Here is a 72089-nt window from a genome sequence, read left to right as displayed (position 1 = left end):
TTTATTTCTACTGCCAAGAAGTGTTTCTGAAGTGTTCATCCAGTACATCTGAAAATCCTCACGCTTGGACGGGTCCGTTATTAGCTCTCCGGCGGCGTGCTGCGCTACGCACGACCACGTGACTGGTTGTATCGACCCCGACAATAATGAGCTTGTTGCCATTTCTAATGCGATAGCATTTACGTTGTAGTCTCACAAAAAAATTTCCAGCTTCTCTGTCAAGAAATTATCTGAATGGTTGAGACCTGTCACGTGACTGTGTGACGGCATCACAACCTCCCCACCGTGGCAGGTGGCAGCTGCCAACAGGATTGTGGGCAAACTGCCCACCATGGCAGGTGGCTGTTTGGTTAATAATTGGTGGAGAGACGTCAGGTGACTTTGCGACGTCATCACTACCTGGCCACCTTGGCACGTCGCAGCCTGCCTCGGGGATGAGAGCTACATGCCCATCATTGCACGTGACAATGAAATTAATTCAAACAAATTCACTGCATTTGCCACCTAGCTGTCCACGGTGGCACTGCGCACCCGCTTTACGGGAGCTCGGGAAGAGCAACCTGGGTCTCACAAGCCGTAGCACAGGATCAGTTTGAAACATCCACCTGCCGAGACAGCGGCCCATCGCTTAACCGCTGCACCCCTGCGCCAGTAGTGGTATGTGGACCTCCTCCTCCCCCCCCCCCCCCCAATAAAATATTAAAAAAAAACCTATGAAGGCGATTGAAGTGTTCGGGGCGTCATATACACTACGTAACCACCAGTGGACCAATCATAAGCGCGTGGCCTCATTTTAAAATCTCAGGACCCCCAAAATCTGGGACTTGATCCACCATAGAAAATTCCAATCGTGATTCTTATCCTCAGTCTGGCTTTGCAACTATACAGAATGTGTCACACTGTTAGATCGTGGGTAATTTTCGTACCAGTACCGGTGTAGTAGCTTAGTATTTAAGCGATGGGCCATTTCACTTACTGGTGGCTGTTTCAAACACAGCCACCGATAGGACTTGTGAGACCCCCGATGCTAGGAGGACTAGCTCCCGCAAGCCCTGTTTTTGTACGGATAGTTCTTCGGGAGGCTGTATATCTTGCACGCAGGCATGCTGTCATCATCATCATCAGCCTGACTACGCCCACTGCAGGGAAAAGGCCTCTCCCATGTCTCTCCAATTAACCCCGTCTTTTGCCAGCTGCGCCCACCCTATGCCTGCAAACTTCTTAATCTCATTCGCCCACCTAATCTTGTGCAGCCCCCTTCCACGCTTGCCTTGTCTTGGAATCCACTCCGTTACCCTTAAGGACAAGCGGTTATCTTGCCTTCGCATGACATGCCCTGCTCAAGCCCATGCTGTATTCTGAGTCATTTTCTTGCCAGAAATTTTCATTTCTTGCTATCTTACCTTCTCCCGTACAAGGTCAGAGGGCGAGGATGACGGTTGACAGGTGGCGGATGGTGAGATTCACATCCCCCTAAATTGCACCTGTCAGGTATAGGCGATGCCGACTCCGACGCAGCCGTACACTTTCCACCTTCCTTGCCCTCTTAATACTATCCCATCAAAACAAAACGCCATCAAAGCGTCTTGGCTCATGCGAGGCTGCTTTCACGAGGCAGGCAGTTGCCTCTCCAGCACCGTCCATCGAACAGCCATCAGGTTCATTTGGGGCAAAAAGTGTTGGCGTTTTGTCATTCGTAAAAAGTTGCATATAAATCACACAGATTGTATGGTGCCTCAAAATGCAAGGATACCTATCGCCCTAGCTCCTCTTCGTAAGGATGCTAACCTGGGCCTTAAAAAATCCTGTGAGTGATATCACACTGTCGGGCAGTTACAACATGGAGTGCATTGCTCACCCGATTCCGGCACCCCCTGCCACAACTATTACTCAGCCACAATCGTAGCAGGACAAGGTGTGGTTACTGTGAGGGTATATAAGGGACATATATTGCTGCATGTTTTGAAGGAAGAGCATCTAATAAGGAGCTGTGGGTTAAAATGGTGGCATAGCGAACACCCCAAACACAGAAACTCTGTGCCGGTATTTTACCCCATAGCAATCATTGTTAAACATTTTAAGAGTACCAGTTTGCGTTTCTCCGGGCTAAGGATATGCAAGTTACACGCCATCCACTGGTCAATGTCCGTGGAAAAGACGGAATCGACTTTTGCAAACAGCTGTTTATTGGCGGCGTATTGCAATTAGTCCAAACCAAACCCTAGAAAGAGCGACGGTGAAAACTTTACTTCCTATAGGAACCGCAAACATACCCGGGGATGTTTTCCCTGGTTACTGCGAATTTCTTCGACAAGGAAGTTGCGAAAAGCTGATACGAGTCGCTTATTATAGCACGCTTAAGCACGCTTAAATGTACAACAGCATAATCTTACCGGTACTCACCTACGGGGCAGAAACGTGGAGGCTAACGAAAAGAGTTCAGCTTAAGTTAAGGACAACGCAGCGAGCCATGGAAAGAAAAATGATAGGTGTAACGTTAAGAGATCGGAAGCGGGCAGAGTGGGTGAGGGAACAAACACGGGTTAATGACATCCTAGTCGAAATCAAGAGAAAGAAATGGGCTTGGGCAGGGCATGTAATGCGAAGGCAAGATAACCGCTGGTCTTTAAGGGTAACGGAGTGGGTTCCAAGAGAAAGTAAGCGTAGCAGGGGGCGGCAGAAGGTTAGATGGGCGGATGAGATTAAGAAGTTTGCAGGCAAAGGGTGGATGCAGCTGGCAAAGGATAGGGTTAATTGGAGATACATGGGAGAGGCCTTTGCCCTGCAGTGGGTGTAGTAGGGCTGATGATGATGATGATGATGATGATGATGAAGCACGGGATGTCTCTTGTCCTAGTTTGCGCATGGAGCCCCGGAAAACATTCAACGTGCATCTTTTGAAATTGCCGGAGTAGTCGGGTCCATTAAGTAATGAAAGAGTATGGGGATGGCGGTGCGATGCGACAAGGTATGACAATTGGATGTATGCAGGACTCGTGTTTAATGCAGCCATATAATGCGGGCGCACGATGTGACGGGCACTAAGAAGGAAAGAGGTGAAGGAGAAACAGATAACATGGGAGAAATTTGGTCCATTTGAAAGTCTTTATATGCTCTTAGGGGGCGTGCAATTGATATGTCTTACTCACGCTTGATCATCCGTCAAAATTAACCCTTAGAGAGAAACGTGAGGCGAATGTGAGTGCGAGGCGAGTAACAGCATGCCATTAGCCGGGTGCAACCAGGGGGACCGCAGGGGAAGGTGTTATGTTGCTAGTTGTATGATAGGGTTACTTCTTTTCTGTGATTGGTGGCTGTTGTGGCCTATCTATGAACTTGCAGATTATTGCAGTGGCTGTAGAGGTTGCATTGTATAATAGTTTCGGGATGGTGAGTGGGTGTGGAGAGTACAGACGAAAATAACCACACCAACTTACAGAACGATACCGACAAATTTATTACTGTAAATGTATGTCGCCCTCTCTTTTCGGAGGCAGAGCTCACACTATCGCAGAAGGTGGCCGGATCAGGTACGCAAAGATTTAAAATTTTTGCAGACAGCGATGTTTAGACGGCATATATACAGGGCACCAATGAGAGTGCTGGGCTGGAGACGTAAAGACACGCCAGGCAATCTAATTGAAATTAGGAATGCAGAACTGTGAGGATGAATTCGTCACAGAGAGCAATCCCCCTAGATAAAGAGGTCCCGCCGTTTCTCCATCTCTACGCGACGAAAATTTTATGTCAGTCGGCTCTGATAGCTGCAATATCTCGCAAAAAAAGACACGGAATTTGCTGTTATGAACAACCCTCGCAGCTCAGAGTGAAAAAATTCAGTGCGCGATCTGTATCACATGAGACGCGGAACAAAAACGTTGCGGATCCTCTGTGGTTCTCGCAGAGAATAAGAATGGTCTTATGAGCCTTATATTCTCTCCGGCGTGCTAAGCAGGTATGTAATGTATGTAAGCAGGTATGTAAGCAGGTACGAGGTATGTAATGTTCCTGCTTTTTGTAGTCCTACTACTCTGTCTCAGTGGCAAATACGACATTCTAAATATGATGAAGATATTCGGTCAATCTCGATGATGATACAGTGGCGTTTGGGAGAGTGTTTCAATCATTGCAAGTGCGAGGGAAATAACTGCACTTGAAGCTGTCATTTCTTAAAACCAGCAATGAAATAACTTTACTGTGGCGATGTCTGGATGTTTATTCTAAGTTGTTTATCTCAAAGTAATTGTGGATAATAAGGTAAAGGAATGTCAATCTTTCATATCTGGTTCTTGCTTCGAGCGTCGGCAGCTGAGCTTGTTCGCACAGTTGGAAATTTAACATGAAAAGTAGGTTCGTTTACTCTGGTGGAATTTTTTTTTCTAATTGGACGTACTAAAGCCTTTAAAGCAATGAGAAAAACAGTTAGTTTATACTTGTATTCTTTCAATAGCTGCTGTTCTTCCAAAGAGATGCAATGACATGTGTTGGAACTTCGTCGTCGCGTTAGAAGTCTTCGTCACCATCATGATTGGAAGTTCGCGTGACGCTGCTCCTCTCGTGCAGCAGTGCTCATCTTCCTTCAGTCAATACAAGCGTTTGTTGCTTCCTGTCGCAGCCGTCCCGTCTCCGCTCTTTGAGGCGCCCACGGGGAGCAGGTGGAACCTGATGTCCACAATATGGCGCCGAGGCCTGGAACCCGCAGGACGACGTCACCCACGGCGGGTCAAGGAACGGCACTAGCAACGAAAACGGGGTATCCTTGTGACTTCGGCGGAGAACTTTGCTGTGAGCACGGAGCGACACCTACGACGGCAACAAAGCTTGCGCACTCATCTTGACGACCTCTTGACCGAAGCGGAGGCAGAGGTACGGCGGGACCCTGAAGTCATCGATCCCGAGGCCAACGCTCTGATTGAATGCACTAAATCATTGTTCCTGTCACTGAAGAATTTGGATGAGAAGATCTTCGAGGAGACTCCTGATGACATGATCAACGACGAGTCCCCCTACACTGCTACATACGGTGACAAGGCTGTAAAGGCAACTGCGAGGCTCCATTCCAAGCACCGGAATCAACACTCTACCCAGACGGCGCCTACAGCCAGCGAGCCCCAGACGGCCCAAGCGCAATTCAGGAACCATGGATGCCCTTCAGAAGTTTCAACTCATCTAGAGGATTCAAATCGGATATCCCATGCAAAGGAAACAAGCCTGCTGCGGGAAACTGGAACTAAAGTGAATAACAACCTGACAAATCATGGACAAAATGGCGAAGCACGACTTCAGGCAGGACCGTGCGGACATCAACAGATGACACGAAAACTGGTTGGCCAGAGCTCAGAATTGTTTTCAAGGAACTCCAGCTTACCAACCGCGTGGAGTGTGACCAACCGATTGCGACTTTCAAAAAGCGCCCTCTACAGAAAAGCTCCAGCTCCAAGACATGGACTAATCGCAGAGCAGATGAGTGGTGCCCCTGCCAAAATCAAAGTTAACACAGATCTCATGCCTGTGCTCTTGGAACATCTGCGGACTGATTTAGTTCACCTTACGCCGTTGCTAACTCGACAGCGCAAGATGGTGAAGAAGTGGACGCCAACATTCTGCATGGACCACAGCTCCTCTTCGCAGAAGAGAGACCGCAGCCTGGCGCTGGCAATCGGTCATGGCTCGGCTAACACACCGGAAAAGCTGGACTTCCGGATAAAGAGTGTCAATCCAGACGCTTTTTGAGCGCCATGCATGGTTTTGAGCAGGCCGAATGGCACCGACACTAGATAAAGGAGCGACGGCAGTCTCGGTAGCAGGTGATTCCACCCTGACTACTACTAACTTGCGCAGTTCTTTGATGACCCTCCAGCACCATTTTTAGTTTCAAGGTGGACAAGGACCTAGCGCCATCTGTCCGGCGGGAGAGAATGTTGGAACTTCTTCGTTGTCCCTACGCCGTAAGTCTCCGTCACACTTATCAGTATACGAGTTCGCGTGAATAAAACCATGCAATGAATTGAACCAAGATTTTTATTGGTCATACAACAGTCCAGCCAAGTGTTGCCCTGCTGACATTGTATGTTGACATGAGAACAACGCTGTGATCGCTGCAAGTGTGGGAGCCTTGACTTCGGCTTCACGTATGTGAAAAGTTCAAGAAAGCAGGCTCGGCAAAAGTGAGACCCATGTACTCTTTCATTCGGCACACCACGAAAAATATTCAAGAGTAAGAAAATAATGAGGCCACTCTAGTGAGCACGAAGGACACCTTGAAAACTCCATTGCTGTCGACATGGAGCCGCCTTCCCACGGCTGGTTACAAGGCACGGCGTCAAAGAAGCCTCCTACTGCGAAACATAATGAAGCAAAAATGAGCACATGAAACGAAATGCGCAAGCTTGAGACATATCAGGTTAAAAAAATGTAGCTTGGTGCTCAGTTCACAACAAGAGATTCAGAACACACTTTACAATGAAATTCGCATTCTTGATGTCCAACCATGATTCAATAGCCTCTGAAGGAAGCTAACAGCGACCGAAACGAAGGACCATAGTTTAATTTTTCTATTTTTTTCATCCTTGGTGTTTATCAATGGGAGATTATTAGTGTATTTTATCGCTAAAAGATAATTTACTACAAAGCGGAAGACGAGGGACGAAGATGGCGGATGCGATGTTAATCTCAGACTTCCAAGAAATATGGCTGGCGCCTCTTCACATTCCCACCACAACAATCCGCTTTGTAATTTCCTGCATAAATGCCTTCAAAACATTGTTGTTGGCAAAAACCTCAAATCATCGGCCAACTGTAGCGATAGTGTGAGCTCCGCCTGCGAGAAGAGAAGGCGACATAGTTTAAGAATGATGTTTTTACTGTTTATTTTACTGTTTTGCGAGTTGGTAAGGCCGCCTATATCAGCGCACGCCTCGCCCGCTCACTGCCCAGTCATCATAATACAATACAACCTGCATATCCTCTGCAGCAATCAAAGTTTGAAGATGGCCCACAGCATCCACACAAAGAGAAGAGAGACCCAAACCTGCCATACATTTACGCAATCTCAACACGTTCCCCTGTGGTCCCCTTATTGCACCCGGCTACTGGCACACTATTACTGGCATGCACCCGAACATATCCCGCTGCATCGCACCGCACCACCATTCCCACATTGTGCGATGTCAGTGCACGTGAAAGAAACACAAGTGGGCGAAATTTCCGGGCCCGTTCACTACCGCGTCTCCTCATAGCCTCAGTCGCTTTGGGACGGTAAACCACCAAAAACCATAAGCCAAACCATTCCCACATTCCCTGATTAGTTAATGGACCCGCCTACTAAAATACATTCAAAAGATGTACTACGTTGGAAGTTAGCTGGGGCTCCATACACAGACTAGGCCAAGGGACAACCCACGCCAAACCGCGCTATAGCCAGCGACTCGTATCAGGTTTCCGCAACTCCCAGTTGTCGCCGAAATTCATAGGCGCGAAGGTAAAAATCCGCGGGACTGTTTACAGTTCATTTAAGAATTAAGTATTTCATCTGCGCTCTTTGTGGTGCCAGATAAGACTCATTGCAAGTACGCCATTCATAAACAACTGCCGGCAAAACTCGGTGCTGTCTTTTCCACGGACACTGACCAGCGGGTGGCGTGTGTCTTGCATATCCTTCGGCAAGAGGAACGCAAAGTGGCACTGTAAACTATTTTGCAGTCGCTGCTGGCGGGTAAAGGAGCGGAACAGAGTTTCGGTGTTGGAGGTGTCCGGTGCTCCGTCAACCGGCCGCTCCGTATTGCATGAATTCTCTACGTTGTACACATGCGGAAATATATGTCACGGATCGACCCTCACAGTAACCACACCTTGGTCCAGCTACAATCGTGGCTGAGTGATAGGAGGTGCGGCAGGTGGAATCGGCGTCGGGTGAGCAATGCACTCCATGTTGTAACTACCCCAACAATCTGATACCACCCACCGGATTGTTTAAGGACCAGGTTAACGCACTCACGAAGAGGAGCTAGGGCGAATGGTGACCTTGCATTGTGAAGTTCCCCACAATCTGTGTGATTTATCTGAAACTTGTTACAAATGACGAAACGCCAACTTATTTTTCCTTGCATTAGGCTCATTTTCCTCCACCCATTAGGTAACTTCCAGCCCTGCGGAGCATCCTCGAATGAAGCAATAAACTCTGAAGGCGTTGTTTTCTTTTTATCTAGTAGGGCTGTGGAGATTCCTGCTGGCATATCATTTTTATCCGACATCAACTATTTAAATGAGCAGACACCATTTTAAACTTGAACAGCTTTCGGTTTCAAAGGTGTCGCTCTTTTTCGACGGTGGATGACTGCTGAATTCGAATTTTTTTTTTATGGAAAGACGCACACCAGTTCTGCCAAGAATCAGCTTCCAAATATTGATCGAGTAGATCTGAATGCACACTCTTGCACGGCTCTATTAGTACATGACCGACATCATGCTACTCCAAGCAGTTCCAAGGGATTGGTTAATCTCACAGCAAGATAATGCTGTCAGAGATCTCAAAGTTAATTTTCTTTTTGCACTTATTTGGAAGCGATTGTGCGCACAAGGAGACCATTAAAACCAGGCCTTTCATTTTTCTTTTTCCTTCTCTTGTGGGTTTTTGCAAATGATTCACTTTGGACAGTTGATCTCAGGAACCAAAATTTCAACTCTGAGGACGAGTCGGATATGATCTGAGTTCGAGGGGCTCAAAGAGCAAGAACTTGGCGCGAGGATTGTTGTGCTGACTTTTCGTTTCGGTATTTCCAATATCCATGAACTGCCACATGATACACGGATGACTTTATAACTTGAATACTACTGTATGGAAGTGCAACACTCTAGTCCACTGTCATTCTTCTTTGCAAATTCTCCTGAAGATTGCCAGCTGCTGCCAGGTACTTGATTGTATCAAGGAGATTTAGAATGTTTGTGGTATTATACTAATGAATAGAGTAAATATACGGAACAAAAGAATGAGCGGCGGATATATGAGTGAACAAAAATGTTTCCTGAAATACTAACTGGTAGCACATAAAACTTATGGTTTTAACAGAGAAAGCAATGATTGTTGCTATATAATCCAATGTGAACTGCCGATGACTGCAATGGGAAGCAAAAATAATCGATTTATTTCTGCACTTTATCTTATTATGACAAAATGTTTAAATATTCAGGCCACAAAACTTTCATATTGAATCAATATCTAATATTGCCAAAATTTCGAACTCCGTTCATTAACAAGTACCAGAAATAGGGAAGTTTTTCCAAAAAACCTTATTCTGAGAAAATATTCCCCAAATTGTTATTCACCTCAGAAGTTTTCACGCTTCGCGATGCTTGATAAGTATGCATTGCTAAGAAACCAGTCTCACAGAGCTTGTACTTTATTCTTTAAAACATGCTTGTCTTGCTCTTCTTTAGCAAGTCATCAAACAAAGCGTTAAGGTAGCGGCGATACCTACTATTAGTTTTTCAATGCCACTGCATTTCGAGTATCGCTCATGTTTTTCTTTTCTTGTTGTTAACCTTTCATCTTAACTCATTGTTATACATCAACGACATGAATTTCATTCCAAAATCTCTGAATTTCTGGTTGTGAACGTAGCACCAAGCTGCATTTAATAACCTAATATGTCCCAAGCTTGCCCATTTCCTTTCACTATTTCTTTCTTCCTCCAATATTTCAAGCACTAGGAGGGCTCCTTAACGCAGTGCTTAGTAACCAGTCGTGACAAGACGCCTCCACGTCAACCGGAAGAGCCGTTTCGAGGGGTGTTTCATGTCTACAGTGGTGACCATATATTCATCCGAGTGGATACTTCGCAAGGTGTAACCAAAGGCAGAGTACTCGGTTCTCACTTTTCTCGCGACTGCTTTCTTGGACTTTTCGGACATGTTAAGCTGCCGGTCAAGGAACTTCACTTTTGTTATGGTCGCGGCGATGGTTCCTCGTTGACTTAAAAAGCGAGCAGAACAGCACTTGCTGGACTGTTGGGTAGCCCCTTTAAAAAAAAAAGCTGCATTTTTAGGATGCCTGAGATTCATTGCAAACATTCACTCTGGAACACAAAACCTTAAAATCAGGTCTAAATGGATGCTTTGCACTTCAGTTGTGGTCCCTCAAGGGGAAATATATTTCCACCGGCGTCATAAACTGCACGTTCTAGTATTAAAATTCCTATAAGAATTTCCTGCACATGCTCTCTTAAAATTGCGCAACCATAAACATCAACTGTACCACAAATGCAACTTCGAGGTGCAAAAATGCTCTTAATACATTTCATTGTATCTCTATGGAAGGAGTCATGCCCAACATTCTCGGACAAAATTTTTTTAATTGGGAAATTGTAAGACATTGCAATAGAAATATTGGAGGTAGTGGTCCATTATTTTGATATGTAGCGAAATCTTCCTTTTAAAGTGTTTCTATCTATCGCATCGAACAGTTAACAGTGCCATAGAAAACCAATTAGAAATGCTTTTCACGGTATACCAAAAACATTAATACAAAAAAAAAAATACAGGACTCCCGTCGGGTGATCTGTGGATATATTGATTTTGGATATATTGAATTTTACATTATATGAAAAATTGCTTTCGTAATCAGTTTCTCGTTCAAAAATCCTTTCGTCCCGAATTGATGGGTATGTCGGCAACCATTGAAAGAAATTCCAGCATCAACTGCTGTCTTTCTCATCGCTTTAAAGGTTGTTCATACCTGGTATTGGGAAGCTTGTTTTTAAAGCGAAAGCTTTACTACTCCCCTCCGTAGCTTCTTCGCCGACCGCGCCGTGTGCGCGAGATTGACCTTGAACCGAGGAGAAACCACATGACAGCTATGACGTCACTCAGTCGAGGCCGCTGAATCCGAGCACTCGCCTCTGTTCCACGATAAACATCTGGACGCCCCACTCCAGTTGAATTCAACATAGTGCTGTGCGCGCGTGTGTAGATAGTTTGTGTATATTACTTCTCCCCAATCCTCTCTTCCTGCCCCTCACCTCTTTCATTTCATTTCTCCATTCTGCCTGCTATCCTTTATTTCCGCTGCCCCAGCTCAGGTGCTTCAGTATCGATGGCAGAAGCCGGGGCTAGCAAAAATCTTTTCCTTCCTTTTTATTGTCATTTTAATAAACCACTATTATTAATACTCTGTTCCTATAAGCTGTAGGCGTTCATTGTGTTCATTAGAGTTGGCGTTGACAACGTTCTAGGCTCCGATGATTTTTAGGAAAGGAAGGGCGCATAGCTGGCTCCCTGGGTCAGCGGACGCCTCATTTTTGCTTTGAAGTACGTGGCGGTGGTGAGAGAGAGATGTGGGCTGCATGCATTAGCGCTGACAACTTTGTGGCAGACACGCGCACTGCAGCAATAGGCCGCAGCGTTCGTTGGGTGGTACGCCTCTCGCGATCAACTATTAACTGCCACCTGCCAGGGTGGCAGGGTGGGCGCGCTGCCTGACCAGTGTGCGAAAGGCACTCTACGTTACAGACGCCAAGCCGCGTCTACTTGCCCGATACACCACAGTTTTCGCTCTCTAACCAGGTTTCAGCAGAAGTTAAACCGCAGCTAATCCTTTTTCCCCAGTGTAAGGGAATCTTCATTCGGGTTCTATTTCCATTTCAAAGGGATGAATCAGAAACGTCACAAACTTCTTACTGAGTGGGCCGCTCTGCATTGTTCTGCATGCCGGGCACAAAATGAGGCTCAGAAAACCATTTTTATTATCGGCAAGAGCCGCAGACGTCATTGAGAATCCCCATAAGTTTTTTTTTCTTTTTTTGAGCATTTGAGCGATAGAGTTAGCGCGCACAATTTCGTCACGCTGAGACGCGAGAATTATTTATGAATGCAAAGACTGCGGTTTTTTTCTTTATCTACATGAAACAATTGGCATACGTTCATTTTACTTTCACTGAAGCTATGGTCATCGCCGCAAGCTATTGTAGTGATCGGAACTGACTGGTATATAATTTCCGCCGCCTGGAGATGGAGAAACGATCGGAGGTTTTTATATAGGGGCAACTGCCAGCCCCTATATAAAAACCTTCATCACAGTTCATTTTTCATCACAATTCTGAATTCCTAATCTCAATTAGATTGCGAAGACTTATCTAAACATCGATGTCTGCAAATATTTTAAATCTTTGCATAACTAACCCGGCCCCTTTCAGGGAAAGCGACAGCTCTGCCTCCAAAAAGAGAGGGTGACATACAATTAAAGCAATAAATTTGTCGGTATTGTTATGTGAGCTGATATGGTCATTTCCGTCTCACCACCACCACACTGAAATACAACCTCCACAGCGACTACAGTAATCTGCAAGTTTGAGCATGGGCCACAACGCTTTGTTAACGGAAACTATTGTGCTTAAACATATTTGGTACAGTCAGTTCCCCATTCCATATGCTCCTGCACATGATTTAAGACCAAAATACCGTTACTGCATTCCTCGCTCCTCAACCCGGTACGGAAACGCACGTCAAAACTATGTACCTGCCTGTTTCAATAGTTTGCCACCTAGTGTATTCCGCATGAAAACTAAACATAACCTGAAAAAAAGTTCCCAGTATGTCTCTGCGGTGCTTCCTGGCCCATGATTATTTCATCTAATGTTACTGTCTTATTTTCAAATTACTGTCATCCCTCTTGATGGTGTAATAAGTTATGTCCCTATATTTGTCTCTCTGTTTAACTTTTTTAGTTGTCAATTTCTTTGCAACGTCTCTATTTTTTTGCCAATGTTCGCTGTCTGCCAGGCACTGCCACTCAAACCTTTAGAGGCTTTGGTACGCCTGATTTATGCTGTATGAAAATCGACATGAATAAAAGTGCTATCTATCTATCCATCTATCCACTAATCAGACAGAAGTGAACAAACCGTACCATACATCTAGCAACATTCACACTATCCCTTGTGGTCCCCTTCTTTCACCCGGCTACTGGAACACTATCAACGCCTTACCCTCACACTCGCCTGATGTTTCTCTGTATAGGGTGATTTCGACGAATGAGCGGCCGTGAGTAAAGCATATCCGTGGTACCCCGCTAAGAACTTGCAAACATTTTGAAATGCACTAAATTTCTCCCATCCCGTTTCTTCCTATCTCCTTCGCCTTTCTCGTTCTCAATGCCCGTCCCATGGTGCTGCCGCATTATATGGCTGGATGAGAGATCAATCGCGCATACACAAAAATTCATATCCCGTCGCACCGTAACGCAACACAAAGCCATCTTCCATAACATTTTCGAGGCTGTGGCTTCAGGAATATTGAGACATTTTGTGCACCGTGCTTGGCGACGCTGATAAATTAGTTCGCCAAGCGTGTTTATTTACGCCTCGACCTGGAGGGCGTAAATTGGGGTAATTTGTGGGAGGCCTGTAATTACACGCATATTTGATGGAGCCTATTATTGGTACAATAGTGTCCCGTAGTGTTCTGTTCATGACGTCTCGAGCATCTCAATCGCCTTCATAGATCGCGGGGAGCCCACATACCGCTACTTGGGCTGTGATGCAGCGGTTAAGCGATGGGCCGCTGTCTCGGCAGGTGGATGTTTCAAACTGATCCTGTGCTACGGCTTGTGAGACCCAGGTTGCTCTTCCCGAGCTCCCATAAAGATGATGCGCAACGCGCCACGGTATTCAGGTGGCAAATGGAGTGAATTTGTTTGAATTAATAAAGCCGGGAGCTGATTATGAACGGTGTGCTTGCAGTGAGTCTAAACGGGACCCTAGAGAGAGCGTAGGTGAATAATAATAATTGGTTTTGGGGGGAAAGGAAATGGCGCAGTATGTGTCTCATATATCGTTGGACACCAGAACCGCGCCGTAAGGGAAGGGATAAAGGAGGGAGTGAAAGAAGAAAAATTTTACTTTCTAAACGAGCCGCAAACCGTCGCGGGTAAGTTTGCCCTGGCGGTTACGAATTTCGGCGACAACTATAGGGCGTTACGAAAAGCTGATTTGAGTTGCTGGTTATTGCGTAGTTAGGCGCGGGATGTCTCTTGTCCAATATATAAGATGTAACTATATACGAGCCGCCGCGGTGGCTGAGTGGTTACGGCGCTCGGCTGCTGGCCCGAAAGACGCGGGTTCGATCCCGGCCGCGGCGGTCGAATTTTGATGGAGGCGAAATTCTAGAGGCCCGTGTACTGTGCGATGTCAGTGCACGTTAAAGAACCCCAGGTGGTCGAAATTTCCGGAGACCTTCACTACGGCGTCCCTCATAGCCTGAGTCGCTTTGGGACGTTAAACCCCCATAAACCATAAACCAAACCGTAACTATATAAGGGATGTAATAATAAATTTGCGCTGTGCAGGGGAACATAGGCAGCTGAGTATCCAGCTAAACCAGTGAAAATCGTCGTTTTGATGTGTACGCTTAATTTTTATACCAATAGCAAATAAAATATTGTTCGTATAATGGGCGTGGTGTTGTATGATAATGCACAGAGAACACAGGATGACAGGATACCAAAGTTTATTTCCGCTCTGTTAATCACTAGGTGTGTAGTCCCCCTTTGCTTAACCTAATTCGTCTTCCTGTTTATAGCGTACAAGTTTTCTGAACAGAATCAGTTAGTTGGCACAGAACAGTCACTGCTCATTAGGACAGCATCCGACTTGTTCCTCTTTTTGACTCACTTGTTCTGGTTTCTGAGTCGCGGGAGCAGCGTGTCGTTCTCCGTGTCTTAGTTTGACGAAATATTATTGGGTCATTTGAATACTTTTTTTCATTCGTATTGAGATTTACCTGTCACAGTGTGAGTTATATCAACAAGATTCAAGGCCTCTACACCGGAAAGTCGCTTTTCAAGCTTTGCGGCGTCAACTTCTTATTTTTCTAGCACTTGCTCCTTTAAGTCCTCCAAGCGCTTGCGCAGTGCTTTGCACTGCAGCTGCGTCTCGTGGCTGAATAGGATCGGGTCAGTAAGTACCTTGCCGCACATATGACGGTTGGCGTTGATCGCTTCTTCGTACTTGCCGTAGTACTTTAAGAAAGACCGCAGCACGATCCCCCTGAAAGCGGGCGGCAGCCGGCCGTCTTTCTTCAGCGCGGCCTCCACCTGATCGCAGACCGCCACCCTGATTGTCTCGTGCTGAATCAGGGCGTGGTAGCGTTCGGCATCACCCGGCTTGAATTCTTGTTGAAAGGCGTCGAAGTAAGGCCGCTGCCCCATCAGCGACCGGATCCCAGACAAGAGGCTCGACAGGCTCTCGACCGGACTCCAAGTTGACCTGCCCGCTGTGCCGAGGATGCTCAGGCAGACCATGCCGGTTTGTTGGAGGTGCATGTGAAAGCGCACTCGTTCGGCGTCCGTAGTCAGGAAGCGAACGCGGGGCGGGTCTGCCGGGTACGTCGGCGGGCACTTGATCAGAAACAGGAAGAAGCCTCCTTCGTACGGCGTTCCGGGGGTCCCCTCGATCAGGGCGTGGATCTCGGTGATGTCGCGTTCCACGGGCGAGATGTGCAGCAGCGGTGGACGATTGGCCTTGAAATCGGCGACGTCCTTCATCACTCGCGACAGGCACTCTTCAGACGGCTGCTCGTTCGCGTACTCGAGGGGGTCCCAGAAGCGCGGAGTTCTCCCCACTGCCATCTGCCTCAGCTATGTAGCTGAAGATTTCGGAAAAATTTTGAGGTTGAGGTCAGTTTTGAATCGCGGGCAGAAAAACGCTGGTGTTGCTTGGTCGTGTACGTCTTCTTCGCCTGCGAGTGAACGCGCACTTTCGAATTGGGTTCGTGCCCCAAGGGCGACACTGCTGCACAAAATGGGGGTCAACGCCGAGTCCAAACCCTTTCGTCGATTCCTAAATTAGTAGAGAAAAGTAACATATGAGCGTTCATTTGATGTAGGCTTATAGTTGGCAGGAATTTCTGAAATACGAGAAGCAAAATCAGATTTGGCGCTTAGGAAGAAGCAAAAAAAGCAGCCAAAGGACTAAGTATTCGGGTAGTAAAAAATTTCTGAGGGCACTTAAGTCTGATTACGTGCAGAAATGCAAGCATGGAACTTGCTAGAACGCAGGTTTTTTCCACGACGGCAGTAGACATTGTATTTTTTAAATTTGTTTCTGTTGATATTTTTATTTTCTAACTTTCGGTTTATTTTTATTTCAATTTTATTTTCTATTTTTTTTTCGTTCATAACAAATATTTTTGCTCTATTTTTGTTTTATTTTTATTTTATTTATTTTAGTTTTAATGACTTCATTTGCTTGACAGGTGAGGCGGACACTTCTGCGAGCGGACACTTCCTGGGGACTCATGAGGCAAGCAAGGCTTTCGCCTTAAAAAGCCGACACGCGATGCCGGAAAAGCAGTAGAAAGCCTACCGCAGGCTGCGCAGAAAACAGCTGGGAAAGCGAAATTATCACGAACATCAGAAAGGACGTCCGCGAAAGCGAGACAGCTAAGTGGAGACAAAAATGTCAACAAGACATCCATTGCGTGAATACAGAGCCGCAAGGAGAGAAATCCGCGAGGAAACGCTGTATGGTAATTCAAGAGCCTTCTGCTGAGGCTAGATCAGGTTGCCTTGTGTGGCATGCGAGAGCCGTACTCTGGTAGACTGCAAACCTACACATCAAGATATCAAAGAGGGCACAATGAGCATTTAAACGGCTTTGGTGTTTTAGGAATATTGAAAGAAAGAAAAATAAACGCATCAGCAGTAGAGACGAGCAAGAGAAGACTAGAGTACCGGTGGCATAAATTCAGAATGCAGAAACTGCACGAAACGTCCCATAAATCGAAGTAACGCAGCTTAGAACATGAAAAATAGCCTTCAATAGGGGGGGGGGGGGGGGGGTGAATTGAGTCGGGGTGGGGGGGTGCGGGTGGAATGAGCAGAATAGGAAACCAGTCGTGAAATAGATAAAACAGCCACTTCAATTTACTATACGAGGTGGCACATGCCACTGTCCCGGTACGAAGGGGACGCATACATCTATCTGCCAAGTAGAAGGAGGACGAAAAAAACATTGTTCCTGTCGGGTCGGCTTAGTTAGGGGTGGTTTAGTTCTGTTCCTTTTCTCGTCGCGCTTTTGCAAATCTGGCCTTGAGTAAGTAACTCACCCGATGAGAACGAACGACTGGAGTGATGTCTGCGCCGTCTCGCGGACAGGCCGCCAGGGGACCTCCTCCTGGTCGCCGTCTGCAGTAGACGTTAGCAAAAAATTGTGATCAGAAAATTGGTGACTAAATTCGTCCAACGTAGAAGTCAGTAAAGTTTGCATTAAATGAAATATGGCGAATATAAGGAGAATACCATTAAATTTGACAAAACTAGGTAGATAAATATAAATTAAAAGAAATACTGAGCAGACCTGCTGAGGTACCTGCTATCACCCAGTTTCAAAATGGACGCACCTAACATCTATCCATCCATTCCCTGATCTGCTGCCTTTGGAAAATGGAGGAAGGACATCTCAGGAGAGGCCTCGCTGTCCGATCTGCACGCCAGAAAGTGTGCCGGAAGTCACGCGCTTTCGCAAGGACTACTGGGAGTCTTTGGCCAACGGCGCAGCCAATGGTAACGCTTGGCGCAGTGGCGTCGACTGCTGAAGTGTCTGCTGCGAATGCGCAAGCGCGCTTAAACGGCGGCCAAAAGACTTGGGGGGGGGGGGGGGGGGGGGGGAAGCAGGGGCGAGCCTATGCACCCGGATTCAAAAAATGCGATGTAACCGCCTCTCATGAGTTCTTCTCTTCCTCCATGCTTTGGAGGTTTTGTTGCACAGCGGCGTCAGCGGCGTTCCTTCGGCGAGTGATCAACAATGGTGGTGTGGTCAAACAAGACCAAATCTGATGATGCTGTGGCTATGGTCCAGGAGCAGCCACTCTTTATGAGTACATCTCGGGGGTATGTCAGTTTGTACACGGCGGGATCCCTTGCGGATGGCCAGAGCTCGCACTTCCTTTGCTTCATTTCCGGCTTTAGTTCATTTGTCCCCTCCAGTGTCGCCATCACAAAAAGGTTTTGTCCGAGGCATCCACTTCAATTCAACCCCGCTCGGGACCCTTGAACTGATGCCTGCCGCTGGTGTCGATGCTGTACATTGCTGTAGTCGGGATACGAACGACGTGCGCATGCGTGCACTTCTTTCCCGTCGGAAATTAAAGCTCGGCCTCAAATATTTCGTGTGAGCCTGCCAACTACTCGAGTACTGCATTACAACAACTGCTGGCGTTATGGTCATAGTAGCGCTGGGTCCAAGTCCAGCGTGCGCGGATCCAACTGCGGGGATGTAGTACATTCAACGAACGCATCCTGAGAACACTATCAGAGGTGCTGCCTTTGTGGTTGCGCCTGCGCAGCAAACTATTCTCAATCCAGATCCTGGAGATCACTGACAGTAAGCGCTGTTCGCGACGAGGGTCTGTAGCAGAGTTTAAGTAGATGGCGTATGGCCGCGCAGGTGGGACAGTTTGTAAAGGTGTCCACGTGGTCACTTCGTCAAAACAGGGAAGAACTGCGAAATAGCCGCTTACATGCTGTACCCCACAAGAGGCAGTCAGCAGAACTGATTTCTCGCCGCACTCCTGCATACCTGCATATGCTTTAATACTGGCTTGCCAGTTCGAAATTTTATTACCGGTTCTTTCTTGAACCATTCGCCCTATACAAAAGCATACAAGCTTATGTCGCCCTGCAGAGAAGTTCTTGTAAACGCTTCGTCTTGCAGGTTTGCCACGTGTAAAAAGAACGTGTTGCAAATGATAGATACAACGCATGCGAACGAAACAGCTGACAGCACTCGGTCGTTCTTCGTCGTCGTCGCAATATGTCCTTGCCAATAGCATGCGAATAGCGCCGCAAGTGTGATTAATAGTGTTTGCATTAAACGCCTATCAAAAGTTATGAGATCACCTTGCAAGATGTCTTATATCTCTGATTTGTAGAATAGTACACGCTATAATGACTTCTTGTAGAGCTCTTGTTTAGCGACTTATATCCCAAAATTTGCGATGCATTTTTTTTTTCGGTGATTTAGGAGGATTACTAGATGTTATGAGACGTCTTCGCTGTGAAGATGCAGGAGATTCTTGCTATTTTTGCTGCGATGCGTTCAAGGCATCTTTAGAGATTCTTTTATTATCTCCAAGTTGTCTCGCTTAGCTTGCCAAGACGTACAGAGGGCAAAACACATGTCTAGAACGACCGAACTGTGTGTTCCGCAGCTCCCAAAGCCGCTGCGACCAGAAAGACAAAAAATGACAATGAAATCCTATGAGTTTAACTGCATATGCTTGCATCCAGATTATTTTTAACCAAATTTTATCGCTACATATCGCGTGTTCAGCCCGAAACACGCCCAGAACGTGTTCTAGACAAGCATTTTGCCCTCTGTACCTGAGATGTCAGAATATTGTTGAATTGCTTTCAGTGAGCAAGCCACTTACAGGGATAGACGTGGCGTCGTAGCTGAACTTTCGCAGGTGTATACAATTTACTAAATTGTAATACAAGATAGTTTGCAAGTGACGCCAGAGGCGCCGTGATGGTGCATTGCGCATAGCTTGCGCTGAGCTTTCACGGGGCAGGTGGCAGTATTTCCGCCGTACTCGTAGTTCCCCAATATGACGGCTACGGTTCGTCGTTATAAGCATTTATTAGAGGAAAGCATAGAATTCTGGAACAGCAACGGCATGCCGCGGAGGATTCCACGTACCGCAAAAGGACGCCATCCCCCACAGGGCAGCCGATGCAGTCGGTCTTTGAGCATGGGCATCTAAGCAATATCAACAGCGGCGCGGCGTATATACTGTCGCATTTAAAACTTGAAGCCCTCTGCCGCAGTCGCCTATAGTTCGCACGCGCGGCAGAGCAGCTGGTAGATCGACCGTATACAGCGGCCGCGCGTTGAATGCTTTTTGTTTGTGGTGCCAAGTGCGCTCCGCATAACGCCCACACACACAAAAAAAACCTCACAGCACGGTCACCACTGTCTAACGAGAGATTCAGTGACAGCTTTGGGGTATTTTCATTTCACGATGTATTGAGGTAAAGAATTTCAGACCGACATGCATATATGCATAGTCATAGAGCACTCTTTAGTTTTCCGCACAAACTTGTTCGTCGACTAGAGCTACTGTCCAGTACGCTGTTCCATGGAAGTGCGCGGTGCCGCTGAGCTTCAGCCAGGGCCGCAGACGGACCGTTCTAGATTCTTCCTCTCTCGCTGTGCTCTTCCTCCTCCTTCCACGAGAAGAACTCTTCGGATGGTTCCCGTGGCAACCCCTCTTTGGTTGCGGATCCCTCCGCTCTCGCCATACCCTCCTCCTTGAACGGTAAACTTCCAGGAAACACGGGAACGCAGATGCCTGGATAAGAGCAGTCGCGAGGCAGTGGAGCCCTTTGCTCAAACTGTTTCGAATAATCAGGAACAAATGAAGAGGTGCCTCCACGAAGACCCTGAAGACACTGAGCAGGACGGTTCTCACTTCCCATCTCTTATAGGAAGCCATCAACTAAAATCTTTTACAAGGTACAAATGCACCAACTCATACGAGTGATCACTGCTCTTCCGAGGCACACAATGTCGCCACACTTGCAACCCTTAAATAGATGGAAAGCCTCGAAGATACACTCCAAAAAGCCAGAATCACTATAGAAGGCCGCCGCAGTCTAAGCGACCAGGGCATGCAGGAGACTGCAAACATACGGCTCTCAGTAACGCCGAAACTTGGGATTGTTTGGTTTATATTTCCGAGTTGTCCATCAAAAGACAAGGGACGGTGAACAATTCGGAAACACGGCCCTCGTAGGAAAGTAGAGCCGGACGCAACGCTCGTCATTACCACGTCCAAATATTCCTGGCGTGTCACAATACCGGTGTCGACCAGGCCACTACCGAAACAAGCAATAAGCGTGCAGGGGACGCGATATCACAAGGAATCACTGATGTCGAAGCCGAGGGGAATCAAATTATCACAGATTGCTCTATAGCAGAGAAGAGATGCTCACGGGGCGTGTATATACATCATAGACGTCTTAAAGAGATCCTGCTCAATTGACTGTGAAAGAAATGGCGGAAGGCAACACTGCGGAGTTGCATGTCATCGCATGGGCCATGGCTGAAATCAAGTCTTGGATACCAGCCGGATCCTACCCAAAACAGGACACAAAGCAGCGAATGGTGATTTATGCGGATGCAGTCAACGCGCTCAAGCTGCTCACTAGCCCGCAAATGACCCACTCAGTGACGAGGACGGCCCTGAAGCTTCTTCAGGACATTCGCGAGCCGCATAACCCGGTATCGAATGAAGCCCTGGGCGTCATGGGGCCAAATAAAGGAATGAGCGAGCACACAGTCTAGCTGTCGGAGCCTTGCCCACAGACCCGACTGAGAATCGCCCCACCATCTAAGGCCCGTTTCACATGCATGCGATTTTCGCCTGCTACACTGCGAATTCCGTCGGTCTGCGACTGGGGAGGGCCATCAGTCTAGTCGCAGACGGCTTGCGATCGAGTTCCGTCCGGTTTGAATTCAGTCGCAGCGTCGGTGTGTTCGCTCTGCGACTGACCAATGGGGAGCGCCGAGACGGCGTGCGGTCACGTGGGAGCTGTTGCCGCGGTGGAAGCAAAACTGCTTATTCTGATCAAAACATGCGAAATATTGCCTTGCATCTAAAAATACGCTGGTCATAAAATCATCAGCACAGGTCGTGCGACGTTTCTGTCGCGCTTAATAATGGGTTGCCTGTGCAAACCATGCGTGTCCCTCCGACCGAATTCGCTGTGTCGGTGTTGCGTGTGAAAGCAGTGACCGAAAATCGCACTGCGGCCTCACCGACTACACCGAATATTTTCGGTCCAGTAGCAGCATGTGAAACGGGCCTAATTCGGGATCGTTCTCTACTACCCAAGCTCTCTGCGAAGGCAACGCAAAGCGGAACGTTAAGCAGCCATGCCAGAGAGACTAATGAAGATCGATGTCCCAACCCCTCTCCATCTCGGCAGAGCCGTGGAAGTGTTTTAAACAAGGCTTGGGCTAGAACAGCTCTCACAGAAGGTGTACCTCTCCGATGAGTACTCGGTAAAACACAGTCCCAAAAGGATTCCCAAAGATGAACACCCGATCCGCCAATTGTCCTTTGTTCGCACTGCAGACAAGCCGCTCCGAGAATTGTGCATCTCGTGTGGCAATTCCGCGCTTTGCAACAGAGAGAAATGAACGCAGACTAAAACATGTACACTAGTACGATGACTGGGAGCTTCCCCACGAGGACCCGGAACAAACACCCACGAACCTACGGAGCTTCGCCTTACTGCGCAAGCTCGATTTGGCAACGCGAGTGAATCAACGCGCAGATCTTGAAAGGAGCTCAAGAACAAGATCTCACCGAATCTCTTGTTCCTGTCGTCCGTCGCCATAAAGAGGACAAGCGCAGTATGTGGGGTCGTCACAATGGCATAGTCAGATACAACTCAAGAACGAAGAGGCTTCTCCCCGTCAAAGGACCCCCCCCCCCTCCCCCTTCCAGCCAAAGGCATTGACCAATTCTCATCAGTCTGCTAGCGTGACAATGTAGGGAGCGGCCGATGAAACCGGATAGTCCACTCCTTGCAGGGTCGGGGAATGTCCCCTCCCTGCATTGTCACGCCGCTCCTTACAGTGTCACGTTAGCAGGTTCATGAAGATCGGCCGACGCCATTTTCTAGAAGGGGGTCCTTTGTAGAGGAAAAGCCGCTTCGTTCCTGAGTTGTATCCGAGTATAGCTGTGAACTTCCCCATATATATTTTCCAGCACCAAATCTCCATGCGGCGCTTCTAAGGTATGGCCACGCAGTGCCTGCATGGCTGATGTTTCGATTAAATCAAACGCTTACTCGTAATCACTGAAGGCTTTCAAGCACCCGACTTTCGCTCCACTGAGTGACGCGCGTTCGTAGGCGTGGCTGCGTGCGCTGCCCAGCCCGCGCGGTTTTGGTTTCAGTCGTGCGTGGGCCCAAAATTCCTTGTGGTGCAGCGGCGACTAGAATCGCACTTTCTAAGGTATAAAAACTGATATTTACATTACTCACAGAGAGCTAGAAAGCTCTAAATAGAGAATGCGCATAATTTTAACATTTAAAATTTAACTATTAGATATTCGTTAAAATATTCTACTAGTTAACACGTTTTAGTTGTATTCTGATGCGCACCACCACTGTCTTAGGTGAACCACTATGTACATTGTCCTCAAGCACCCAGCAATAGCCTCGAAACACAGAGCGCTTCCGTTGAAGTTCCCTCACAGTTCCTTGCAGTTGATTCCTGTGATAATCTTCCTTTCTTTAGCCGTTCTTCGGGGTCTAAACATTGGTTAATACCTCTCCTTTTCGTAACAAATATTAGTCTAATATTTACTTGATACCTCTATATGTTAACTGTAGCCCACCTATACCTTCTTATCTAATCGTCAGCCATAGTGCCCTTCCCCGCCAAGCATGTAGTACCACACCACGACTGTCCGATTTAGTTGTTTTTAAAGCCATCTTCCTTACTGCTTGGTGGTGTTATCGTGTAACAAAGCTCTAGTAGAACCACTGCAGGAAGTGAGCAGGGCAGTTTTATTGACCCGGAAACATTTCAAACGACCCGCCGGAGTGGCTCAGTGGTTAATGCGTTCGGCTTTTGAAGTAGAGGACCCGGGTTCAATCCTGGCTGCGGCGGCAGCTTTTCGATGCAGACGAAACGCAAAAGGCGTCTATGCGCTCTGTGATGACAGTGCACGTTAAAGATTCCCGGATGGTCTAAATTAATCTGGAGCTCTCCTATACGATGTCCCTCACAACCTGTGTCGCTTCGGGACGTTAAGCTCCAGAATTTACAGTTTGCATTTTAATAGATGGCTTGCTATATTCGGATACAACTCAAGAACGAAGCGACTTTTCTCCGACAAAGGACCCCTTCCAGCCAATGGTGTCGGCAGATTCTCATGAACCTGCTAGCGTGACAATACAAGGAGCAGCGTGACACTGCAGGCAGGGGACTATCCCCGACCATGGAAGGAAGGGGCTATGCCCTCTTTCGTCGGTCACTCCCTGCACTGTTGTGCTAACAGGCTCTTGACATTCGACCGGCGCCATTGGCTGGAACTTGGTGTTCTGACGGGAAAAAACCGTTTCGTTATTGAGTTGTATCAGACTACAGCGACGGCGCCACAGTGGCCATAATGTTAGCGAACCAGATGCACGGAGAAAATCTACGCTTAGGCCCAATACCGTTGTTGCGTGACGTTCACCGAGGATCCATGAAAGTTATGCGTGATGGACCATTGTGGCACCCGTGAAGTAACGTGATGGCCTTTTCTCGACTACACTGCGTTTTAGAAGTCATGACCCTCGGGCAGGTGGCTTTTTGACAAAGGAGAGAAGATGCGGGAGCTTCGTATCTCACATTTTTCCATGTTCCACGAGCAGATGCCTCCCACAGTGTCGAATACGGCGGCAGCCGCCATTGACCTCTTTATGAATAGATCTATCTTTCCGGAGCAAAAGTCCGGTGTACACGCGCTTCGACTAAACTACCGCAATGCCATGACTGCGCCCTGGTGTCGAGAACGGACCATTTTTATCTGCGCGCATTTATATCTAGACCGCCTAAATTGTTATACTGATACGCACAATAATGCTAGCTTCATTATAGCCGCAGCTCTCCAGTCGCTTCATTAGCTCACCGAGAATAGTACGCCGACACGCAACTACACTTTAGCTGTCAGTAAAGCTGTAAATGAGCCTAGTTGGTTTTTCATGCCTGACTTCCTTAGAGCGCTACACTGGTTACGTAATAAAAACGCAACAAAAGACGACAAATACCACATAGACAGAGCGCAAACTATACTGACTGGTTTTTGTTGCGCGGGAATTCATTTTGTATGTGCTATTAAACAATGGAGACAATGAAACAACACAAAAAATGACAGCCGATTTGCATAGTTATTCAAATGCGAAGTAGCTGTGCTAGCATGCTTGAGGGAACGCGAGCGACAGATGCCCGCTCCGTGCTCGGAGAGACTCCAACACCATCGACAGAACGGGCGCTGACGCGCTCCACACGGCCGCAGCCTTGCTAACAGGAGGTGCGCACTCAAGCCACAGTGGTCGCCATTTTGGCGTCCAAGCAGTAAGGCGAAAGGCTACGTTATCCCCCACTCCTCTGGACTGCACCGCTGAAGCTGCAGGCGTTGGACGCAGAAATGGCGCCCATGACGGAACGTGAATACCTACACAGCTGCTTTCTCATTGGCTGCAGATGTGCAAACGCACCGCCTCCTCATTGGCTAAGCCGCGTGACGCGCACGGCCTGCTTATCTCTGGCGCTTCAAGGTCACGGCGTGGCTTCGGACACCGGCGAAATCCATGATTGTGGAGATCAGTGTCAGCGTACTAAAAATTGCCTTTCTGAGCCTGGATCATCCACGCACACCCAACAAGCAGAGACAAAAAGCAACAGGTTCATTTTAGAGTTAGTTGAACATACCATCTGAGAAACTCCGCTACAAGAGCGACTATAGTACAAATAGTACCAGGCGCCACTTTACGGGATGCATGGATGGATGGACGGACGTATTCATGCATACAGTGTGTGTGTGTGTGTGTGTGTGTGTGTGTGTGTGTGTGTGTGTGTGTGTGTGTGTGTGTGTGTGTGTGTGTGTGTGTGTGTGTGTGTGTGTGTGTGTGTGTGTGTGTGTGTGTGTGTGTGTGTGTGTGTGTGTGTGTGTGTGTGTGTGCGTGCGTGCGTGCGCGCGCGCGCGCGCGCTTCCTGCTGTTTACTTCGGCGAGTTTGGACATGGGGAGGATTCCCTGAGGACCACCGCGAGGGTGGGTGAGCCCTCTGAGGGAGACGTGGCTGCAGGAATGCCGGAAGCAGCGACGACCATAGCGTCCCCACGTATTCGTTCCGGTCATCAGGCGACGAAGTACAAGATCAGTGTAGTCCTCTTCAGTCACGCTGGGGTTGAACAATTGCCCGAGTGCCGCGCCTTCGACAGAGGTTCCGCGTTGCGGTCATCAGTACAAGATCTTTCAACCCCTGCTGGGAGACAGCCCGCATTCCTGTGTCACGCAGGCGCCTTCCGGGTCCACGTGGGCGCGGTCCGGACACACGTGCGCGCCCACCTGGAGGCCGCGTGGACGACAACGTGACCGGGTCCTGTTCCCTTTCCCTCGACAGAGCTGCGAGAGAACATCAGGACCGCCCTGCCGTGGGTGGTACCATCAGTGCCATCGTGTGATTGGACATCATTCTTCGAACTGTATTCCCCAGCTAGGGATCTGGGGAATACGAAGAGTATTTAACGAGCTGCTGGTTTGGTACCAGAGGAGAGCCCCCCCTCTTGAGAGATACCCTTTGCTGGGAGAGACTCCCGACTGCTAAGAAGCTCCCTTTACTGAGAGGCACTCTCATTTGCCCTTACTTGTACATTATGTAAATAGTCTTTGTATAAAGTTTTCCAAGTTTTCTTCCTCCGATCGTCCTCGTCTCTTCTCCGGCCCAGTCATGCTACCTGAATCCCAACAACTGGTGGCAGCGGTGGGATGCTGCTACCTGAATCCCAACAGTGTGCGTGTTACCTCGATGGAAAGAAACGCGAACCCGGCGCAAACACGCCCCGCTGTTGGAGTTTATTTTCATCCCGCTTTTACCTGGGTGGTACGAAAAAGACGTTAGAGTCGTCCTAGAATGTATCATTGACGAGTCTAGGGTCTTTTTGCTATCAACGAAGTAAAAGCGCGGTGAAAAGAAATTGAATCAGCGGAGCGTGTTGGCGCCGGGCTGCTCGCGTTTCTTTCCATCGAGGTAGTAATGTATGTATGTATGTATGTATGTATGTATGTATGTATGTATGTATGTATGTATGTATGTATGTATGTATGTATGTATGTATGTATGTATGTATGTATGTATGTATGTATGTATGTATGTATGGTTTAGGTTTATGGGGGTTTAACGTCCCAAAGCAACTCAGGCTATGAGGGACGCCGTAGTGAAGGGCTCCGGAAATTTCGGCCACCTGGGGTTCTTTAACGTGCACTGACATCGCACAGCACACGGCCTCTAGAATTTCGCCTCCATCGAAATTTGACCGCCGCGGTCGCGATCGAACCCGCGTCTTTCAGGTCAGCAGCCGAGCGCCATAACCACTGAGCGACCGCAGCGGATGTATGTATGTATGTATGTATTGTATGTATTGTATGCATTGTATGCATTGTATGTATGTATGTATGTATGTATGTATGTATGTATGTATGTATGTATGTATGTATGTATGTATGTATGTATGTATGTATGCATGTATGTTGGGTAGGTGTCGCCTTGCTCGGTATTTCTTTTGCATAGATGGCGACGTCATCTGGAAACGGCCACTAAAAGCGTCGTCATTGCTCGCCATATGTGATGGGCATTTTTTAGTTTACTTGTTGATTTAGTCTATGAATTTTGTCACCACATTTGTTTCTCTAATATAATTTCTTTGTCAGTCGATTGCGCGTTTATCAACAATCTCGAAATCTGCAACTTTAGCTGCGTTTAGTTTATTTACTATGTACGTGCCGGCAATCCGTAAACCTGCCGAGTTTCGGCCCACTCAGACCGCCGTTTATTTATTTTTTTTTTTAATACGTGGAGCCTAGGTCACCGTTTCTTTTAATGAAATGAAAGTTTTTTACCACCACCACTTAAGGGCAGTTTCGCAGCTGGTAACATTAAGGAGTTCGGGTTCAAGCACACTCACATATCATTCTTTTTTTTTTTGCGCATGTTCCGTCTAAGTCCGTTTTTGAAGGCGTCACATGAAATGAATTTCTGGGCAATAAAAATCAGTTGATATTTCGCGCTCTGTCTGCCTGCGTTTTTTTTTTTTCAGTCTCTTACGTAACAGCTGTAGTCTACTAAGAAAGTCAAACCTTAGCCGCATTGCCTTCGTGAATGAAAACGACAGCACAAGTATCTTCCAGGACCCAGAACCTCCGCCTCATATCCTCATGCTCACATGTCCATCACAACGCGACCGCCTTCGTTCGCTTCGTGGGACACAGCAGTCCCGCGGGCGGGAAGGTGGCGCCATCTTCCGCGTTTACGGGCAGTCGACCAGGCTCTATGCGAGAGTTGACAACTCGCTCAGAAAGGCCAGAAAGCTACGTCGGCACGTGTCGTACGGGAGCACACCGTAAATAAGTATTCATACTGATAGAAAGACGACAAATCAATGACCCTTGGCGGCGCCACAACGAATACAGGCCATTTATGGCGCCTAAGGGGCCTAAGGCTAACTGAAAATGACGTCCTTAGTACGGCCACCTAACCGGCCCCATCTGAGGACAGGAGAAAAAAATATGCAGCACAGCTGTGGCCGCAAACCACGATATGGCGTTACCTTAATGCACTGGCTTCGTTGTACCACGTCCAGTAAAAAAAAAAAGAAAAAAGTGTCAGGATAGAGTTGTGCTATGCACACGAGTCTCTACGCTCCCTGTGTAGTCCAAAAAAAAATGCGAATTTATAAATCATTCTTTCAGTGACCGCTTCATACCTATCGGCGGTTGCTTCATTAATTTCGCAGCCAAAGCCGCAGCGCTTGTAGCGATGCCACTTGAACCAGTTGAACGCGCTCGCGCATAGACTGCGAGCCGCTCCGAACGGCGGCCTGCGTGAACCCAAGAGTGCGACTTCCAGGTGTTAACTAGTTTTTTTGCGGGTGCGGGCGACTCGCCGCTCGCGTGTCTCACGGTTCCGCTCGTGCCACGCGTTGACGATGCGTGACCGAGTGGTGTGCGCGCACTTGCCGGGGGCGCAGTCACATTTCCTCGCAATGTCACTTCCCTGCAACGAGCTTTCCTCTACAGGAAAACATACCAATCAGGAGGCGGCGGTCCACCAGCGGCCAACGTCCGCACCTCTCTTCCAAAGACGGCGCTCTGTTCGCGTTTTCACGTCAGTGAAAAAAATCTGCTTAGGTCGCAAACATCTCCATCTCTTTCTGTAATGTTACGCGTAGCAGAAACAAAGGGTTCAGTGTTGAAAAATGACACGTTACATTGTGCACTGCCAGGAACGAGACGGCAACCGAAACCGGACATCTAGTGTCATGACCATGAGCGAACCAGTTAACAGGCTGTGAAATGGAATGTAACCACGCAACAGATAGCGGACTGCGCAAGGCCGGAGGAATGTACGCGAACTCAATGCGAACATAATGACACGTCTCATTGTCTCAATTAGGCATCATGCCGGGTGGCGTTATGCCTCGCATGGTTAACATACTCAGCTTTCACGACTGTAAAACCAGAATGTTCACGGTCATCATGGCACTGGGAAACCAAAATGGGCTGGTCTGCTGTAAGATTACTTGACTGTGGAATTCGTTACGCAGCACGTCATTAAATGGCCAAAACAAGTGTTTTTTCCCCTCACGACGAATAGTTCGTAGGATTTCGCGCAGATGTCCGCCCTGTAAACGTAGCCATTTCTAAGCGAGCTGTGTTCTCTCGCAACTAAGACCAAACGGATAAAAAGCGAAAAAGAAATCCACTCTCCGCGAGTACGTTCAAGGAAAAACAGCAGAGCTGTGAAAGAGCACTGACTACACTGTAGCACTGACGCTACTGCCGCTTTTCCACAAAACCAGATGGCCGCCATTGTTGTTTTCAAGCAGCTGGCAAAAACGCGGTGCTAGCGTACAGTTCAAACACAGCTTCGAGTAATTCTTTCGCTTGCGTTTTGTTAAAAATCATTTAAATAAAAGTTGTTACTAATTTATTTTAAACCTTTTTGCTAACTAGCATGAAAATGAGTGCTAATAAATAAATTCAAGAGCCAAAACCAGGCACGTGGCGGCGCTAATTCTTGAACGTATAAAGTTAACTTTTTTGTTGTTCGTTCTTTTATTTGTTGTGTCATTACTGGTGCTAGGACTCGTATATAGGGTAAGTTTGGTCGCCAGTGTTTGCGCGATTTTTTTATTCAGAAGAAAATTTCCCGGACAGTTATTCGTTACGCCGTTGCGTTGTTGCGAGCGGCGGACGTGCGTTAGGCCTGTCGCCACCTCGTTTACGTTTGGTGGGATCAGGTCACGGTGCGCATTGTCCGTTGTCTTTCGAAGCTCCCCAGGAAACGCGGCTAGGCGGGCGGCAGAGGTGAGATGTTTTAATTTCGCGCGCTGCGTCGTGCTCAAATGACACAATCGCCCGCTGTCGTGTCGTAGCATTCCTCGAGCTCTTCAACTCCTGGTGGCATCGCGATATTTGCACCAGCACGTCTTGGAAGCCCGTCATAGCGACCGGTAAACACCGCAGCTTCTCCCTACGGCTCTGGTGATATGGTGGAATGCCTATCCCGGCAGTACCCTCAGTCGGTGATGGCGGACAGCCGTATTCGCTCGCTTGTTGCCGGGTTTGATTTCTTTGCTCGGCGCGACTTATGTTAAGGCGAGGAATCTGATGGCCTCGTCTCGCTTTTCGCAGTGACATATTTGATCCGGCTTGCCAAGCTTAATTTGCCGAAGCGCTTGATCGCGCCAGTTTCGGAAGCGATTTTTCCCGTTCACGGCGGTTTCGGCGGCGCATTGGCAGCCTTGGCTGTGTCGTCTTGAATATAAGCCCGATTCTGACCCCTTCAAGCGCCTTTGCGTGCGCTTTAACGTTGCTCTGCGAATATTTTGGATTGACGTGATCCGATTTTTTTTCTTTTTTTGTAAACGCCTCGTTTCCCCCGCTTTTTGGCTGAGTGCTGGAGATGCGATCACTGGTCATTCAGTCTCTCTTAGTTTATCGTTACTTTGCCTGATGCTTTCGTTCTTGCCCTGCTTTTGGTGCATTCTTGTGGTTTATTTCTTATCATTCTTCAGTTGCCAATTTCGCTTATGTGTATTTTTCTTTTGCTTCCTTTGTAGAGCCGAGGCAGTTTTTTTGCCATGGATAAAAAGGTAATGCAGTCACTTTTGTTTGAGCTTTGTTAATTACTTTTGTGCACATTTTATTTCTTTTCACATTTTGCGTGCGCACTCGGAAACGGGCTGCCTACGCGCTCTATAGAATTGTGATCGATCTCCTAGAGAGCTTGCAACATCTTAACATTTGTTACGTCACTATTAGCTTTGGTGCTCTGTCATGTAAGAAACAAATGAGGAACAAAGCACACCACTGCCTTCCTGGTTTCGCAACATCCTCTGCTGAGCCTGCACTTGCCTGCATTATTGCTTACATATATGGCACCAGAGTGGTTTGGGCTACGTGGCCTGACATTATTGTTCACTTACCCCTCTGAATTATTTTTGCATAGTCAATTACATGTTTGTGTGTGGTTGCAGAAAGCAGATGTTTAATTCCAAATTATTGACAAAATTTTTCGCAGCTCTTGTTCTGTTATCAATGTGCGACGTGTCAATCGCTGGCTCCATTCATTAAATGCAGGTTGCTATGGCAAATAGTGATGAGTGCGTACATATAACTTAGTGACATGTTCCCAGTTGTGTTTAATCTAGCACCAGCATTGTTCGGTTACCCATGGATAGTCCGGAGAATAAACATGAAATAGTATTTGGATCATGGCTTGATTTTCTGCATTTGTCTGTTTTCCAGAATAGTCCCTGCTAACTGTACTGTAAATTTTATTTCTAATTAGATACACATCTTGTTGTAGTTCTTATTGCAATACTTTTGCTAAAGAAACGAGAAAATGTGTACCGTAGCACATCCACATGCTCAGTGCAGAAGACATCACGTATAATGGTCAGCTAGGTCCGCCACTGTTGCATGTAAATGGGTGAGCAATATGATGTGTCCAGGGCCAGTACGAAAATTTAAAAAATGGTCTATTAGTGATTGCTGTGTCACCTTGGAGTACAAAATGCATGTTGTGTTTGCATTGTTACAACTTTATGACTGCTAAGTTATAGCAAAAATGGCTGTCATAGCATTGAAAAGTAAGAGTGTTGAGGCTTCGTACATTCTCATTGATCCTAACTGCACAGCCCATTCAAGTTTGCAGCATAACATAGTTGCATAGCACTACACCATTTGCTGTCGATCCGGCTGTTGAGGCAGGCTCGTATAAGTATCGTAGGGAATTAAAACGACATATCAGCAGTTATATTGCAATTTCTTTCATACCTCACATGACCTAAATAAACCTTTGTCATCACAGTTATTGTGCAGCTGTTGAAGCGGAAGCAGTGCCAAAGAAGAAATTCAATTATAAATTATGTAGCTGTTTTAGGGAATTGCAAGGGGTGATTCATGTCTAATGCATCATTACAAAGATTAAAACACGCCAGAAAAATAGAGGTATCACTATTCCTTCAAATTTGGATTGCTTCATATTAGACAGGCAAGTTTGTGAAGTTTCCCAGGGGATATTATCTTGCCTTGGAGAAATAGTGATTAAACCATTGGGTTCTGGAACTCCATGCGATAGAGCTAAACATTACTGGAGGCCTCTCAGTGATGACAAGAAAAGTTTCAGAAAATATCCTTTGTGGAGAGCATTTAGCGATGTGGTATACATTAGCATGGTAACTGGGCAAATAGCACTGGTCATATTTGCAAGATTGCAGTGTTAGAGCTAAAGAGGTTTTTATGCAGGAGCCCTGAAAAAAAAAAACATCACCAATGCTTGTTCATTAATTTGCCTTACAGCAGGAGGAAAAGTTTTGGAGGAAAATTTTTTTTTTTTTAGAATGGTGATTTTTTTTAAATTTATTAGGCCTTAAATATAAACGTTTTGTTTATTGTAGGATACTAAAGCATAGCTGCAGAAACTCTTTGTGAAGAATTAAAAAAAACATTGATAGTCAGTGCATGTTTTGAAAACAAAACTTCTGATTGGCAAAATTTAGGTGATTGGCCCAAAAATTCAAAACCGAAAGTTAATTTAGGGAGCCCAAGATTGAACGTAACAAAAATTTTCGAATCTTGTTTTGTAGTTATCCATGTCAGGAAAGGTTATGAAAAGCCTGAAAACTTAGCTACCAGTTGTCTGACCAGCCAAAAAAAAAAATTTAATATAACCCCTGTGACTGTTCTGCCTCTGAAGATGTCTCTGGAGGCCGCAAAAAGCATATTCTCTTCTCATAGGCATTGCTCAAAAAAGTACTATAGTAGGACACAACTTAAAACAAACAGCAGTTGTTAACACGGGGCCACAGTCCGCAGCATCCTGTATTACTCCGCTAGCTAATCAAAACAGTAAACGTTATCAGCTTTTTAATGTTTGCCTTTAATAAACAAGCCAGACATAAAAATTCTTGAGCTTACATTTTTATTTTGTAGCGATAGCTACATTACGGTAGCATTTTGAGCCTTCAACGTGGCACCCCTTGAGCTCCGTGGCGACGCCATGGCTGGTCACGTGGTTGGTCATGTGATTGGTCACGTGGTGCGGAGCAGCTGCCGGCAGCGCAGGACGCCTAGCCGCCGATAGTGAACCCACGTCCAGGGACGAAAATGAAGAAGGAACGCCCAGCGAAATGGAGCGGCGAAAGACTGGTTTTGCAATTCAACTAAGCAAATTCCACTCGGCCAGCTGTAGCTATCGCGCCACTCCAGGTTGAACAGAGCTAAACCACAACCATTTTCTTGTGGCTTTCTTGGCTTCTTGTTTAGCCAACTAGAAAAGTTTTAACAACTGACCACTAAATTGTCATGGAGGAATTCTGTGCTGCGGTCCTGAATGTGGGCGGAGATTCACGGCAGACTTAAGTTGTATCTGACTATAGTTTCATGTCCAGCTGTGCACATTTCAGGACAAAACTTGAAATTTAGATGCTTTTCAGTTGCATGCAGCTTGTCTTATCTTTTCATGAGTATACTAATGCTGACTGTCCTGGCGTCGTTATAAAATAGTTAGCAAATGGTTGTCCTCTCCACACCTGTCACTCTCACTCATTAAAGAACTTAATGATCATTGGCCTGGAACTTCAAGATAAGCACCATTTTCAAGTGCGAATAGTGTGAAATGAATATTCGTTTCTCAATGCAATCGAACAGGTAGTTTTCATCAAAAGGTTAAGGAAAGAAAAGCTCTTTAGCGGAAGATGAGAAAACAAAATCGCAAACTGGAGTAATAAAGATTTTCAGCTCTGTATAAGAAGGCATTGCACATACACAAATGGCCGCTAATGTGTTTATTGGGTTGCTTCTTGCTGTCAATAAAATTGATAAACTTGAATATGAGAGGTGAGGAAAGAGTTTGTGCCACGAAGCCTTTTGAAATCGGGACCTCCTTGTCAGTCCTACACTTATATATATTAGTGAAAGTAATTACTGCACTAAGCAGTGTACTCCCATTAAGGCATACATCAGCAGTCACCTTGAAAAGCCTGTTTCAGTGACAGATGGTTGTTGGAATAGTTCATGCATGCATGGATGCATGAAACTAAAGGTATTGACAGTCTGCAAGTGTGGCTAATAATTGTTGTGCCAGTTGTGCTAAAAGAAATGGAAGCAGTCGTTGCTGCCAATGCCAGTGTCGTTCAGTACTTTTATTGGTCATGAAGTTTGTCTTAACACTGCGCTATAGGAGAGCTTTTTAAGCTGTCAAGGGCAGCCATGCCAAGGCACCAGGTGCTGTGCCATCTAAGGGTATCAAGCAGACTGTAGGGAAGGTGACCATCATTGGGCATGGGTGACGTTACCTGCACTCGATACAATGCTAGTCCATGGCACCAATACTGAAAGAACTGTCAGGGTTTTAACTTGGTTAAACTTATTATAGTGCAGAAAGCAAGGGCCATGCACTTGAAAGCGCGATTGAAGTTTCCACTGACATACGGAGCCACATACGCGCATCTTCAACTTATCATCGTCAGTGTTTATTTACCTAAAGTACGCCGGCTGCCTGTGCTCCTGTGCCGCATTTCTGCAGGAATGTTGTAAGTGCCAGCGCATATTGTTTTAGAGCCGTGTTTCTGGCACAGCGTTGTCCGCGCCAACACAGGCAGCGTACATCTCTCAGTCACTACCGCCACATAGCTGAAAGCACGAATCATAGCAGTATTAGTGGACGAAGAAGGCGATGTGCAATGCACAGCGCAAGAGTGTGTTGCAGTTTAACATGAGGTGTGTTCGGCTGCAACGATAGCTTAGTACTGTCGTGCAGCGGCCTGCAATGCTGATCTGTTCGCACCGCCGCTGATTCAGCTCTCAATTGTGGATATTGATTTGATTTCTGTTTTAACCTAACAAGGTGTCGCTGTTGCTAGGCAATGGTATTAGGTCCAAAGATGAAAACATTCTTGGTTGGTGTTGGTGAGCTTATAAGTGCTTTCACACTAAAAGTGCCACTGATAATGGTACGATGAAGACCCAGTTCCGTGGTGTAGGTGTAGCATGTCAGTAGCATCATCTGCACGTCCACAACTTTCTTGCTCCTCCTTGCTAGCTGGTTCCGTGGTTCTGGGCGCCACAGCAGCACCAAGACTGCACCTAGCTGAATCGAAGATGGTGGTTCAGGGGATGCTGTGAATCGAGGACTTGAGTGCAGCACATCATGAACTGGTACAGGCGGTGTAGTGGACTGCGGCTGAATCGACTGCAACTATAGTGACAGTTGGTCGCATGGTTTTGACATTTATTCGAAGTGTTGCGAGTGGTGTGCTCTGTGCGAGTGCCACGAAGGACAGAGGAAAGCAGGTATAGGTGTCCTCCTTGTCTAGTGACACAAAGATGGTGCAAAAAGTCAAACCGGGCCATGCCATGTTAGTAATTCTGGAGTCTTGCATTCAACTCCCCAAATGTCCTTGTCAATGAATGCATTTCGAATGTGCCTTTGTGATGTTGCAGCGCGAGATATCAAAGCTCAAGCCGAACGCTGTACCGGGGTTGTTCAATGGCCTCTCGCAGTGTTTTTCAAACTTGAAGTTGACACCACAGCTGATAACACAACAAAAATGTGCAAAGCGTTGCCAAGAGCCATCGGCTCACCATATGGCAGTGGATACAATGGCAATCTTATGCATGAGACTCTCTTACGTGGGTGCTGTTGTAAATGGCTGTGCAAATAAAGGGCTTCGCACAATCTCTTGTATGGAGGAGAAGCATTGACTGGTGCAAATTTTATGAAAGAATGTGCTCCTGTCCTTCATAAAACAGACTGAGCGTTGCTGCACATGTGATCCACACAAGCAATGCAAAATACCGTGTCCCAAGCCAGCAAGAATTAAGTCCATGGAGCTGATAACAAAACAGCAGCTCTCTGACTACGTTTGGCTGTTGATATAAACTTGGTAGGTAGCATTGGTAGGTTAAGTTCCACGAAATACCTGCTTCATATGAATAACTTGCACCTATTTGCACTCGAAAAGCATCATAAACGGTCCTAGCTGCAGCTTCAATGATAAAGTGCCAGTGGCAGCTTCTATCCCCATTTTGAGCTCGCTACAAAGCTTGACCATCAAAAGTACTGAATGACTCTGCCGATACTCTAGATGACAGGAAACCTATTGCATTTGTGGTCTGAGGTGTGTATTGCAAAGCTTAAGTTCTGCTGGGAAAACCAATTTGGTTGAACAGAATTTTGGAGCACTTCTTTCAGAAATGCAACTTTCGTTTAAACACTGTTCTTTTTTTTTTTAAGTGTGATACCTTTTTCTTGCTTGCATTTGTGGTTTTATCGTGCCTCAGTGCTTGAGTTCTCGTTATTGCATGCCAACAGAGTTATGCTTATGTACCAAAACTTTTGGCTTATTTTGAAGAGATGGTGTGGAAGTACATGCCAACAGCGTTATGCTTATGTACCAAAACTTTTGGCTTATTTTGAAGAGATGGTGTGGAAGTATTTGTCTTGGGAGTAATGTGGTGTTGCATTTGAAATTCTTTGGCTTTCCAGCGGAGGGGCCGGCCATCCAAGGCAGTCGCTGCTGCGAAGGCCAAGGCCGCCAGCACCAGTCCTGCTAAAACACCAACTCCAGTCAAACGGGGCCGTGGAAGGCCTCCAGGTTCAGGCAAGAAGAAGTTGGCAGTGGCAGAGGATGGTGCTAAAGTTCCATCGCCGTTGCCGTCCACAGAGGCTGCTGCAACTCCCCAGAAAAATGGCACCAGCGGTCCCGAGTGTGACCGTTGTTTCCGTACATTTACCACAGAACGGGGCCTTAAAATGCACCAGAGGTGGCCCTGCAAGCCAGAACCTGCTGTAAGTGAAAAGCTGAATGTTCTGCGTTCTACAAGCAACACCAAGTAGCTACTAGTTGCCGCATACCAGTTTTTTGTGCAGCATGCGACTTATCTGTGCATGAAACTTGTCTGCTCGCTTACTTTTGGCAAAGGTGATGGACACGTGAATTTTCCAGAGAAAGCTGAATCTGACCACAGGAGAGTACAAGTCGCGTGAGTTGGCTTTGGCTCATGACCTCAAGCCAGTTACCTGTGTAGCAGAAACCTAGTGGAGTTGTAAACAAGTGAAACTGTAGGGACTCTGGTTGAAACATCACATTTGTGGCAGATATGAACACAGCTGAATTTCTTTCATACAATGTGAGGTAGCGCTATGGCTTCCTGCTGCGAACATTTTGTGATGCCTACACACACACTTTATATCAGATTAGGAATTTCACAGGGACAGGGCTAATTGGAGGTCAATAAAGTACCCACTTGTCCTGCGGTGGGCATAGTTGAGAAGTTGAGGTTGTTATAAGCTACTGGTCGCGTTAGCTTTGCAATTATTATGCTTGCAATTGCTCCATTGGGGTGACGCTCGAGTACTAATTAAATGCGAGAGTTGCGAGAGGCAGAAATCTGTGGCCTGGCAGAGCTATGCCGCCACACACAGGAACTCCCAAAATAGTTGTCAGCTGCTGTCACCATTTGGAGTCCTGACCAGTGTCTTGCAGGACATTTAGAAGGCAGCAAGGCTCACTTCTATATGACCGGTTTCCATGCAGATAAACATTGCTTTGAAGTGCAGTGTGGTGCACCTGCCCTCCTGAGGGAAGCGACTGGGATGCACCTCTCCGCATTGTAATCTGGGCAGCACATAAGATAATGTTCTACATCCCTGCACACACCACATGAACACATTGGATGTGATGCCAGACTAGCCTTGTGCATCTGCACTGGGGTGCAAACAGAAACTGTGCGAAGGAGGTGCAGCAGAGTGGCTAGAGATCTCTTTTTGTTTCTTGGTCACACACGGTTGGTTGGGTGGGCACTACAGGGATCTGAAATATCAGCACCGCTTCCCTGAAGAATCTCGTTGCATCTTGAAGGAATTTTCTTGATATAACAGCACACAGCGCTTCGTGGGCGAGGCTGTTGGCCACCTCTTTGCCCAAGACGCCTGTATGCAAAGGTACCCAATGGAATCGTAGAAAAACCTTCTGTGGCATCTGTGAAGTTGTTGCAGCAAGTCCAGAGCATGTAATGCAAGTGCATGTAGTGTCTCAGCATGAGACCTTTGAGGAAATAATAAATATACTAAGGGACAACCTTCAGAGGGAAACCCATGCTGTAACCTTTGAAGGGCAGCTTTCAAATTCATGGGGATGCCAGCAGCATAGCCGGAAAAGGCAATAGCTTCCAAGGTAAGGTCGCCTAATTGGTGCTGCTTTGAGTCTTAATGGAGGACACGACTCGAATAAGGCAGGCACGTTGCAGATACAGTAACAGCTCATAATTCGAATTTCACGGGCAAAGAAAAAAATTGTTCGTGTTATCGAATGGCCTCGGAAAAAAAGTGACAAGAACTGCATCACAGCAAGTTAATTTGGTGAAAGATTGGGCAATGGTCACCTGCTTCACCTTCACTGCTCAGAAGGCGATCATTTTCACCTCAACCCCCTTCGTTCAGTCTGCTTAGGCATTAGTAACTGACCAAGTTACGGCGGTGCCGCAGAATATAATTTCAAGAACATCCGACCGCTTGGTCAAAATTTTTGGGGAACTTTGCCCAAAGGTGTCGTTCCTGCAGTTTCGTGGTAATTTAATGGCAAGGCTTTCAATTGCTATGAGCAGCACGAGTTGGGGGTATGCGTAGCAGGTGCTCTGTGGCAAGCAGTTGCTGTGCTAGATAACAGGCAAATCTTCGCCATTGGGTTGACGGCATCACAGCACATAAAGGATACATGCTTGTGTCTCGAGCTTCCCAACAGCGCAGCTACAATCGGCTGTACTTCATAGTCGGGCATCATTGCTCTTGCCACAAGTAGCACTAGGCTCGTCATACTGAAACGACGGCAAAGGTGCGACTGCTATCATAGAGTGCTGATCCATCCCTATCTGTATCTCTGCAGCTATAGAAATATCCTTCTCTAGAAAACTCAGAGGAAATCTCAGCTGATAACTTGAGCCACTGTGGCGGCAGTAAGGCTGCAGCATGGATGGCATGTGTGCCACCGCCACAGAGTGCGGCCAGCAGACCTCGCCACTGTTTTCAGAACTGGCTGCAAGAAGGATTTTATGGCAACCCTACAGGCAGCATCCATAGCGTATCGCTGCCATCACTGTGGGCTGGCACCAAGTTCGAAAAAGTGAAACCGAAACTATGCAGTTGGACAATTCTCTGGGACGGGGCCGTCCATTTTTCGCCATGCCTGCCATTGTGTGCATGTCAGAGGTGTGCGGGCAAATCTCCAGCATGCAATTCCAGTTTGAGCAGGGCTATTTTAACAGCCACTTGCCGTGCCGGTAATTCCTAGATGCGACCTCCCTTCGGGAGTTCGTTCGAATTACCTGGTGTGAGACCTGTAATGCCTGAATTAGGGAGCATCCGATGCAACAGACTTACATGGGTGTAGGCTGGTACCATACCAGCTGTTCGAATTTTCCATATTTCTGAATTAACAGGTGGTCGAATTATTGAGCTTTTACTGTAATCTACCGAAATAAGGGTCTGTGGAGCTGTTAAGGCTAGTCACTTGTGTCAGTAGCTGGTAAACAAAACACAAATGTGCATGCGGACCTGGCTGCAATTTTTCTTCAAGGCCTCAAGAAGGCCAGATATTGCAGTGTACTGGGGAGGTGGGGGGAGCAAGAGCACTTCCGTGAGGCACACCTCTCAATACAGTTCGGACATAGACATACTTGTAGTTGTGCTGATGGTTATGATGATGACAATGCTGATGTGCACCTTCACTGATGAGGTGGTCGGGGAATTTTGTTTGCTTCTTAGAAAGATGATGATGAGGCATCAGGCGGCCTGCCCTTGGACGACGTGCTGGACTCGGACTCCGATTCAGACATACCGCTGGGAAGAGTTGCCAGTGGCAGGGGCAGCCTGGCAAAGGCCGGCGCGGAGGAAGAGGACGATGATGACGGCAGTCCGGCAAAGGGGAAGCTGGGCTCATCCGGCGGCAAACCGCAGCTCATTTGCCAGCGCTGCGGCCTGAGCTACGACCCAAAGCGGGATGGCCCACGCTGCAAACACTGCACGCGCGACAACGAGCAAAGCAGCGGCGAGAGTGGCGACGACGAGGACAAGGCAAGTGGTGACGGCGATGATGATGATGCCCGGCGCTCTCCGCGCTCTTGGCAGGAGGAGCTGTATGGTTGGAGCCGGCACGAGGGGCCCTCGGCCTTTGACGGCCTCTTTTCTTTCACGGCGGGCAAGATAGCCCCACCACTCAACATTGTCGACTAGTGGAGACCATCCGTCCAAGCATTTTAAAAAATTGTTTACTTCATTGCATTGTGACAACGGTGCTTCTTGGAAGAGTCGAAGGTGGAGCCTCAGAATGGTTGTAGCAGGCTTGAGGGCATGCTTGCCTGTAAAGTGCTAAGCACCAAGCTAGTTGCGTGAATTTCTGGATACGGGGGAGGAGGAGGAGGCTGGTAAAAGTTCCTCAGAACAATTGACAGCACTTGTGCACAGGCTAGCTATCTTCTAGTGGTCCAGTTTTATGCTGCTTTGTAGCCAGCGAAAATGCCAAGCCTTAACTGTTCAAGGTACCCAACAATATATGAGATAGATACCGTGCCATTTTTCTTTCCCCAAAAACCAGTTATTATTATTATTAACTGTTCAAGGCCTTCTTTATGCCATTTTGGATCTCTGCCCTTGAAGAATTTACTACTTGTTGCAGTATATTTCTGAAGCTACATCCGACGCAAAACAGATAAGGACAAACTGAAAATTGTCTGTTGTAGCCAGGTCCACTGCTGTAGTGCAGCATAACAAAAGTGTTTATGGGTTTATGGGGGTTTAAAATCCCAGAGTGATTCGGGCTATGAGGGACGCCGTAGTGAAGGGCTCCGGAAATTTTGACCGCCTGGGGTTCTTTAATGTGCACTGACATCGCACAGTACACAAGCCTCTAGAATTTTGCCTCCTTTGAAATTCGATCGCCGCGGCCGGGATCGTGTATCTATATTTGTAAATAATACTTTATGCCAGCAGGCACGCTGTCACAGTTAAAAAAAAATTGATGCAAGGTGGCATGTGCCTTGCCATTATTTTTTCTGCTTGCCGCAGACATGTGATTGCAGCAGAATGCTACATTTTCATTAGTGGACCACCTGTTCTGCCCACACTGAGAGTGCTTATACTGTTCCGAGTCCCACCTTTGTTCTCCAAATGGTCTTTCACATGATACAGCTCATTTGTTGTATAATACTTCCTATGCCAACATCTTATCGCCACTGTTTCGTAAGTTGTGGCGAAGGAGGTGCGGTGGTTCATTGTGACCTCTTCACATCAGTTGTCCTTGTTGGCTAAGCCATCTTTCTGTTGAATCTAGTAAGTTGTGTGTATTTGGACAAGTGCTTAGCTTAACCTCTGAAGAAAGTTTCCGTTGCGGAGGAGAGTGCAACTGTGTGCGAATTCTGTAAAGTACAGTCATTGAGCTTGAATGACAACAAACAGCATTCCTGTACGGCTGTTATGCTGGGTCCCCTGCTGTTGTGTAGCATCACAAAAGCACGAACCTTTTTGTACCCAGAGAGTGAAATGGCTGCAGTGACAGGCTACTGTAGATTAAAATGTGGTTGGGCTGTACTCAGGAAGGACAGTTTTTGGGAAAAATGCTTTTGACAAACACATTAAATGGCTGGAGCAGCCTAACCAGATGCTATAAAGGAATCTGCTAGCAAGCACACTTCCTGTCATTGCATATTTAACGTCCATGTTTTATCTTTCTGCAGGTTCCTTTTGAAATGATGAGACACCCACTTCTTTAATAACCACAAACACTTCTATATTGGCTTTTGCGAAGATGTTGATGCTCTCATATAACACCACCGTGTTGTTTTAACTTTTTAAGACTAGTCGCCAAATTGGACATATGTAAGCACACATATCCTTCACTGCAGCCAGACACTGTGCTGGCACTGCAAGGAAGTGGAGGCATTATTGAAAGCAGTCTTCTAAAACTATTGCTTTAAAGGTGCATTAGAGAGGAATCTGAACTCGTTTTTTTACCTTGGGAACTCTATCTACACGTTCAGGGCATTCTTAGAAACTGCGAATTATTGTCCTGTGCGGCCGATTGCCCTAATTAAATCGGATTAAACGTCTCAGCTCCCGCTTTTTTTTTTATCTCAACGCGGTAGGTAGGAGGAGTCAACCGACGCGTCAGCCAGTCCTGTGGCGGCTTGCCACTCTGCCATCGGTGGAGTGATACGTAAATCAAAGAGTCCACGTGTATTTTTATTTGCGTGGGCCTAATTTGCGGACATATTGTCTGTGAATGAAGCTGTTTATTCACAGAAACCCAAAAAACAAAATAAAAGCAAAAGCAAAGCTTCCACTGCGCTGGCTGAAAGGCACTCCACACATTGGTTGACTCTGCCTACCTACCGCTTTGAGTTCAAAAAAAGGCAGGAGCCAGGACGTTTAATCCGATTTAATTAGGGCAATTGGCCGCACAGGACAATAAATCGAATTTTCTAAGAATGTCTGGAACGTGTAGATAGTTCCCGCGGTAAAAGGACGAGTTCAGATTCCTCTTTAGTGCACCTTTAAGAGTTCACATTAAATGTGATCTTTAAGTTACTTTTCTAGATAATGAGATATTGATAGGTCAGAACCACTTTATATTGCTCTTCTTTTAAAAATATTTTCTTTTTTTCTGAACTGCTAATCTTGTAATAGCTTTATGAACAAGATTGACCCTAGTCCGAAGCGGAAAAGAAGGTTCTCTGTTGATTTCTGGGTGCAATAGAACACAGAGTACAATAGAAGCTTCATTCCTTACTTGCCATCCAGGCACTGTCAATGTGCAATGTTATCTTATTGGACATTTGTTTATCTATGATGTCAGTGAAATTCTGTGATATTGCATTGTATAACCTGTATTTCAACATGTGAGGGGAGAAGTGTAGTGTTGGCCTGTAGGCGTAGACTGTTTATATTACAGCTAATTTATTGGCCGAGTATGCTCATCTGCTTTGGAGGACTATAGACACTTCATTCTAGTTGTATTTTTTTGTTCTCTAATGATGCATGTAGCATTCGAAAACATAGACCACTACGTGGTATTCGCCTACCCACTAAATAATTTATAAATGCATTTCTTTGCTCATGCTGTTTCGATTTCATCAATGGAACGATGTCTGTGACATTAAGGAGTGTTTAGGTCATGTTAGGCATGAAAAAAAAAACTGCAATAGAACTACTGATGCATTGTTATTTTCCAACTCTTAAAGCAGGTTAGCTTAGGCATTGAAGTGAATGAAGTCTACATATCAGCAATCATGCTGCAGTTTTCTTATGCCTCACGTCTAGGCCTGTGCGAATATTCGACAATTTCAAATATTCGATCGAATAGTAAAGTATTCAATGTTCGATTCGAACCGAATGTTTGGTATTCGCAATCTCGAGGTATTCGTGCAGAGCGAATAGAGCTTCTGGTACTTTTGCTTCGTACATCCGGGATCGCACCGCGGCCCTCGCACAACCAAAGCCCGGGCTCAGCACCGCGTGCCTGCGCTCCCGTGCGTATGCTAGAGCCTGTCTGCACATGCTCGTGGCAACAGAGGCGAGCAGAGGGAAGCGTGGCACCCAGATCTATATAAGCCAAGTGTCTGCAGCCGTGCTACCCGCAGTGCGCATTCGCCGTAACCAGCAAGGTGGCATGCGTCAACAGAGACATTTAGCATAATGCGATATATTTCCGTGCACCGCTAGTGCGCACGCGCTGACTGGTCCCAAAAGGGCAAGCGTGCAGACAGCTAGCCTGGCACCTTGTGGCATCGTCAGGGCTATCTGTGGATCACCATGGCAGCCGCGGATCATGCTATGCTAAATTTCTCTAGCCAGAGGACGCGCGGTTCTTTTGATTTCCGCAAAACGAGTCTGGGCTGGCTGCAGGTGATGCAGCCGCCCTTCTCCGCATGAAATTCGCGAATCAAACACGAAGGCACGAGAGGACGCTAGTACAAGACACATTGTGACGGGTGCCCCTTTCCGACACCTGGCGCAGGGTGGCGCTGTGCGCGCGCATGGAGTTGTCGCTTAAGGGCACTAGCTGCGCCACGATGCAATTAAGTAGGTCTCATAGATAGGTCTCACACCCTGCAAACACTTTGGCTCCGCATGTAAGGAACTACCCAGTTTCCAGTGGCCACTTTTGCAGGTTTGTCATCTTGCAAAAGCTTGAATGAGTGTAATAAAATTCAGTGCATTCCCCCCTTTTTTTTTTCAAGTAATTGCTTTGTGTGTTCCAAAAATATTTTGTTAAAAATGCTTATTGTGTCATTCAACCGTTTTGTTTGCTATTCGCTTCGAAATTATTCGAAGAAACTTACTATTCGATTTGGATTCGAACCAAAACACATTTCCCACAAGCCTGCTCACGCCACCTAAATGCTCCTCGCATATGACAGCCGTTGTTTGGTTGCTGAAGCCAAAACCGAAACAGCATCAAGAAGAAATTAAACTCAATTATCTTTCTTAGGGGAATACCATGGGGTGGTCTGTTTACACTAATATCTCATGCAGTACCTGATAGATGAGAACATGCCGGCAAAATTGTTTGGTGTCTGTAGTCCTTCGAGTGGTTTTGATCATGCACTTAGGTACTTCCACCTGAGCAAGACAGTGTATCATTTTTTGTGTATGTGGTGGCAGAAAGCTACTAGATGTTTTCTGCTTATTGTTGACCCAGCAGTATCAAAACAATGTTGATGGCAGATGTGCAATGCAGGAGAGTTTTGTGGCCTCTATTGTACTGAATTGCTGCTCAGCTTGGAATGGGCTGTGACCATATGGGGCATTAGTTTTTGAGAGTATCTGTCTGTTGATGTTTTAAACAGTCTATGGCGTTTGTCTAGTCTGATAAATGTGCCATCTTCATTTGAGCTAGCAGTTGTAAGTCAAAGCAAATGAACTAGTCTGCATCATCGGTCTCATATGAGAACCAGTAGTAACACGTTTCGCCAGTTTGTTATACCAAATTCAGTTTTGTTCCTTGCCTCTGCTGTTAAAGGCTAGTCAGGCACACAGCATACTTCCTAGGAATATCAGTTACCACATGTTGAAAGTGATTATTTGTGTAGTTGATGGCAATCGAAAGGATTTGAAAAATTGCAGCATTACAAAGCAACTTTAGTTATGTTGATGTGCAGCTACCTGTGGTTCTCAGTAATAGCAGCAGAATAAATATTTATATATATTTTGTACTGGAAATAGTGTATATAGAAAGGTATATAGTAAGAAAATTTTGGTGCATCTAGCACGTTACTAAAGATCTCTTACTGTCGCCATGGCGCACCAGTTTGTCTTTGTAATGTGTAGGGTGAAAACTGTAGTTCTGGACAAAAACTTCAATACTTACAAACTCCACTGCCATGCGAGTGCCTCATTGAGTCATAAGTCGGAAGATAAAATTTGAATGTTTATGTATGATCTATTATGACTGCGCAGTCAACTCACTAATTCGAACTCAAAGGGACCAAAAATTTCTTTGAAATAAGGGGAGCATTTTTATTATGCGTAATGTCGATGGGACCAAAACAACGGTTTAAATAAACTGACGGTTCGAATTAACGAGATTTCACTTCATTATTATTGTTTCCTTTGTCAGTTTCATTTGTGAATGTGCCATTACATGTGATGTTTTCTGACAGCTTTTCTATGAAGCATATAGCCCCTGTGTGTCTGTGAGCATTATTTGTTCTTTTTAACCTCTGGTTTTTATGGGAGTGAAAACAAGATTGTAAGCATCTTGTTTCCCTGGGCTGACCTAACCTTGACATATGTGGGTGGTCCCTGGAAGTGTGCTTACTTGTGTGTGCATGTGTGGCTAACCTCTAACTGGTCTGCTGGAGGACTGTTGATGCATTGTGGGCTTGTAGTACCTGCTTTGGGTTTTGCCGTCGATACTGGAAGCATGCGATTGCATGTTAACATGTGGTATTCGATTCACGAATCGAATTGCGCCGTGCAGCAGTTTACTACTCCACACTTTCTTGAAACTTCACCTTCCTGCTGCTTGACACAAACTCACACTCTTTCACACTTGGTTTGCGGGGGTGTGCAAATTCACCAGGATTCACTTGTCAGGGAGCGAATTCGAGCTTAGAACGAGATCTGGCAGTTCGATTCGAGAACCGAATGCTCACTGCAGCCAAATTGGGCTCTTTATGATGTAGGAGGCACTTTTGGGCACATCTTGTTATTGCAAAAGTCCATGTTTTCTGGAATAGACTAAATGTTGCTTGCAATGTTACTTGAAATGAGCTGTTAACTACTCGTAAGAGGCGAGTGACTGTTCCTGCTTCTACAGGACTCTGGACTGCCACCCATGTGCTGAGTGTTGGTTGATAAATGCAAGCACTTCAATGCTGGGTGCAAGTTTTTTTACGCAGGCTTCAGAGGGTTGCAGCATTTGGCTGCATTGTGTAGTGTTCACACATTTCCAAATGTGCCAGACGTGAGCTCAGATTGTGGGAGAACTTTTTTGACAGCGAAGAGAATGGGACACTGCGCATCTCGGTGCTGGCAAAACGATCTTGCAAACTCTCTGCCAGGGACCACACAGCACCAAGTGGAGGTTCTCGAGAAATGGGGTATGTGTCCTGCCGTAAATACATCTTTGTCTTAACTTTGCCTCTCTGTAAAGCATTGCATGCTTGATGACGCAGTTGGCGTCAGCTGGCAGGTGTCCGAAAATGTGGATTTGCACACTCCCACCCCTTCACCATTGATTTTATTAAGTGGGTTCGTTTTGGTTTGATCGACACATGCTGTCTCTCCCACAGTCACTACAGTATTCTCTGCACACAGTAAGCCTTTAGAACTTCATACTTTTTTACGCGACAGAAGGAAGTCTCCTTCAAATAGCATATATTACACGCACTGCTATGAAAATTGATATAAAGTAAAAAATAAATTGCAGGTTATTTGACTGTTGTGAGATTTGCAAATGCAGAGTTGAGCCATAAGGAACTAAAAACATTGTTGCATTTGTACTCTTAATAAGCTTTTTCTAGCATATTGAATTTACTTTTAATCTTCTCTACCTTGCTGGAAGTCTGTCCTCTGTTCCGTCTGCTCTTTGTTTGTGAACCGAGTGATTTGGCAGTGTTTCTACATATATGGCATAAAACATTGCTAAAGCTAAGTTTTTTTGTTTTTTTAACACTGATGAGCTCATTGCATAAGGTAGAGCTCTCTAATGTGAAAACATTGAAACACCATGGGACTACACCTAATGATGAAAAAAACGTCTTGATTAGCAAGTACTTGTTTTTGAGAGCTTATCTGAATGCCACGCCTTGTGTTGTTTGCATCTAGTTTCTTGCCTTCATGAGTTTTCACCTCATGTCATTTGGTTCAGAATTTGACTTGGGTCTCATCAGTAAGTGTACAGTTTTAAATTTCAGGGTGCATGCTAAGAACTGAGCACATGTATCATTCAACTCTTAAATGTCTCGGAGAGCTGTGGCAAAATTTCAAACCACTTTAAGGACATTGTAAGGACATTGTTTCCAGTATAAAATAGCCCTTCTTTAGCTCTTTAATTGGTGTTGTAAGGTACCTGTCTGTAATGTGGGCATGGCAGCACCTATCTTTTACTGGTGCACTACCTGAATAGCTTTACCAATGTTGTATGCCATAGTTGGTGCAGTACAGAAGCGGTCTCCGTGTGAATGTTTTATAATAGTGCTCACTGGGGGCTGCTGTGTCTTTGCAAGAGTCATGTCATCAAAACATGAGCACCTGAGTCAGTACTAATGCCTATGAAGTAGAAAACAGTTTTTTCCTAGTGAGTTAATAGGTTACTCTGTGAAATCTGACACATTCTAATGTTAGAAGTTTGATCATTGTGATACTTACAGCTTTGGTTCCCTCCAAACGGGTTTCTAGCTTTCTAAACGAAAAAGGGATGAAGAGGAAGTATATGTTTACTTTGAGATCAATTTTTAGGCACTCAGAATTGGACCAGTTCAGTGAAGTCCTTCATAAGGTTAGTTAACCCTCTGAAACTAAACCGGCCCTAATTTGAGAACACAACTTGTGGTGGGAGTCGCTGCCTCTGGTAATGTGGCTTCGAGCAGGGTGGGGGGGGGGGTTGTTGCTGTCACATTTATAGCAATCGCATGCTTGCTTGGCCACTAGCAATAAGTGATGGCTGTGTGACATTTGACTCGAGGACTGCTCAGCCCACTGTGATCACATGTTGAGGGTCGGACACTAAATTGCCAAATCCAAATCACTTTGTAGAAGCAGCTTTTCAGTACTTTTGTTTATTTTGAAAACAGCAGTGGCTGTTCTGCACTCTGTTGAAACCAAGAAAAGCTGATATTCTGATGTATTCTCTCCTTTTATCATTCACAATGTATTGAGGTTTACTATGCAGGGACTAGTCAGTTTCACCACATGGGCTGTCTTTCTGTGGCATCGTACCTTTTTGCTGAATAACCCGCCCTTATTTATTTGTTGTTTGTTTGCACTGTCTTGTCTCGTGCTGAAGGCTTCATCCCCTTCTTTCTCTCACAGTGCTTGTTCATTACGGTGGAAATTGTTTTCTGCTACTATGGATGGCTGTTTTGTTGCTTTTTCCAGTATCTGTCTGCCTCTTTGTGTTGTCCTCAGAGCTCAAAAGTGCCAACAGTGATTGTGCATGGCGTGTGTCCCTTTTCTGTTTCTTTCTTTCTTTCTCTCACTGTTCGGGGTGTTGTTCATGTCTCGAGTATTGTCGTTGGTTTTGTTTCTGTGACGTTTTGTTTGTCAGTGTGTGCCCTGCTTTCGAATAAACAGTGTTGTATGTTTGGTAGTACAGCAGTGAGCCACGGCACTTAGGGCCATTCTGCATTTGTTTGAAGGTATCACTTCCTTTGACGCGTAGAAAAGGATGTTTGCTTAAAATGCTAGGTGTTTGTGCTTTTTGTGTGAAGCTGTCTCTCGGCAACCTGGTTTCTGGTGAATATGCCTCGTTGCTGTACTGTACTGAATGTTTTTGCAGCCTAGTAAGCAGGCAAGTTTTATAAAGGAGTGGGGACACAAGTTTTCGTGGCTGTGGGAGCTATAGCATACAGTTTTCGTGCTCACAAGCATGATTTGCATTAGCCCTTTCAGGTGCCATTTTTTTTTGTTTCCATCGAAAACAAATATTTTGCACCTAAATATTATATTGAGGCCTCAGAAAGAAAATTTGGTAGCTTCTCAGCACAGAACAGCAAAAGTTATTAATTTACAAGGATGTGCAGATTTGCAAATGAAGTGTCGCATTTGATGCAAATAGCAACATGAAAATGCCAGGAATTGTCATGTAAACATCCGAAGAATTGCCGTCGTTTCTGTTTTGAAGACGTGCATTACACATGGAGTTATGAAAAAAAAAAAAGAATTGATGCTATTAGTTAGTTATATTGACCTTAATGGTGCAAAAGCAGCTGAGGTTATGATGCACAATTGATGCTGTTACTGACAAATCTGTCCACATAGAAATGTGTCACCTCGCTCACTATTTTGCAAAATATTATTTACTGTGTTTTCTATATGGCATCAAGAACTATCTTAATCGCAACGAGAAGGGAGTTAAATTCACCTGAAAGAATGGAATCGCTGCAAAGGGCAGCACACATTGAGAAAAAGATGTGAATTCGATGTGTACACAATTGTGTACACAATTGTGTACGAAGTGCCTGAAAGGGTTTGACTGGTAGGAAGCAGCTAAAATGTATTCTCCTTCTAATGTTGGGCCCAAAGAATGCAATGCATTCAAACTACCAGTCCTGTTGAAATCTGTAATTGCTACACATGTTTAAGTGTTAACTAGTATGATGCAGTTTTTTGCATGTGTGATGCTGAGTAGATTGTGACACGCCACCACTGCTGCTCTGTTTGCCCATGTAACCTACATCATAATTGTGTATCACATCACATTCAGCTCTCGGCTTTTCTGGAAATTGAATATGAAACTTTGGATTGCAAATTATTATTGATAAATTATTTGGCACAACTGGCCATTACTTGGGAAGCTCAGCAGAACTACAGTTATGATATTAGATATGGGCAAAAACAGAACTGTTGTTTTATGTGTTAAAAGAAAAATAACTAACGTTGTGATGTTGTAAAGGCACTCATTCTTTGCTCGTGCCTCTTGTAGTTCAAAGCAATGGGAGGAAAGTGTCCTGTGCATGTACATAACATTCAGAGGGGCCCTGAATCACTGCTCGAATGGGGCGAGTTATTCAGCAGGTCGGGTACATTGTTGTGAACACCTTGGCTAAGTTGTGCAGTCTTAAATGGTGTATATGGCTCGAAAACTTAGCTCAAAACAAGCTCTTCTGTATATCTTGCAGCTGGCTCTTCTGTCTGCCTTACACTGTTGAGTTTAAGCAGCTACTGTGGAGCGTCGGTGCACAGTGTCCGTGTGCATTTGCCGTTCGCTCAGTAACAAATTTGTTCCATAGTAACAAATTTGTTCCATACAAAATTGACATATCATTGTTTTAAGTCTCGCAACAGTGCAGATAAGTGAGTGATTGATTGATGTCGAAACTTCTTAGCTTTCACATAACTTAGGTCTGCAGAAGCCAGCAATATATAACAACAGTCGCAGGTGTGAAACAGCTGATATAGTACATTTTGGCAATTATGTCAGCTATGGAGGCAGAAATTGATGAATATGGGGAGAATTTAAGGCTTGAGCTAAGGGAAATGTCAAGGAATTTTTTCTAATGCAGTTGGTTTCTCTACCTGCTTTTGTCATACATTTAGGAATGATTTTGTTGTTCATAAGGCACCTTGAAGGTTCCAGAACATTTCTGGTAATTGACAGGAAGGTGTTTCAGGGCTCCTTTAAGGCAGTTAAAATGATAGTTACTCAGCTGTTCATTTTGCTTTTATGTTCCTGTGTGTCCATGAATGTGATGTAGCTCAGTCGTTCTGTTCTTAAATTAAGAAAGCTAACTCACAAATGACCCTTACTTAACATTATGCAACAGAGACGTTGATGTTAGTAGGGTTGCAAGCTAGTAAGTTCTTGAAGGGTAGCATTTTACTTGATTATTATGTTTAAGGCTTTTATTACTTTTTTTGCAAATAGGTTCTGAGAACACTAGTTAGTGCTTTGAAGAAGGCCATCTGGGGAAAGACAAAAGAATAAAGTTAATTTTGAGCAGCATCTCTCCCTGACTCGTGCCTCCCCCGGGCGACTGGCTCTTACAGGAGGGTGAAAATGAAGAACCTGCTCAGCAGGCAAACGGTGACTCGGCACCAAAAGAAAAAGAAGCTGCAGGAGCTGCAAGCAATGACAAGAGTTCAGCCGCCGTTGCACATGCCATCAAGGCAGTCAAGGCCGAACAGCGGATGCAGCAGCTGAAGCGCCGGAAGAGGGCGTCGGCTGTTGTTGGCACAGGCGCCAAGGAGCTGGATTGCCCTGTCTGTGGCAAGGGATTCACCAAGAAGTACTACCTTCAGCGCCACCTACAGATGACCGCCTGCTCTGGTGGTCCGCCACCTGCGCACCCCTGCGAGGTGTGCGGAAAGGTGTACTCCCGCAAGGTGAGTGGCGGGAATGCACTTCTCTCGCAGCTCTTTCTTTTGTCCATTGATGCACTCGCTGATGCGGTTGTTTGCCCGTTCGTTCCCTATTGGACCATTTTATTAGAACCCAGCATAATGGCTCAGTGACTGATGTTTGGCTGCTGAGCCCATGGTTATGCTATCGAATCCCAGCCAGTGTGGCTTCCATTTCTGTGCAAGTGAAATGTGAAAATGCACATGTGCTGTGTTGTGTTAGTGCACGTTAAAGAACTCGTGGCTTATAAATTCAGTCCATCATGGATTGGTTCCTTGTAGCAAGACCCGATTGGTCGAAACAGCAGAGGTGATAGGGTGGCTCGGCTGCGGCTCAAAGCGCCAAAGAAAGTGAGCCGTGACGTCTCATAGATCGCGTAGTAGCAGAGCACAGGTCGTAGTTTTCGGTAAACGGAAGGCATCCTACTGAGATTTGAAGGATTGCAATAGTTTTGATTCGTTGCTAGCTGTCAGAATGTCTTGCATTGATTGTTTGTTAAAGGTGTGCTAAAGAGGATCTGAACTCGTCTTTTTACTGCAGGAACTCTATCTACACGTTCCGGGCATTCTTAGAAACTTCGGATTATGACCCTGTGGGGCCGATTGCCCTAATTAAACTGGATTAAACGTCCCGGCTCCCGCTTTTTTTTTTTTTTTTTTTTAATGAATGCGGTAGGTAGGCGGAGTCGACCAATAGGTGGAGTGCCTTTCAGCCAGTCCAGTGGCAGCTTCACTTTTGCTTTTATTTTGCTTTTTGGTTTCTGTGAATAAACAGTTTGTCACAGACAATATAACCGCAAATTAGGCCCGCGGAAATAAAAATGCTCGTGAACTCTTTGATTTACATATCACTCCGCCGATGGCAGAGCAACGAGACGCTGCGGGACTGGCCGACGTGTTGGTTGACTCCTCTTACCTACTGCTTTGAGTTAAAAGAAAATAGTGGGAGCCGGGATGTTTAATTCGGTTTAATTAGCATTGGTCGCACAGGACAATAATTCGAAGTTTCTAAGAATGCCCGGAACATGTAGATAGAGTTCCCGCGGTAAAAAGACGAGTTCAAATTCCTCTTTAGTGCACCTCTAAGTGTCTGGCAGCATGAATGCCATGCTTATCATGTGGATGCCCATTCATCAGCAGGGGCAATCCGTGCATCACTGCACTGACACATGTGATATGCAATAATGTAATAAGAGACCTTTACTAAAGGCTGTAAACGCCACAGTGCAGTGGCTCTGCACTGAGCTTGTGAGTTGCCTTTGGCGACCACCCTACAGTCTAGAATCTCTACAGGTTGAGATTCTTCACCAGTGGCGGTTTTCAGGCACCTGTGGCCATGTGTATGCTTTGTGCCATGGTGAACCTCTGAGAATTTCGTCTGCAAAGTCTACCCACATGCACATGGCATAAAAGAAGTATGAAAAGTTTTACTGATCATACCTTTTACTTATTTACTCCAGAAGAAAAAAAATTCCTCGCAGCGATGTCTTGCAGTTCCTGCTATGCCTGCATAAAATGTATGCAGAACGTCTGAACAGATGTCCAATCGTAGCAGAAACTTGTGTTAAGCAATGTTGAAGGCAGCAAGGATAGGTCTTTTGTTTTGTGCCTGGAGGTGGTCACTGTTACTTGTTGCTTCACTGCAGCATTGTGTGTCCGTCATTTGTGTAGTGAGTGAGGTTCACAGCAGACTTTCCTCTTCATTCTTCTTTTGCCTCATAGTAAATGTTGTTTTGTCTCATAGTAAATGTGAAAAACAATGTGCTATGCGAAAAAGCCTGTCATTTACCATAGGCGAGCTGCCTCAGTGGCTCAGTGGTTATGGCGCTCGGCTGCTGACCCGAAAGACGCGGGTTCGATCCCGGCCGCGGCGGTCGAATTTCGATGGAAGCGAAATTCTAGAGGCCCGTGTACTGTGCGATGTTGGTGCACTTTAAAAAACACCAGGTGGTCGAAATTTCCGGAGCTCTTGACTACGGCGTTCCTCATAGTTAGTCCGAGTCGTTTTTTGATGTTAAACCATCATAAAACATAAACCATTTATCGTAGGTGATCGACTGCTGCAGTGGCCACCAGTTGTCACTGTAAGCATGTATGCAGTTGTGTAACATAATTTTTTCCTTTAATACATGTCTGGCCTTTATATGTAGAAAAAAAATTTTATGAAAATTATTTTTATTTGTTCAGGCCCACAGGGGCACGAGGCCACTTGGATTGCCTCTCTAGCCTTCATCACACAACTAGCAATTTGGCCAATGCCTTTTTTGGTCATGCTCTGTTTATCATGAGATCACAGAAGTGACACTGCATCTTGTGTGGTGCCACTTGCAAAGCCTTGACTGCTGCAAGCACTCGCAGTTACAGCCGCACTAACGTCCGCACCGAGCGTTTCGGCCTGTTGTTGCGTTGCCGCGGGGGAGCGGCCCTTCCCGGGACAGAAGTTGGGTTATGGGATCAGATAGTGGAAATTATAATCCGGAGCCTCCCTCAAGGTCCATGTGTTGCTTCGGGACATAAAAACTTTGCATGCCATGCCATTTTATTGTGAGTGCTAAACCGGGAGAAGGTCTCATAGTTGCAGAACTGTCTTGGGAAAGTGCCAAGCATGCAGGTTTTACGTATTCTTACTGCCTAGGTTTCTTTTCACTGAGAAAACTGTACGGAACAAAAAGAAAGTGCAAACATGGAAGTGGCGCACTGTAACTATGCAAAACAATTTTCAGTTCAGAAAATGCATGCTCGGTGCAAACTTATAAAAGGCGCTAGTTCAATATTTCTAAGAATGGTGCATGGAAACATTTTAAGTTTAGCAAAGTTCAATTGTTCAGTTGTTTGCATAATGAAATCCAATTCATTGTTGTGCATCAGCTATTATGAGCGTGGTAAAAGGATGTTCAACCCCATCTTTAAATGTTTGTACGACGCTAGAAGAACGGTCTGAGACCCATGTAAAGAAACTGGTGTGGCTAATGTGATAAGAAGCGTGGTGTCACCAGCATGAGCTTACTTTGCCTGGGAGGACATGTAAAGGTGTTGAGCGAACTGTAGCCAGGCAGAGGCAAATGAATTTCAAACAGTTTGAAGATAAATGCTGGCCTTGGGGATTTGCCAGCATTTCTTTGCTGAATGCTACACATCTGCTGTGCAGCATCGTGTGCACATCTGCGAGTCTACAATAGGCAAGTATAAAGCTTTTGCACCATCATGCCAGTGAATGCAGGGAAACTTCCTTCATGGCAGATAGCACAAATAACACGGATGAGCAGACATCTCTGCTGGCAACTGCTAAAAAAATGTGCGTAGCCATGATTTGACGTCGTACTGACTGGCATCCCCTCATTCTTCAGGACAACCTTCGGGAGCACTTGCGGGCTCACGCGGGGGAGGTGACGCGACGCAAGAAGTACAAGTGCGAGCACTGCGGCAAGACATTCCACGGCATCTCGCTGCTCAAGATCCACATCAGAGTGCACACAGGCGAGCGGCCTTTTGCCTGCGACTTCTGCAGCAAGGGTTTCCCCTCGGTGACAGCGCTGAACAAACACCGGCGCATCCACACGGGCGAGAAGCCTTATGCGTGCGCTGAATGCGGCATGCGCTTCTCCCTCAAGGGCACACTCAACCGGCACACACGCATCCACACGGGCATCCGGCCACACAAGTGCCCTTACTGCGGCAAGGAGTTCATTCAGGGAGGCGGGCTCAAGGCGCACCTCTTCCACCACACGGGCATGAACGGCTTCAAGTGCTCTGTCTGCGACAAGGTGAGCAGCTGTTGCCAGTACGCAGATTTTGGCTGACCGAGTCTGTCATTGTCTTTGCTATAGAGGAATCTTGTTAATGCAAGCTCGCATGATTCAAACTGTGGATTTATACTCAAACTGATGTTTTGGCCCCATCAACAGTGTATTAAAAAGGCTGTCCTTGGTTCAAACTTCACATTTCACACTTCAAACTTAACTCTTCAGAGCTCGAATTATAGTATGGTGCGCATGAACGGCTTCAAGTGCTCTGACAAGGTGAGCAGCTGTTGCCGGTACGCGGATTTTGGCTGACCGGGTCTGTCATTGTCCTTGCTATACAGGAATCTTGTTAATGCAAGCTCGCATGATTCAAACTGTGGGTTTATACTCAAACTGATGCTTTGGCCCCATCAGCAGTGTATTAAAAAGGCTCTCCTTGGCTCAAACTTCACGTTTCACTCTTCAAACTTAACTCTTCAGAGCTCAAATTATAGAATGGTACGCAGAACTGCAACACTCAGCCACAAAACAAGTGCAGGTCCTCCTGACAGTGCAAATCCAGTCAGTTGACGCAGTAGCATTCAAGAGCCACCACCCTTTCAGGTGATCGTCATGCAAACACTAGATGCATTGTTTTGTATTTTGTTTTATGCCTGCGTTTTTCCACATTTCAAATTGCATAGAGGATGCTTTAAAACTGCTTTTTCTAGCTCAGGCCCTTTAAAGGGATACTGAATAAAAAAATCTGGAAAACATAGTGACATCACCACATTTGCATTCTTAAGGTGCAATTACCCTAGTATACAATCATATTTCCCGTTATGTTTAAGCGGATGGCTGTATTTATGACGTTTTTGCGAGTTGCCGCCGGGCCGCACTCAGCGTATGAGCCGGTAACCATGTCACGCCTGCCCTAAAAAGCACCATATTAGAAGATGGGTGGAAGTGCTTAGTTGAGGTTTCTCCTCTTTCTGCGCATGCGCAGAAAGAGAAGTGCACGTGGCGACAAGTGCGCGTGGCGAGATCATTGGAGATTGAGACTCCGATGAGTGACCACCTAATCGAGCGCGCACGCTAAAGGCATATGCTTGTGATCCATACCTGTCATCTAGCGACAACTTCAGTGATCCACTGCATTCTTCCTAAGTGGTGCTGAGGGAGCTGGGACCATCATTGTGGTGTTTATGCTGAACCTTGCATTAACATGTGGTGACATCGCGAGGTCAAACAGTGCTTTAGGAGCGGTATCATGCGTGGTTTCTGCGTCTCGGAAAAAGTGTCGCAAGCTCACTCCTGGTACTATCCCTGCAGAAATTGCTTTTTGGTTCAGCGTGGCTGCAAACAATGGGGATTTTCGATTAATTCTGATAGAATCAGCCAAGTACCCCACAGAAACATATTGCAAATCAAAAACTATTTCCAGATACTTCCTGTGTACAAAATTTTTATATGAAAAAGCCAGCAGTCAACCTGAGAGAATTTGAGTCCCTCTGTGCGACGCATCAGCCTCTATTGTAAGGCAACTCCACAGGGGAAAGTTTTCATGTAGGTTTGGCAAGTCGTCTCTAGTCTAGCGTGGCTTTTGTGTATGAGCAAGGCGCTTGTTGAAGAAGGCCGAACACTCACGAAGACGACTAGCGTCACCCCATCTTTTGATCACACACCGGTGTTCCGTTGTTTCCATTTGAAGTACGTGAAAAAAGTGAAACAAAAATTGGAGGACACCTAAGCTCAGCGCTAAGGGTATGACGCGATAGCATAATGGGTTACTTTCATACCCCTCCTGGAGCAGTGGGGCAGTGGTTAAGCGATGCACCACTGCCCTGCGATGGCAGGTGCTCCCAGCAGTGGCCCTTCTGTGGCCCAGGTTGCTCTTCCCGAGCGACCAATCATTAATTAAACTGCCACGATGGGCAGTTTGCTCACTACCCGGTGGGCAGGTTGTGTTGACACTGCAAAAGTCGCATTACTTAGATGGCCCACCTGCCTTCTAGGTTGCTCTCTGGGCACCACCTGCCACAGTCATGCTTGTGATTTTTCACTCACAATGCTGACACCAGATTTTCTTGACAATGGTGCTTTTAACGCTGTTGCGTTCAAACTCTTTAGGGTGGCTCAGTGGTTAGGGCACTCAGCTACTGAGCCGGAGTTCCCAGGCTCGTACCAGGGTGCGGACAGGTTTCGATGGAGGCGAAACACAAAAGGCGCCTGTGTGCTGTGCGATGACAGTGCAGGCTAAAGATCCCCAGGTGGTCGAATCTATTGCAAAGCCCTCCACAACAGCACCTCTTTCTTCCTTTCTTCAGTCCCTCCTTTATCCCTTCCCTTACAGCTAGGAGTGCCATTCATTTGTTGGCTGCGATTTGAGACAGATACTGCACCATTTCCTTTCCCCAAAAACAGGTCATTTTTCGATCCCAGCCATGGCGGTCACATTTTGATGGAGGCGGAATGCTAGAGGCCCCTGTACTCTTATGATGTCAGTGCGCGTTAAGGATTTTGGGATCCTTGCACTACAGCATCCCTCATAGCCTGAGTCGCTTTCGGACGTTAAACCCCATAAAACCAAAACCAAAAAGCTCCAAGCATGAGGCACTGCCCTTTCAGTGACATGCCAAGGCTCTGCAGCAATGCCAGCCTAGTCTCATAATGGCTGTCCACAGGGTGGTCATAGAAAAACGGGTGCACGAGAACACTCCCGTTGAATTCCACGGCTCTGCTGCACAAATCCATATTCTGTGCAGCACTTCATCCTTCGGGAAAAAGTGGCACTGCGTGCGTGTCTCACCCGACAATACTACTGTATTTGGACACTCTTGCGTGCAGCACATACCCGGCATTCTGTGGCATTGCACCAGCTGCTTCACATATGTACAAAACCAAAATATGCAGGCTGAGAATGTTGTAACGTGGATGCGAGGAAGCCAAATGAAGTGTATTGTGTAGCAGAGCAGAAGCATAGCAAACGCCTTCTTTTGAGCAATCCATGAGGGTGATGGTTTGCAATGGGCAGGGATGACGTCATATTCCGTATTGACGGTGCTTTCACAGGCAGCCGCTAGGTGCAGCGGTTGGAGAAATATTCAAGAAAATAATTACAGCTATCATTTAGGCCATAAATCTCGGCTGCAAATTTTTTCTTCACTGTTGTGTCAATGTCTATGTTGTTTATATACAGGTCCTATGTCCTATGTTAAACTGTTCAGACAATAAGAAGTCAGCTGGACCATCTGAGGCATAGCTTAGTGGATAAGATTCTTGGCTTTCACCTGGCCAGCTGGAGTTTGATTCCCAATGGCATAATGTATGTTATCTTTTGCTGTTATTTTCGTGCTCACACTTCTACGCCAAAGTTGTGTGCATATTGTCTACAGTAGGTAATTTACTCTCATCCCAACTCGAACTGCTGACAAGAAACAGTCAGGAGTTTCAAGCTTTTATGACGCAATAAGTAGCTAAGGACCCAGTTATTATGGTGGACCCTTAGTTGTTCAGATACAAGATATATATAATTAGATATATTGTCATGACCACCGCTAGTTCTTGTTTTTAAGGCAAAGAACATCAATTATGCTTTGATGTCGAAGGGGACTAAAGCAAACTAGTCTCTGATCATGTAGGCCAGGTGCAGCCCTATTTCTGACCTAAGCACATCTGAATGCAACGTTGCACTAGCTTGCAGATATTGTGCTACCTATCGAGTAGCCCCTTTCTATAGCAGGGATGTCTGTATATGTCGCAAGGAGCTCCACAGTAAACCAGTCATCTATGTAGTTATTGAGAAATACATTTTTTTATGCTGTAAGGTTTGGTCATTATTTATATTTTGTAGAAGCATTCTAGGAATTATTGTCAATATTGAATCACTCAGATAATTTGAGGTCAGAATTTTATGCTTGTACTGCAAAAAAATTAATAAAACTTAATTGGCACAACTGTGAGCTGGGAACCAGATAATGAATGTTAAAAATGAAAATGTGCAACCAGTTGAAGTGCATGCAAGATGCATTTTTTTTTTTTAAGGAATATTTTTCTTGGCTTTTATGCTTCCCTAAACTGGGGTATGTTATTAAGGCCCTGTGAAAATGACACTTGCCTCGATATCTGTGGATCTGTGCCTGATGATATGCTTGCTATGCCTCTTCCACTATTGCATGCACCTGCACAGGTGTTCAACCGCAAGGCTCGCCTTGACCTACACATGAAGTACTTGCATCTGAAGGAGAAGCCACACGTGTGCGAGGACTGTGGCAAGGGCTTCACGCGCCGCGAGGACCTGACGCGCCACTCAGTGCTGCACACGGGCGAGAAGCCCTTCCAGTGCCCAACGTGCCACAAGCGCTTCGCCATCAAGCCCTCACTTAAGATCCACATGGTGACACACACCAAGGAAGAACCACGTTCGTGCCACGAGTGTGGCCGCGCCTTCATTCGCAAGGACTGCCTCATGCGCCACATGCGCAAGCGCCACCGTGACCTGCTCGACCGCATCCTGCTTGATGAGGAGGATGACCGCTTTGCCCCGACCCCCGTTGCCACCCCAGGTGGCACTGCAAACACGGAGGGAGGGGCCAAGGCCGGCGCCCCTGCTGGCACCGTGGCCCGGATCCTGTCTGAACAGGTAATAGGTTTGTTTGCACTCAGTGTTGTTAGTTATGCTAAAAATAGATTTACAGTCAAGCCCACATAAAACGGCCCTACTTAAGACGTACTTTCGCATATAACGAACGAGACTTGTGCGACCGTCAAAATATACATTGTTTCAATGACACAAAATCACACGTATAATGATCATCATTAAGCCCTGCTGATCGGTTACAGCAAATGGACGGCATAAACCCGGCGCCGCGATGCGAGATAACCTGCCTCCAACCCCTTTGTGCGCCCGGCACGCGGTATTTTTTCCCAAGCCTCATCGCAGGCGAACTGCCCGCCCCGTTTCGTGCCGCTCCTTTCCCCGCCGACGCGCCTTTCAAGATCGCCCTCCCGCCCCTCCACGCAACTCCGCTCCCTTCTCCTCACTCTCTTCCAAATCCGCGCGTGGCCTCCGCGATTGGATTAGATTGGATTGGATTTTGGGGCTTATACCTTTATAACGGGTGGACCTTACTCCAAAGTCCTAACCAACTTTGAGACACTAGAGTGGAGTCTGTCCGGCCGTGTTGTCACCACCACCTATCATTTGAGCCTATTCCAATTTTCAAGGCGGCGTGTTGTTGTTTCAACCGCCCTGGCCTTGGATATGGCTTCTTGCTCGTCCACCTCACTGTCGGTCGCTCTGCCCTCTGTCGGCTGACCTGAGTCGAAACCGAGCGCTTGCAGAAGGGTACATCCACTCGATTGTCAGGGGTGCAGTGATCGACATAATAGAACAACATGTTCAATCGTGTCCTCTTCCTGCCCACATATTGTGCACGTGATGTCCGCATTGACCTGGCTGGCAATCCAGGCTTGCCACTTCTTTGTGCGCAGCACCCCCGCCCGAGCCTCATAGGGAGTTGTCATAGAAGCGTTCCTGCACAATCTCTCACTTGAGCGCAATGTACAGACCGAGCGCTCGCTTGGCCTTTGCGCTGGTCTTCCAAAGCTCTGTCTCCGTCTCCACCACATGCTGCCGCACCTTCCCTTTTCTCCAGCAGGTGCATTCGGTGTCCGTGATCGTAGGCAGTGGCACACCATATTTGCTCCCCAACACTCGCACTCTCTCCTTCCAGCGGGTACATATACCGGAGTACAGCAGACAATGCTGTACTTTATGGGCCTAGCGTTTTTCCCCAAGAGTCCACGAGTGCATCTCGAAGGTCAGCTTCGCCGATGCCTCCCGTGCCTCGAAGGAGGGCCACCCACGTCTCCCTGCACAGCCTCGTTCAAGGACGTACGGTGGGCACCCAAAGCCCGCTGTCCCACCTCTCTTTGTCGCCGCTCCAGACATTCACGGGTCCCCGACAATACACACAGCACAGCGTTCGCATAGGTCAGTCCCGGCACCATCACCGCCTTCCAAATGGTGCACAGTACTTCCAACCTGTTGAACGCCCATAGCGCCTTGGCTCTCGGGACACATTGGTCTCGTAGCACCTTCGCACGGAGGCTGTTTTCATAGACTTCTAGGTATGCCAGCTGTGTCGTGACCTCTGTCCCGAGGTACCTGTAACTATACGCCCACGGTAGTTCACGTCCCTGTAGCAGCAGTTTCGGCTCCACATCCGTCGGGGCACGGGACCAGCACAACACTGCTCTCTTCCGTGCGCTGAATTGCAGACCAACTGGTCTGCATGCGCAGTGCAAACATCCAGCAGCTTCTGGGGGTCTGGCTCCGAGCCCGCCACAAGCACAATGTCGTCGGCGTACAACAGGCCTGGGAGGACCTGTCGCACCACCCACCCATCGTCCATGTATGTTAGGTCGAACCCTACGCCGCACCGCTCCAGTTCGCCTTCCAGGTCGCTCAGCAGCAGCAATAACAGCAGTGGGGAGACTGGGCATCCTTGACGAAGACCCCACTGCACCTCGATCGGACGTGACCGGAGGCCCTGCCACTCGACAACTACTTTCGTGTCCGTGTAGAACACGCGAAGCCGAGCGACTACCTCTTTGGGCAGTCCCTTGAGACGTAGCCGATTCCACAGGACTTCATGGTCTACGCAGTCATAGGCCTTCACATCCTGGAAGGCCGCCCACAACTCTCTGCCCTGACTTGTCGTGAGCTCTATGCACTGGGTCAGGGTGAACAGGTTGTCCTCCAACCGCCGTCCCTGGCGAAAACCCATCTGCAACTCGCCCAGCACCTTTTCCCGCTCCGCCCATGCTTGTATCCGTCTGCGCAGGACTTGAGCAAACAGCCTGTACGGAACCGGATTCACAGTGATAGGTCTATAGGCTGCATAGCTGCTGTGGTCGCCGGAACCTTTGTTTAAGAACAGCATTCTTGCAAGCTTCAGCCAGCAGGAATTTCCCCCGACTCCAGAATGGTACTGAGGGTCTCTTTCAATGCCTGTCGCTGTACTGGGCCTAACTTCTTGAGAAGTGATGCTGGGACATCATCCGTGCCGGGTGCAGGATTAGTCGAAAGTCACCCGATAACCTTCTTCAGCTCCTGATCCCCGACTTGTCCCAACCAATCTCGTACGCCTGGCCTCGGTCCAATTTCCGGATCCGGCTCCTCTTCCGGTATTCCACTGCTGCTGCTGAACTTTGCTCTGACCTGCGCTGCCACCAGCTCCATGCTGCCTTCGGATGAGAGCAGTTGAAGTGATTGGGGGTCACGCAACTGTTGTTTCGGTGTTGTGCGGCCGTACAACTTTCTCGCATACCGCCAGAACGTACGAGGTGCATTCCACCCGTTTTTCCTTAGCTCCTCCAAAAACTTCCTGTCCGATGTGCGGATCTTCTGCTGTATCAGGCTAGCTGCTTTCCCCTTCTTCTCTTTATAATTCTCCCTTAGGTGTAGGATTGCTTGCTCGAGATGGTTTGTCCTCAGCGCCAGTTGATGTCTTCAGCACGCCTCCTTCCTTTCTCTGATTGCCCTCCGAGCTTCACCGTCCCACCAAACACTTGGGAGTGTGCCTGCCACGTCTGTTATTCCTACGCCATTTGTTACGAAGCATCATCTGCACTCGTTCCACCAAAACTTCGTAGTCTTCCGCTGGTGTAGTTTCTAAGTCCTCTGCTAGCTGCTCGTTGTCTTGGTCAGGCAGGAAAAGCCCTCTATCCTCAACAGGCCTTAGTGTCCGGACGTTTTGACCAAATTCCAGCTGGATTCTCTTGTGGTCGCTTCCACAGCTAAAAGTCCCTCCTCGTCGATGCACAGATTATGAATGTTCACGTGGGAAGCAGACAAATGCCGTTGATGCACGAACAGCAATGTTCACGTGATAAACTGTCAATTTAGACGCCGTCGAAGTCATCCAAGGCACTTTACACAGTGACACGTGGGGGAACATAGTGACGCACACAGAGAGAACATGTCAAGCCTTATACATGTGATAAAGGGCAAAATAAAAACAGCACAAAATATCAGGCACAAATTTTAAACATGTCTGTACCTTGAAGATGAATATGTACACACTGAACAACCCATAGCCGGAGAACGAAGGAAAAATAATGTACAAACACTACCAGGATACATTTGCACAGGTAACAATTGCAAACACCTGATAGCAGCACTGTACGTTGAGCATCACCCTTCGGCAGCTTACAAATGACTCCTGCAAACAGCACCCACGTCCTCCGAGACTGAGTAACCCCTTTCTGATTGCAACGAAAGATGACACCTGCCCGGTCTCCTGGGGTGCACGCTCCTCGTATCGCCTAAGCACATTGATGTGGAAGAGAGTGTGGCACAAGTCGATCCAATTATCCACATCGTTCTTTTTGCCACCAACCACGAATGGACTTATCCACTGCATTAGCAGTTTATTGTGGCCGTTCGGCAAAAGAATGAGGCCACGATATCCAACCCTTAACTGCCGCTTCTTGTTGTTCCTGTCATAGTATCTCTTCTGAGACTGTTGGGCACGCAACAGATTTTGATGTGCCGCTCTCACAGTTTGCTCGAGACGTTCTCTTATATCGAGGACTTAACCATATGTCGTCTTCGTGTCTTCTCTCAGCTCTTCCCTTGTCCAGAGCTCTCTCAGGACTGCAAGCGGTCCTCGCACATGTCGTCCAAATATCGACTCAAACGGAGAAAACCCCAGACTCGCCTGTGGCACCTCTCTGTATGTGTACAGAAGCGGATCAATATAATGATCCCATGTTTTGGGCTGCTCCTGCCTGAGCTTCCGCAGCATCTGCTTGAGTGTGCCGTTAAATTTCTCCACCATCCCATTGCACATTCGATGGTAAGGGGTCGTGCCGAGATGTTTCACCACCAAGAGATCATTGAGCTCTCTATTCATTTCGGAAGTGAAACAGGAGCCCTGGTCACAAAGGACCTCTCTCGGAAAACCTATTCGTGAAAACATCTCCACCAAACCTTCTGCCACGGTTGCTGAATCTATCTTTGGCAGAGCAATGGCGGCGGGATACCGCGTGGCAAAATCGACAAGAGTGAGAATATATCTATTCCCTTTCACCGACGTGGGCAACAGCAGACCGACAATATCGACAGTGACCCGATCAAATAGAGTATCGATAAGAGGCATGCGTCCCAACGGAGCTTTCCCTACTTTGCCTTTCGGGCACATCCTTTGACAGGAGTCGCACAACCTGATATATGTACCTCTTAATTTCCTCCTGCACACCCGGCCAGTAGAATTCTTCCAGAACTCGATCTGTAGTCTTCTTAATGCCCTGATGCCCCGCCAATGGGCTATCATGGGCAAGCCTTATCACCTGTGATCGGCAAGACTTGGGAAGTACTACCTATCGAACCTCTCTAGCAGAGGCGAGATGATAGAGGCGGTACAGCAAACCCTTTTCAACAGAATACGAGTGCAAAGTGCCGTGCTTCCCTACTTTCATTTTCCCTACTTTCACCCAACACGCCTTCAATGACTTATCCGTCTCTTTGCTCTGTTTCTAGCATTTCCTTGGTGAACCTCATGGGACCAACGCTTAAAGCAGTCCTTTCCCTCCTTCGTCCGGAAACTTCCTTTCCAGCTGACACCACTTTTGGGCCCTCGCCCTCACCATTTTCACTGGCAACCTCGCCATTGACTATGTCAGGACATAATTTAGCAATGCCCTCAGATTTCTTCCAATTAATATCTGGATTTGACGGCTCACGGGCCTCTGGTATATTTCCAATCATGACATCGTACAATGGTGTCTCCATGCACTTTACCAGGGCCATGCCAGTGAAATAAGGGGAAGTGATATAGACTTCTGCCTCAGGAACTTCCAGACTACTGCCATCAATAAGGAACACCGTATTGCTCCCCGTGCCCCGTAAAGCACATACGGGTAGGCCTCGGAGCTCTCCCTCTAGGACAGGCATGTGTTGTGCGTCTGCAGGCTTTTCCCAGACAAGTCCGACTACCACCTTATCATCAACTGATTCAAGCCTATCCGCTGTTGTGGAAACCGTTTCAGGCGCAACACACTGGCTGAACACAACAGGACAATTGCTTCTGGTTTTCATGCTTCCTTGAGCAGGAACTAACATCATGCCCTGTTTTTCGGCAATAAACGCAATAAAGCTGTTTTGGCTTAGAGCGACAGTCAGCGGCCTGATGTCCAGGTCGGTTACAAATGAGGCACCTTCCTGACTGTCTATTTGATGGAACATCCTTTTCTCTCAGGATGCCCAACTCGAACGATTCTTTGAACGAAGACAAGTTTCTTTGCCGTTGAGCCTCTAGAAAGTTGTCTGCTGCCTCAGCCATTTTGTCCACCGTCTTGCGCTCTCTTTCTAGAAGGAAAACCGCCAGACGACTATGATAGTTTCTCATGAGCTATTCGGCCACCACCAAGTCACGTAAATCATCGTACGTTGTCGCTGCTCCCGACATCTCGACCCATCGATCGAAAAGGCTGAGCAAACTGCAGCATATTGCTTGCCTGTTACTTTATCAAGCGGCTTACTTTCACGGAACCTTTCGCGATAACCTTCTGCCGTAAACCGAAAATGTTGGAGCAAGGCTAGTTTTGCCTTATCATACTTTATTGAGTCTGCTGGGGACAGTCGACCAAACGCATGGAGAGCTTCACCAGTCAGACATACTGAGTGCTGTGTAGCCCATTCTTCCTTGGGCCAGCTGTGCCCTTCCGCGATGCGCTCAAAACGTTTGAGGTATGCATCCAAGTCATCCCTGCGATCGTCGAAAGGCGGGATCAGTTTGTGTGGGCTAACCGGGTTCTTGGGTTCTTGAGGGCCCCGGCGCGGTTTCTCGATTACCCCCACCTGCTTCTGCTAGTCTTAATTGGAGCTGCAATCTACGCTCTTCAGCTTCGGCTAGCGATTTGGCATGCTCGCGTTCAGCTTGTGCTTTGCGCTCTTCAGCCTCTGCTTGCACCTTGGTGTGCTCGCGTTCCATCTCCTGCTCAGCAGCGACCCACGAACGGAGCTCGGGTGTCTTCCAACCCCATGCGTTCGCCCAACTCGACCAAATCCTTTAGTGTTGCCATCGTTTCTTTATACGGACCCACAAAAGAAGAGGAAAAAAACCACTGCTTTGTCCTGTCGTGGACTCCAATTCTCGCGAATTGGTAGCGTGTCCCAGGCTTTCCGAAGGGGAACGCTAATGCAAGCAGGTTTGAATAAGAGAACAAAGAGATCAAACAAAACAAAACGAAGCCGTATTTATAATTTAAGGGAAAGGGGGCCAATAAGAAACACACATGCCAACAAGAAAAACACACACTCAACAAGCGTACAACACTACACAATAAAAGGAATGAGTTCACCAGGTACTGGGCGTCCCATGTGAAGCGGGGATGCCTTGCAGACAGGGCGAACGCGGGTCGATGTAGTGGGACGCGTCGCTGGCAATGTGTCGCCTTACGGCAGCAGGGACCCTCAGTCCATCGGCTGCCACCTTCACGCTTGCAAGGAACGAAGTCAGTAGGCTTGCATCGGTGGCCCTAGGGAGGTCACGGCAGCATGGGCCCAACATCCGACGGCTGCCACCTCCACGCTTGAATGACCCCATCTCCGCTGCGCTGTCTTCCTTAACACCTCGGTTTTCTCACACGTCAGCTCTCCGCTCCTCACGCTCGCCACGCTCTGTCACCGTTGCCTCGTGCACACGCGCCACGCTGGGCTGGCGCGCGCAGCGCTCTGCTGTCCGACGCACCACTGTTGACGCACCACGTTCGAAAATTCACAATGATTTGGTGTGCACCTCACACCCTAACAATGGCAATGACCAGAGTCATTGTAAGGGTGAAAAAAAGATCAAATTTTCATACTCTGCAGTCTTGCTGGCATCTGTTTTGGTAAGAAAAATCACTTTTGGACACCACAGGGAGCAAAATGCTGGTCATGAGTATGTACAGTCTGTTACAAAAGTTTACAGTCCACTGTGCCATTCAAATTCGTCTGATGCCATGGTGGACTGAAAACTTTTGTAACAGATGGTACATGTTCCTTTGAGGTGCATTGTGTTTCCTCAATGTAGTCCAGATTATTGAGTCTGAAAATCCGAAGGCCACTGTATTGATGGCTGGCTGTATTGTAAGAGCATAAAGGAAAGGTGGTGTTTCAGAAAGCATGGATTTAATTGCTTGGTAAACCCAAAAAGCAACCCAAGGAACCCTAGGGTTCTGTGGAACTCTGTTTTAGAACCGCCGGTGTGCTAAAGATGTCTAGCTGTTACTTGATTGCATGTACAAGAAATAAAGGGTTATTGCTTACTGCCCTCTTTTTCCTTAGGCTCTCTGCGAGAGCATCCGCGAGCTGCTGGGCTTACTTGTGGATGAACCGACGCTGAAGGGATTTGGGTACCCGGACAAGCCTGTGGATGAGCTGCTGGAAGCTGTCATTCGCCGCTGTGGCCACAGCCCAGCCAGCCCGGACGATTACAACTACATGGACCGTCTGCGTGAGAACTCCAAGCTGCTCTTCACAGTGGTCATTGATGACAATGCCGTGAAGACCCTGCTCAACAACCAGACTGTGGACGAGGTCATCCTGCACGTGCTTCGTCTGGCAAAGTCCTAGTTTCTCAGTAGTGTGGCCTGTCACCTCTTCTGCCTCTGTTAGCCGTTCACGTCTTGTGAGGGTGCATGACAGCAAGTAGTGCACTGTGTGGGTGTTTTGCTTGGAGCAAGGCGCTCGCTTGCTTCGTCATGCTTTAGGTGCGGCACATTCATGGGCTGTCCAAGAAAAGGGACCATAAGGCAGTAGCCAGAGGTTTACAACAACAAGAAATGTTTGCAAAAGGTTTACGACAACAAGTCCCCTGCATTTGTACAGTTTGAGATCATGATGGCAGTTTTGTAATGCTGTGGCGTTTTGAGAGTTGCACATTGTGCTGCGGAAATTCTTTAGTCACTGGAAGCTGTTGCTGACGTGTTGAGACTTGTGCGGCCGTAACTGGAAATAGCCTGTCTTAATACTGTTTACTCAAGTTGGATGATGTTTGTCTTATTGCATTGGTACAGCTGTAGTAGATGTTGGTTTCAAGCTTCATTTGAAAGAAAGAAAAAAAAAAGAGAGCACTGTTTAGAAACCAAGGTTTGCTCCAGCATGAACAGTTTCCCTCTCCAAACCGCGCTCCATGAATGTTCTAGCTGCTGACCTGTGCACTTAGCTCGACAGAATGCCTTTAAGGTCTCATGGGTCATTACATAGAGGTTGGTCTGCTAGAAATAAGCTGGTCATATTAGCTAGTATGCCACTTAGCGCATTTGTCTTCATGCACCCTCATCGGACTTTCTTCGTGTTTTCTTATTGACGCTTATGTATCCTTCCGTCTTCACTTGTATTCATTTTCTCATTGCACAATGCTCCTGCTCAGGAAAATTTGAGCAATACAGACAGCTAGAGACATCGTTAAGCTCAGGATTATCTTCTCAGCTTTAATGCAGGGAAAGGGGTTGAATTGAACTGAACCGTGAACATTGTAGTTGGTCCCAGGCAGCAGGGGATGCATTTGAAGGAAGGCCAACAACACGTTGCTCATCCAGATGACGAGCAGACAGCCCAAATTGTGAGATAATGCTGCAGTCTGTCTCTCTTTTACTGCCTTCAGTATTGCTGGCCCCCTAGAACTGCTAAACTGTGGGTGTGAAAGGGCTACCACAAAAGCTGCCATTGGTCTGTGTTATCATTCACGGTGTTTGAGAACCATCCAAACCATGCAAAGAGATGTCTTGCTGGGCGGTCTTTCGTGCAGCAACATTTGAATTAATATCATGTGCAAGCGTCGGCTCATTTCACAGAAGTGGCCTCATACTGCGGCCTTCTTTTTTGACTCGTTGGCGCAGCTTGATGCAGAGTAATGCTATGTGCCAGCCGAGTGCAACTGAAAAGTCTTCCAGGTTTTCATGTAATCGTAGACCTGTCCGGGCTGGTAGAAACACGATGCCCAAATGCGAGAGTGCCTAAGTGGTTTGTTTTTGATGTGTCAGTAAACATGCTCTGCAGCAATTGCTTTTAGCTTACAAGCATAGCTTTTCAGGAATTGACAACTGTGAAATATGTTCTTTACTGCAGCTTTATAAAAGAATTAAGAAAAGTGCTTTAAATTGTGTTTCTTGTTTATGCCAGGGGCACTAAAAAATCTTTTTCTTTTTTCAATTAGGTTTGAAGACTGCTTGTGTGTCACTCACTGCCAACTCATAGCAGAGAATTGAGTCTTTTATTTATAAAAGCCACTTGCAAGACTAAAAATTTGCTTAAGCATATCTCGAGTATGTGCCCATATGATGTCATCTGCCTTTTATTGAATGTGTACTGTTTTCAGTCTTAAGTTTTTTGCGCAAGAAAAAACAGCTGGTATGTTATAACATTAGATCTAGCTGCAGTAATAGAAGCTTAGAAACTCGGTAACGTAAATTATGGAGGAACAAGAAGTGTGTATGCATGCTTTTGTTCATGCAACCAGAAGTGATTGCAATTGTTCAGAATGACACGAGAACAATGTACCTTGTATTGCGAATGCCTTACGCACTTATATATGCAGTACCAGAGAGGCTGTCAATCAGCTACAGCCTTATTCACTGGTCTGATTTTTTTAGTGCATATGTAGACAAGAAAGTGGAAATGACGCCTTATTACCTGAGCAATAGCTCAGGTCTGTTCCCGATGTTTGTGCTGCTAAATGATAGTTATGATTTTCACTAATTGTTGCATGGTTTTGCTAAAGTAAAAGCAGAGAATCTGCTACACCTTTCTCTGTTGCCCTTTGGCATACAAGTGAAGGGAAAAAAGGTGCTCGTTATGACATACATGACGGAAGCGAACAGCCACCGAAACAAAGGAGCATAGGGAGTGTTTTTGTTAATTTGTAGTTTTTCATTAATGGGAGGTTGTGGGTTCAGATCCCACATTCAGCATATAGTAGTTTTTTCTTCTGCTTTTATTAATCTCCCGTTTAATGAAAAACTACAAGTTAACAAAAAAAACATCCCCTATGCTGCTTGATTTCGGTGGCTGTTGCCCTTATGTAAGATATGGTAAGTGCTTTCGAAGGAAAGAAAAACTGCTTCTGAACCCTAACCATGGTCACCTGTGGGTATTGCTTGATGTGCACTGGGCGTTCTTTTTGTTTTTGCCATATGTCATGCAAAGAAAAAAAATTGTTGTTGCCACGCAGTTGAACCATTCAATCAGGTTCACCTTGTTGAGATTTTTCAATGACACTCGCTAGTGTATTCAAGTGGTGCCCCACCGTCACACTATCGTCACTGTGCCTAGCCTGACAAAGTGTATTGAGCAAAAGCATTATGAAGTCAGGCTCTGTTTTGTTTGCTTGCAGTTTTCAAGCATGTCTCAAGTGGCTGAGAGCACTTGGTGGGCTCGGTATTTTTACGCCTAGGCTGTCCATTGCCAGCGAGTTATACATTCCGCCGTCATCGTCCCTGCAGTGTCTTTCCCTTGGTTTTAAACTGCAGCTGTTGTAACCATCAGCCAAATGCTGTCATCCTATTGCCAGTGCTCTAAGGATCTTGAAACAAGTGCCTTGCAGATAGTTTTACGATATGTTGTCTTTTTGTGATTTCTCTTTTGGCCAAAAGTGGCAGCAGAGCTCTTGGGGAAATGAGCAGTTTGTTTTTGAGCTACGTTTTTATTCTTTGATGCTGCAGTTACCTTCTTGTGAAGTCTGAGCATTACAAGTAGACCAGGATTGTTTTTTTTGTGTGTATGGACAGTCTGTCATTATGTAAATATGGGAAATGGGGTGTCATCAAGAAGCTTGCATGTACCTTACAAGACAAGCTAGATTTCGTGTGTTTATTTTAGAGTGTACTTCCTGAGCAATAATACTTGCACAAGCTCTTAACCTCTCAGCAAGGTGTTTAGTCTTGTCACAGTGTGTGCTACTCGAATTGTCCTCATCTTTCTTCTTTTTTCTCAAAATCAAAGCTTTTCTGCCTTTCATGTATGCGAGCATTTTCACTTTTTGTCAGACATCAGTCATTCTTTGCTGTATGAAGAATATATTTGAAGAGCAAATTTCATTCATTTTACTGTACCTGTTCTGTCGTTGCTCCTTTGTCTGAATGATTCATAAAAGGGTGCAAATTTAGTTGTCCTATGTTGCTTCCCACTCTTTTGTGTGTGTTTTTTGCTTGTTGTAAACTGCTAAAGTCTGATACAACTTAAGAATGAAGCAGCAGATGTGCCACAAAGACAGGCCATCCAGCCAATGGTATTGGTAGATTTTCATGATACAGCAGTTAATCAGATTAAGCCAAGAGAAGGTAAGCTTAACAGGGAGCAGCAGAAAGTTCCTTGAGCAGATGAGGTTAAGAAGTTTGCAGGGATAGGGTGGGCGCAGCTGGCACAGGACAAAATTAATTGGAGAGACATGGGAGAGGCTTTTTGCCCTAATGTGAG

General features: G+C 46.6%; 1 protein-coding gene and 1 pseudogene across 3 annotated transcripts; one reads left to right on the top strand and one right to left on the bottom strand.

Moving 5' to 3' along the window:
• Positions 1–14854: 14854 nt before the first annotated feature.
• LOC144095412 (ubiquitin-conjugating enzyme E2 Z pseudogene) lies at positions 14855–15619 on the bottom strand (annotated as a pseudogene).
• Positions 15620–29889: 14270 nt separating this feature from the next.
• Positions 29890–71778, top strand: LOC144093930 (uncharacterized). 3 transcript variants are annotated; one of them, XM_077627690.1, is made up of 9 exons: positions 29924–30142; positions 30211–30288; positions 30898–30930; positions 36831–37133; positions 40107–40415; positions 51549–51884; positions 55247–55663; positions 59811–60263; positions 67959–71778. In XM_077627690.1, exons 3-9 carry the CDS (start codon positions 30919–30921, stop codon positions 68244–68246), a joined length of 2118 nt encoding a protein of 705 aa, XP_077483816.1. In that variant the 5' UTR covers positions 29924–30142; positions 30211–30288; positions 30898–30918; the 3' UTR covers positions 68247–71778. The 3 variants fall into 3 exon arrangements, with proteins under 3 accessions (XP_077483818.1, XP_077483816.1, XP_077483817.1); XM_077627692.1 differs by lacking the exon at positions 30211–30288 and having other exon boundaries at positions 29890–29932; XM_077627691.1 differs by lacking the exon at positions 30211–30288 and having other exon boundaries at positions 29979–30142.
• The last annotated feature ends 311 nt before the right edge of the window (positions 71779–72089 follow it).

The sequence above is a fragment of the Amblyomma americanum genome, chromosome 6 (assembly GCF_052857255.1).
Source record: "Amblyomma americanum isolate KBUSLIRL-KWMA chromosome 6, ASM5285725v1, whole genome shotgun sequence".
Lineage (NCBI taxonomy): Eukaryota > Metazoa > Arthropoda > Arachnida > Ixodida > Ixodidae > Amblyomma > Amblyomma americanum.
This window is presented reverse-complemented; position numbering and strand designations above follow the sequence as displayed.

Bases quoted from the DNA above. Each gene is read 5' to 3' on its own strand.
- LOC144093930 (XM_077627692.1), top strand. The intron at 37,134-40,106 runs GTAAGTGAAAAG...TTTGCTTCTTAG, and splicing joins CCTGCAAGCCAGAACCTGCT to AAAGATGATGATGAGGCATC. The intron at 60,264-67,958 runs GTAATAGGTTTG...CTTTTTCCTTAG, and splicing joins CCCGGATCCTGTCTGAACAG to GCTCTCTGCGAGAGCATCCG.